Source organism: Arachis ipaensis, chromosome B5 (assembly GCF_059453495.1).
Source record: "Arachis ipaensis isolate K30076 ecotype BB chromosome B5, ASM5945349v1, whole genome shotgun sequence".
Lineage (NCBI taxonomy): Eukaryota > Viridiplantae > Streptophyta > Magnoliopsida > Fabales > Fabaceae > Arachis > Arachis ipaensis.
In genome coordinates this window covers 46,435,391-46,507,479 of record NC_142440.1, presented here as the reverse complement: position 1 = coordinate 46,507,479, position 72,089 = coordinate 46,435,391, and the positions used below count along the sequence as shown (strand labels likewise).

Genomic DNA, 72,089 nt, shown 5'->3' with positions numbered 1-72,089 from the left:
ACACTCAAATAAAGCTTATGAACAAAGTAATAACCAAGGATAAAGGAATAATGAAAGGTCATAGCAGTATGCCACTTGAAGCTTGAAGGAGACTTTCTAGGCCTAGGAGTCAATAAGAAGTGAGTATTTGCATATCCACATAAAACCCCATGAACTATCAATAATACTCTGCTATTATGAACTTCCTCTTCCATTTCATTCTTTCTTCTTAATAATTCATTTCTTGCTTGGGGACAAGCAAGCTTTAAGTTTGGTGTTGTGATGACAAGTCATCCTAGCCTATTTTAGCTAGTCTTTTTCTTTAGTTTTCATTAGAATTATGCACTTTCTTGAGCTACAAGCAAGCTAATTGAGTAGATTTTTATGTTTCCCTTGATTGAACCAACCATATGTGAATTCATGCCATTTCATGAGGTTTTGTGCTATATTTGTTGCATACTATGAAAGAATGAATATCTCATGATTTTGAGCATAGCTTTGATTAGTTTGGTTGATTAATGATAGGTGAAGAAAGCTTGGAGAAAGGTTGAAGCAAAGAGGAATGGCTAGAAGTGAAGAATGGAAGTTGATCTTGGAGGCATGAAGTTAGCCCCAACGTTAGCCCCCTAACTTGGAGGCTAACGTTGGGCATGAAGTACTCCCTGGGCTCCCCACGTTTGAGCCAACGTTAGCCCCCTAACTTGGAGGCTAACGTTGGCACATGACATTGCAAGGAAGAGGCCAACGTTAGCTCCAACGTTAGCCCCCTAACTTGGAGGCTAACGTTGGAACTTGAAATTCATCCCTGGGCAAGCCAACGTTTGCGCCAACGTTAGCCCCCTAACTTGGAGGCTAACGTTGGCACATGAGTTATTAAGTGGGAGAAGGCCAACGTTTGCGCCAACGTTAGCCCCCTAACTTGGAGGCTAACGTTGGCACATGAAGCACAAAGGGAGGGGCACCAACGTTTGCGCCAACGTCAGCCCCCTAACTTGGAGGCTAACGTTGGCGCCACTAGCACTAAGCAAGGCCAACGTTAGGGTCAAAGTTAGACCCCTAACGTTGGCACCAACGTCCAAACCAGGAAATCATGCTTGCTGCTATGAAAAGTTGGGGTCAAAGTTAGACCCCTAACTTTGGCCCTAACGTTGGGACCAACTTTGGCTAACTTCAAAACCGGTTCAATTGGTTCACTTCGGTTCTTCTTCAAACTTCAAGAGCAATCAACCAAGGCCTCTTTCAACCCAATTTCACCAAGAACAAAGGCCCAACTCAAGGCTTGAAGATCATTTTGGAAAGTGTATAAATAGGATAGAATTCAAGTTATTAAGGGAGCTTTCCTTTTGGAATTTTCATAAGAGTTTTTGGAGAGCTTTTGTTACTGAGTGAACTTTAATTTCTTTGCTTTCATTGCTTTCAATTTCATTTTACACTTGTCTTGGATCTTGGATTGGAGAATTGAAGAAATTCTGTTTCAATCTCAATCTTGGATCTCTCTGTTTCTTTACTGTTGATTGAATTTCATTTCCGGTTCATTGTTCTTCATCTCTTTTCTTTGCAATTTACATTTTCTTTGCAATTGTTCTTGTTGGATCTAGGAAGGCATTGAGATCTAGACTTGGTTTTCTAGTCTCTGGGTCCTGAGATCCAAATCTCCAATTTACATTCTGTTTCTTGCGTTCTTATGTTCATTTACTTTTCTGCTTCATATCCGGTTCAATCCCAATTCCCTTTTACTCTTCTGTTTGATGCAATTTAACTTTTCCTTGTTTAATTTCTGCAAATCCACATCCCAATCCCCTTTACATTTCAAGCAATTTACATTCCTTGCACTTTAAGATTCTGTAATTTACATTTCTTGCACTTTAAGTTTCTGCCATTTAATTTCTTGTTCTTTAAGTTTCAGCAATTTATTTCTTGTTCTCTTTACTTCAATGCAATTTAATTCTGCAAGTCACAAAACCACCAACCAAATCTTGATTCGCTTGACTAAATCAACCACTAAACTAAAATTGCTCAATCCTTCAATCCCTGTGGGATCGACCTCACTCCCGTGAGTTTTTATTACTTGATACGACCCGGTGCACTTGCCGGTAAGTTTTGGGTGTTTTGGGAGAAATTTATTTTCCTCCAAAATATCACATCAAGGAGGGAGAAGGGATTCGCACTGCCAACTGTGCCATTACCGCTATGGAGGGTTGCCGTCGTCATGCTGGGCATCGTCTCGTCAATGCAGTATAGAGGGAGAAGTGGGTCACACGAGAGAGAAGAAAAAAATCACCTGTGACGCTGCCGGAGCTCCTGTCGCCATCAGATCCATATCCGCTTTTGTCACCATGGCCGCTGCCCTTCGAGCTACTGCCGTGGTGGTGGCTGCGCCTCTGGTTGCTGCGAAATGCTATCGAAGTTAGCCATTGGAGCTACGGTTACTCTGTTCTTGGTTTCTTATTGATACAGTAAATCATTCTTGCTCTAAAACTCTTTTAGTCGCTACTCTGTTTTAGATTATTGAGTTTTACGCGACGTTAATGTGATAGGGTTGAGCTATGGTTCTTGCGTGCTGTGTTAGTGTAAGAACCAGAATAACCGCTTTAATAAAATAATAATTTTGATTTTCTGAAATAGGTACGAAAATATAGTAGTGTTTTTCTTAAAAAATAAAGGTGAAATTTGAATTCAATGAATTTTTCTGAGTGAAAAATGTATCTTTTGCAAAAATTTTTTGTAAAAATGCATACTAGTGCTTAAGCCGGCAATACTGGCTCTAGTCTATCCAGTACCATGTATTGAAAAAAATAAGATCTTAAACATTTAATTTGTTGTTTTGGAAAGATAAAATAATTTAGAATTGAAAATCGGGCTCTAATCTTAAAGGTTTTGTCCAAAAGTTAGGCCAAACGAGCCAAAAATACTAACGGATTAGACCGAGCCCAAGTTGGGCTCAAGGTCCAACATATATGCTCCATTTAAGTGGCAAAACAACCACTTTCAACACAAAGAGAGGGAGAGCTCGTGTAGTTGAGAGAGGGAAGAGGGTTTGGCTTAGTTACTATTCACAACTACCTTCCGGTGACCATAACTTGAGCTACGGAGCACCGATTGACGAGCCATTTATGGCTATGTGAAGTTCTCGCTGAGTCCGTCATTTCTAGCTAGGCATTGTTGGTAAGAAATTGAAACTCAAGCTCTAGTTTCTAGGCCAAATATTTCCACAATTTTGGGTTTAATTTTTGAGTAAGTTTTGTGATTTTGATTGTTTAGGTGATCTCTAGTAGTGAGTAATTCTTGGGCTTTACCCCAATCACTGTTGGATAAGGTAAGGAACCTCTATATTCTTATGATTTGGTGTAGTGTGAGATTTAGTTATTAATGTATGGTAATATTGTATGTATAAAGCTTGTTTTTTGAGTTGGTTGTGGCTTTTGGTTTGGCTTTGGTGGTTTGGAGCTTGATGGAAGCTTGTTAGAATCAAGTTTTGGTGTTTGAGCATATTGGAAATCGGCCAAGGTATGGTTTCGATTTTTTTTATATAATATGAAATATTTTTGGACACTTAGGCTAGTGGACTTTAAGATAGGATTGAATGACGTTGGTGTATGATTAATTATTTTTGAATTTATGTTTGATGATGAAGAGGATGATATGAAGTGTTGGAATGTGTGATATATGAATTATGATGATAATATGATGAGCATTGGTGATGTTTATGATTATAATAATTAATGAAGGATATTGATGATTATGATGTGTGGTGATAAATGTTGATGATGATATTGGGTTTTGAATCTTATGGTTGGTAAATGATATTGAATGGTGGTGAATGATGCTTATGAAGAGTTAAATTATGTAAAATTGTTAAGGTTGGGATCCTGATTTATGAAATTGTTGATTTTTGATAAATTATGGTGGAAAGATTAAGTGAAATGGAGGTTGAGTTGATTTAAGTGCAAAGGAATAATAAAGTGTAGTATGTGGTAGTGTTGTGTGATGAATTGAGTAGGTTTTGGGTTGGTTAGGTTTTGAAATTTGGAAACTAGAGAACTTTGATGTTTTTGTGTAAAACTTGATTTTTGGTAAACTTTGGTGGATCATAACTTGAGCCTCAGACATTGAAATTGAATGATTTTAAAGTGATATAAAGATGATTTCAAGAGCTTTAAAATGATATAAAGTTTGAGAAAAATAGAGTTTCGTAGAGGAAGTTATGATCATTTGAAGTTAGGTATAAAAATTTGATTTCTGCAGCTTTAAGATTTTTCTAAGTTTATTGCAGCATGTGTACGCAGCTGAAAACACGTTATGTGAGCATTCCATTCGGGTTGGAACACTCGCGTACATGAACAAGTGCCACGTACACAGACACATTCTTTTTCTACGTGTGTGTACACACGGCAGGGGTGTGCGTACGCACAGACTCTATTTTGCTCAAAAATGATTTTTCTTCATTTTTCAAGGGTTCTCTAGCCTTCCAAACTTCTTTATCTACTGTATGAGATTGCAAATTAGTAATTAGGCCTTAAGATTGATAGAGATAGTCTGGTAAATCAAATTAGTGAAATTTTGTATGAGTTTAGAACCGATGACTTAGGTTTTGGAAGGTTGTGGACGAAATTATTGTATGTTGAATTGTGAAGTATGTCTTTGAGGAGATTTTGAGAAAGGAGAATGATTATGCTGAAATAGAAAGTTGATGATGGTTATGATAAGTTGAGAACTTGGAAAGGAATGATAAGTTTGATGGATATTGAAAGTTAATGCACTAGGCACTATATGCTTGGAACGATAGTATGCCGGGTACTATATCCTTGGAATGTTGAGACTTGAGAGTTGAGAATGGATTGAGAGGAGAAAATGGTGGTGATTGATGATGATTTGAGGTTAATGGACTTGTTGGATGTTGAAAGTGTGGCAGGCACTATATCCTTGGAATGATAGTGTGTTGGGCACTATATCCCTAGAATGATTTATGATGAAACATATGTTGTTATTGTTTTTTGTCTCTACCGCAAGAGTGTGCCATGCACTATATGCTCGGAATGATAATGTGCTAGACACTATATCCTCAGAACAAAAGCGTGTCAGGTGCTATATCCTCAGACGTGGCAAAAAAGGCGACATCCGAAAGGATGTGTCGGGTTGGCATTTATGGACTGAAAAGTGATATCACAAGCCAATAGGACAGGCATTCATCATGTGCATCTTCTATGTGTTTTTCTTACTCTGCCTAATTGCATTTTGCCTAAATGCATAATATGCTTACTTGCTAATTTTTCTAATTGTTGTACATGTATATTACTTGTGTTTTACTTGCTTGCATTATCTGTGACTATCTGGTGCTGAGGAGGTTAGGTTGGCGGTGGCAATGGGATCGCGTGGAGGGTAGGTTGGCGAAGGCTGTGGGACAGTGGTGTAATTTGGTATTAGTTAAAAATCCCCTAAGTTTAGATAACCCTGTTTATGGTTTATGGTCTAAGTTATTTATTTTGTTAAGCTTAAATATCGGTATTGTTGTGAATTCTAAGATTGCCTTCACATCTCGGAACCTTACATCTTATATATTGGGCACTATTACCATACTGAGAAACTCCGGTTCTCATATCATATATTGTTGTTGTTTTTCAAATGCAAGTCGCAACCCACCACGGTGAGTTTGAGGACATGGTGACAGAGCGGAGAATGATCTTTCTTATGTTCTATTCTACTTTACTTTTGTTGTAGTTATTCTCTCATCCTTTATATTTATATAACTTTGTTGCCTTAGAGGATTTATTTCTAAAAGCTTTGAGAGATAGGTTGTTGTTATTTTTTCAACTTCAAAACTCTGTTGTATGCAGTTTGACTAGTCGGCCTAAACTCCGCAGGCTGTAACTAGTCCTTCTTTTTGTATATCATACTTATATATATCCTGTTTACTTTAATTATTACCATGTGTATCCTAGAGCTATCTACAAGGTTATATATATGTATTATGTCTTGTTCTGTCCGTACCTACGCACTTAGTTATCGTGTGTCGACGATTCGCGTTTTTTCATTTCGCTTTATGCGACTTTGAGCTTTTATTCCTTCATCAGGCTTCTAGTATTACTATTTCCTTCTATATTTATTACTGCATGAGCTTTAGAACTGTTATGATGCTTTTTTATCCTTCGCTTTATAGCTAGAGGTAAGGCTTAGAATAACGAGGTGTTACATTTAGAGGCTGTGAGTGCAGCGGGGATGGTCAGTATTGATGCTGCTGCTGTGAGATAAGAATAGAAACGCAATTTATTACGTAATTGAGTCACAAATGAGGTAGAGATGATTTCTTAAACTCAATTCACTTTCAAAAATTGTTATAAGCCGATATTAATGCAAAAAATGTCTTTTTATGATTTTCGTAAGTTTTATGGATTGAATTGAGTTGCTCTAAATGATTGAAGTTATTTGTATGATTAATTCGTTGACTATTTGTAAAGGTTGAGTATTCTATTTTGTTGGTTCACTTGGTTGATTTAGTTTGTTTGATTTATCAGAAATGATCCTGAAAATTGGATATGATTTGAGATATGAAATTGATTTGACTTTGGAAATGGTTTGATTTTTAATTGGTTTGATATTATAAATGATTTGATATTAGAATTTGTTGAATTTTGGAAAATCATTTGAGATTTGAAAATGGTTTAGATGGGACCTGCGCAGGGTGGCAAAGTCTGAGTTTTACGGGAAGTGCTGTCGAAATTTTTATAAATAATTAAGAATAATGATTTTTGAGTCTTTGATGAAACGTTACGAGTTTGAAAAGAAGTTGAGATTGATTTATTTAATTGAAGCAATTTAATAACCTATTTTGTCTTAAGTTTATTTGAGGAAAGAATTATGATTTATAAGTACGATTGATGCTATGACAACGGTGGTTTTGTTCCCCTCACAGATTTGGTGAGTTGAGGATGAGGGATTCCCTCTCTTGTCATGGTATGGATGTGGGAAAGGTGGAAGGGCACTCTCCTTTGTATTGTTTTCCCCCACATTTTTCTCTGGTTGCAAGGTGGAAAGGCACACTCCTTCGATGTGGAAAGTCACACTCTTTCGTGATACCTCCAGGAGAAGGTGGAAAGGCACTCTCCTTCGTTTGTGTTCCTCCAAGGGATGCGCAACCTAGAGACAATGTCCAGGTTAGCTACCAGATGTGTCGAGTTCTGATAATTTAATCGACACGTGAGCTCACGGCCAGTAGGACAGGTATGCATCATAATTGCATTTGTTTGCTTTGTTTGTGTGTGCTTATGTGTGTTGGTTTGCCTATCTGATGAATTCTATTTAACTGGTAACTGTGAATACTTGCTGTAACTATTCTTTGAATATGTTAATTTGATGGATGTTGATTTGAATTGGGCCAGAGGCCGAGATGATTTGATTTGGACCGGAGGCCGAGTTGATTTGATTTGGACTGGAGGCCTTGATTTGATAAATTTGATTAGGTTGTCCTTGGATATATATTTAAATGATATGGTAAGGTAATTTATTTGGAATTCTTATAAACATGGTGTGAACGTTAAGTTTGGATACATAAATGTTGTTATATTTGAAAAGATTCATAAAACGAATGGAAATCACTATTTTTGAACTATATTATTTCCTTTAGATGTGTTCTCTTATGACACTTCTTAAAAACCCTCTACTGAGAACCAGCGAGGACGATGTTCTCACCCCCAACAGACTTCTCTTTTCAGGACAGACGAGGAAGCTCGTGGGTTTTTGTTAAGTTTTTGGATATGCTGCTTCTGTCTGTATACATATGTTATAGATTTTCCTTGCCTTTATTATTATAATCTTGTAAGAGGGATAGGAGTTGCACATTTGTATGTGTATAATTCTTATAAGATACTTATGTAAGAAGTTATGTAGATATGTATATACTTGTTTGTCTTTGAGATAAAGTATTTTTTTCAGTTTTTCAAAGAAAATAGCGAAACGGTTTCGAGTCAAAGGCTCCTATTTTAATATTAAGTATATGAAGTCGTCGTAATACTATTTTTGCTATCAGAGTGGCGCAGCCAGAAGCATGACATTCTGATAGTGAGGGTGTTACATTATGGTATCAGAGCAGTCTTTCCTGTAGAGCTTGAGGAATAGACTGACTATCCTTCAGTTGCATACTCTGAGTGTCTGTCATATTGTAGGTCTTGTCCAGATAACGAGAGTTAGAGCTTTATGCACATGACTACCTATTGATTAATGTCGTTAGTCTACCATTGCAAACATCAGAGTATTAAGTTTGGATGGCTTAATACTGATGGTTACGTATATAAGAGTACTAACGGGTTATCATAGGCGAAATAGAACTAATAGGTGACGCATATATTGGGGTTTGAGAAATGTAGAAGTTGAAGTTTGGGAAGTTTAAACTCTGAAGCTAATACGAGATTAGTATGCGGATGTTAATCACATCATTTTAACCCCAACCTGTTTTATAACCCTTCACAGCCTTGCTTTGTCATCACATGCTTGAACCATGTCATCTTTTGCGTCAAGCCTGCCTCGTAACTTCTGCTTTGCAATCACACTTCTACCCTTATACCTTTATACCATCTGAAAATCTAAGTGATTGAAACTGTATATATGTATATATGATGAGATCCTTTTTGCTTCTTCCTTAATTGTGTTTAAAAAGTAATGTTAATATAAGCCTCTCTTATTTTGTATCAATTTTCGAGGATGAAAATTTTTATAAATGGGGGAGGATGTAAAATCCCGGATTTTTAAAAATTTAATAATAAATTTATTTATAATTTATTATATTTAATTAAGATTATATTTTAAGAGATTTTATATATAAATTAAGCAATTTCTTATTTATGATCTAAAACTTTAGTAATTAAATAATAATAAGAATTTTATATGCTTTAAGTTGAATAATTAGATTTTAAACTTTATTTTATGATTATAAAGGAAATTGATTTTTATTATCTCTAATTATTGAATTGGAGTATTTATTTGAAAATAAATTTTAAGTTGATAATTAAATAGTATTTTATAGATATTATAGTTGGATTAAATTTGATTTTTAATTAATACTCTACCCAAACCCTAATTTTAACCCTAAATTCCCAAATGGGAACCCACTAACCCTACCCTAAACCCTAAATCGCCTCATCGTCACTCAACCACCGCTATCCCCTTCCTAATATACACACACTAAGCACCCAAAACCCTCAGCACACACACACTAACGCATAACACACCACCACTCACACACGTAGATTTGGAGAAGAGAGAAAGAGAGGGTGCCAGTGGAGGAGAAGCGAGGAGGGAGCTACCCAGTGCCGTCACCGCGCCACCATTGCATCCCGTCACTGTTCAAGCCACTGCCGGCACTATCTCGTGGAGCTACCACTGAGCTGCTACGCTTGAGGGGCCCCGATCCTCCACTAACGCATAACACACCAGAGGGATTGGGATGAGAGAGACACGAGGAGGGAGAAGGGATTCGCGTTGCCAGTTGCACTGTCACCGTGCTGGGCATCGTCGCCGTCGATGCAGTAAAGAAGGAGAAGTGGGTTGCGCGAGAGAGAAGAAGAAAGTCACCTGCGGCACCCCGAAAGCTTCTGTCGCCGTCAGCTCCATCTCTGCTTCTTCCACCATAGCCACTGCCCTTTGAGTTGCTGACGTGGTGGTGGCCGCGCCTCTGGTCATCGGGATATGCTTTCGGAGTTAACTGTTGGAGCTGTGGTTACTCTTTCTTGGTTTCTTGTTGACACATTACTATTCTTGATAAGAAATTATTAGGATAAAGGATGAAGGGAAAAGAAAAAGATGGAAAAAAAGACGCAGCGGAAACATAAAAGATAGATAAAAGGGTTTTCCTACTAGACCTCTAAGAAACCTATTCTTAGCAACCTAGGTCACCGGAAGGGGCTCCCTACTAGACCTTCAAAGAACCTGTCCTTGAAAACCTAGATCAGATGGATGAAAAACTAAAAGAAACCACAACACATATCACCCTAGAGTTGGATCCTGCAATCTTCTTCATGCAACAAGTAAAGCAAATCACTCACCTCACTTAATCACACAATAAAAACATGCTAAAAGCAACGAAAAAATTATTCATTAAAAGTTGTCTAAATTGTCTCAACAATGGTGTTTAAATAGACCCTTAAAAAACTAAAAGATAAGATTAGTTAAGATAACTAATTTAAATCAGATTTGATCTTGTTAGATTAGATCAGATTTGATTTAAATTTAAAATCTCTAAAAATACTACTAAGAAAATCAAAAGTAAATCAAATCTTTCAACAAACTCTAACATAAAAACAAATTAAAATAAATGCATAAAAAATTTGAAAATTAATAATAAATTATGCCTCCCATTGAATTTGAAAAGTATTATTTGGCTTCTTGTTATCCTACCTTAGCCCAATGGGACTTATGAGTTGTCGCCATTTTAGCACCACTGTTTTTGAGATGGACTCTTGGTATTCTTGATGTCCAAGATCGGAATGGTATAATTCTTCTAATATTCAAATCTTTGAATGTGACGGCATTACCCTTCCGCCTCTTAGCTCTAAAATGACGAAAATGCCCTCCTGACCACCCTCAGTCTCTTTTCAAAAAGAGTCGTCCTCGAATCTTGAATGAGAAGCTCTTCTTCCCTCCAAGGAATCCAAACCCAATCTTCGGGTTCAAGTATCATGCTTTCACCATACTTTCATGTGTGCAAGTTCAATCTTTCCAGCCATACTTTCACTATCTTATTCAAAGTGTGCAATTAGTTGTCTTTCTTCCTTTTCATCCATATTAATGCCTCCATAATTGACCAGTGAATCAGCAAAACTTTAGAAAGTTATCAGAAAAACACTAGAAATTCCATGATTAGATATATGAGAAATTAAAAAATCTGTAGAATTCAATGATACTAATACACTCATGTCTAAGCTAGAACTTTCTAGATTTTCCTCACAAGTGTGTTTATTGCTCTCAGTTTCTTTTTCGCTCATGGACTCCTCTCTCTCACTATTCTCCTCTTTTCACTCAAATATTCAATCTCTTTTTCTATTTCTTTTCTCTCTTGATTTTTAAAATTCCTCACATCCCAAGGATCCATTTGAGAAATTCTTCACTTTTAGATCCTCCAAGTACACATGACCTTCTAGAGCATACTCAACAAATTCTTCCATCTCTGGCTTTGAAGAAGAATGAAAGATAGGCATGGAAGAAATCATCTTCTTATGTCGATCTATAATATCCTTCTTGAAATCAAAAACTTTGACTTTTTCTGATCCTCAAACTTTGCCCTTTTAGAATCCCAAATTGCTATAAATTGTTGCATATGCTCCATGTTAATGGCCAATTTGACCAAATCCTCCATGGTCTCGTAACTGTAGCGTTGTACTTTATCTGCAAGGTCTTCGCTTAATCCAAACAAAAATCGTTCCATGAGGACCTTAGGACACAATTTAATATTGTCTTTGTCCATCAAGTATAGAAACTCCTTGTGGTACTCCATCACTGATTGTGAATCTTGTTGTAACCTACAAAATTTTCTAAAAAATTTGTTGTGGTATGATGATGTCACAATTCGATTCCTCATGTAGTATGATGATGGCACAAACTAGCTCCTCATAATTTTCTTCATCTTCTCCTAGCTGCAAATCGGGCTCTTTCCGTACCATCTTCTAGATCTTCCTAATTCAGTCCACCATATACAGGCAGCATTAGAAAAATTGGCTTGTACCAGTCGAACATTCTTTTCCTCTAAAAGGATGCAATTTGCAAAAATCGACTCTACCTTCCTTTCCCATCCGAAATAAGCTTCAGGATCATTCATCCCTTTAAATGTAGGGATTTGTAACCGAGAACTCTTTTTCACATATGAGATTTCTTCATCATCACTATCGTAATAGTCAATCATTTTTTTTGTGACTCTTTTTTTTTTCTCTTCTTTTTTTTCTTTATTTTTGTGGACTCTAAAGTGAATTTTTAAAAATTAAAGAGAGAAAAAAAAGAGACTAAACATGACCCATAGAACATGTAGATAAATAAAAAATTAGCTATGACCAGTAACTGATACCATATGATAAGAAATTATTAGGACGAAGGATGAAGGGATAAGAAAAAGATGGAAAAAATGACGCAGCGAAAACATAAAAGATAGATAAAGGATTTTACTACTAGACCTCTAAGAAACCTATTATAAACAACCTGGGTCACTGGAAGGGCCTCCTTACTAGACCTTCAAAGAACCTGTCTTTGAAAACCTAGATCCGAGGGATGAAAAACTGAAAGCATCCCCCACGCAGATCACCTTATTGTTGGATCCTTCAATCTTCTTCATGCAACAAGCAAAGCAAATCACTCATCATACTTAATCACGCAAAAGAAAAAACATGCTAAAAGCAGTGAAAATTTTATTCATCAAAAGTTGTCTAAATTGTCTCACCAAAGGTGTTTAAATAGACCCCTAAAAAACTAGCTAAAAGATAAGATAAGATAACTAATTTAAATCAGATTTTATCTTATTGGATTAGATCAGATTTGATTTAATTTTTTAAAATCTGAAAGATATGATAACTAATTTAAATCAGATTTGATCTTATTAGATTAGATCAGATTTGATTTAAATTTAAAATCTCTAAAAATACTACTGAGCAATCAAAAGTAAATCATATCTTTCAACAAACTCTAACATCGAAACAAATTAAAATAAATGCCTCAAAAATTTTAAAATTAATAATAAATTATGCCTCCCATTGACTTTGAAAAGTACTATTGGGCTTCTTGTTGTCCTCCCTTAGCCCAATGGGCCTTTTGACTTGTCGCCATTTCAACACCACTATTTTGAGACGGACTCTTGGTCTTTTTGATGTTCAAGACCGGCATGGTACAATTCTTCTATTATTCAAATCTTTGAATGTCATGACATTACCCTTCTGCCTCTTAGCTCTAAAATGACGAAAATACCCTCCTGACCACGTATCATCCTCTCCCTCTTCAAAAAGATTCGTCCTCGAATCTTGAATGAGAAGCTCTTCTTCCCTCCAAGGAATCCAAAACCAATCTCCAGGTTCAAATACTATGGTTTGATGGCTCTTCTCTACCCACTGAATTGTAGCTATGTTCTTCATTTGTGCAAGTTCAATCTTTCTAGCCATACTTTCACCATCTTGTTCAAAGTGTGCAATTAGTTATCTTTCTTTCTTTTCATCCATATTAATGCCTCCATAATTGACCAGTGAATCAGCAAAACCTTGGAAAGTTGTTAGAAAAATACTAGGAATTCCATGATTAGATATATGAGAATTAAAGAATCTGTAGAATTCAATGATGCTAATGCACACTTGTCTAAGCTAGAACTTTCTAGATCTCTCTCACAAGTGTGTTTATTGCCCTCATTTTCTTTTTCACTCATGGACTCCTCTCGCTCACTATTCTCCTCGTTTCTCTCAAAACTCTTGCTTTCAATCAAACATGGATTCTTTTCACTCAAACATTCAATCTCTTTTTCTATTTCTTTTCTATCTTGATTTTTAAATTCCTCACATCCCAAGGACCTAATTGAGAAATTTTGCACTTTTGGATCCTCTAAGTACATATCACCTTCTACAGTATACTCAACAAATTCTTCCCTCTCTGGCTTTGAAGAATAATGAAAGATAGGCATAGAAGAAGTCATCTTCTTATGTCGATCAATAATATCCTTCTTGATATCAGAAACTTTGAATTTTGCCTGATCCTCAAAGTTTGCCCTTTTGGACTCCCAAATTGCTATAAATTATTGCATATGCTCCATGTCAATGGTCAATTTGATCAAATCCTCCATGGTCTCATAACTGTAGCGTAGTACTTTATCTGCAAGGTCTTCACGTAATCCAAATAAAAATCGTTCTATAAGGACCTTAGGACACAGTTTAATATTGGCCTTGTCCATTAAGTATAGAAACTCCTTGTGGTAATCCATCATTGATTGTGAACCTTATGGTAACTTACAAAATTTTCTAAAAAATTCGTTGTGGTATGATGATGGCACAACTCGATTCCTCATGTGGTATGATGATGGCACAAACTGGCTCCTCATGATTTTTTTCATCTTCTCCCAGCTGCAAATTGGACTCTTTCTGTACCGTCTTCTAGATATTCCTAATTTAGTCCACCATATATGGGCACTTCAAAAAAATTGGCTTGTACCAGTCGAACCTTCTTTTCCTCTAAAAGGATGCAATTTTCAAAAATCGACTCTACCATCCTTTCCCATCCGAAATAAGCTTCAGGATCATTCCTCCCTTTAAATGCATGAATTTGTAACCAAGAATCCTTTTTTGCATATGAGATTCCTTCGTCATCACTATCATAATAGTCAATCATTTTTTTGTGACTTTTTTTCTTTTCTTTTTTTTTTGTTTTTGTTTTTGTGGACTCTAAAGTGAATTTGCAAAAATTAAAGAGAGAAAAAAAACAAAGGGACTAAACAAGACCCATGGAACATGTAGATAAATAAAAATTTACCTACGACCTGTAACTGATACCGGATGCTAAGAAATTATTCGGACGAAGGATGAAGAAATAGGAAAAATATGGAAAAAAAAAGACTCGGCGAAAACATAAAAGATTGAAAAAGGGGTTTCCCAGACCTCTAAGAAACCTGTTCTTAGCAGCCTAGGTCACCAGAAGGGGCTCCCTACTAGACTTTCAAAGAACCTGTCCTTGACAACCTAGATCAGAGGGATGAAAAACTGAAAGCAACCACCATGCAGATCACCTTTGTGTTGGATCCTTCAATCTTCTTCATGCAACAAGCAAAGCAAATCACTCACCTCACTTAATTACACAATTAAATCATGCTAAAAGCAACGAAAAATTTATTCATCAAAAGTTGTCCAATTTGTCTCACCAAAGGTGCTTAAATAGATCCCTAAAAAAAACTAGCTAAAAGATAAGATAAGATAAGATAACTAATTTAAATCTGATTTGATCTTATTGGATTAGATCAGATTTGATTTAAATTTTTAAAATCCTAAAGATATGATAACTAATTTAAATCAGATTTAATCTTATTAGATTAATGATATTTGATTTAAATTTATAATACGTAAAAATACTACTAAGCAAATCAAAAGTAAATCAAATCTTTTCAACAAACTCTAACATCAAAACAAATTGAAATAAATCCCTAACAAATTTGAAAATTAATAATATATTATGCCTCCCATTGAATTTGAAAAGTATTATTGGGCTTCTTATTGTCCTGCCTTAGCCCAATGGGCCTTAAGAGTTGTCGCTATTTCAGCACCACTGTTTCTGAGACGGACTTTTGGTCTTCTTTATGTTCAAGACTGGCATGGTACAATTCTTCTAGTATTCAAATCGTTGAATGTGATGAGATTACCCTTTTGCCTCTTAGCTCTAAAATGACGAAAATGCCCTCCTGACCACGTATCATCCTCTCCCTCTTCAAAAAGATTCGTCCTCGAATCTTGAATGAGAAACTCTTCTTCCCTCCAAAGAATCTAAATCCAATCTCTGTGTTCAAATATCATGGTTTGATGGCTCTTCTCTATCCACTAAATTGTGGCTATGTCCTTCAAGTGAGCAATTTCAATCTTTCCAGCCATACTTTCACCATCTTGTCCAAAGTGTGCAATTAGTTGTCTTTCTTCCTTTTCATCCATATTAATGCCTCCATAATTGACCAATAAATAAGCAAAATCTTGGAAAGTTGTCAAAAAATACTAGGAATTCCATGGTTAGATATATAAGAAATTAAAGAATCTGTAAAATTCAATGATACTAATGCACTCTTGTCTAGGCTAGAACTATCTAGATCTTTCTCACAAATGTGTTTATTGCTCTCAGTTTCTTTTTTGCTCATGGACTCCTCTCGCTCACTATTCTCCTTTTTTCCCAAAAAACTCACACTTTCAATCAAACATAGATTCTTTTCACTCAAACATTCAATCTCTTTTTCTATTTCTTTTCTCTCTTGATTTTTAAATTCCTCACATCCTAAGGACCCATTTGAGAAATTTCATACTTTTGGATCCTCCAAGTACATATGACCTTCAACAGCATACTCAACAAATTCTTCTATCTCTAGCTTTGAAGAAGAACGAAATATAGGCATAGAAGAAATCATCTTCTTATGTCGATCTATAATATCCTTCTTGAAATCAGAAACTTTGACATTCGCCTGATCCTCAAATTTTGCCCTTTTGGACTTCTGAATTGCTATAAATTATTGCATATGCTCCATGTCAATGGCCAATTTGACCAAATCCTCCATGGTCATGTAACCGTAGCGTTGTACTTTATCTACAAGATCTTCGTGTAATCCAAACAAAAATCGTTCCATAAGGACCTCAGGACTCAGTTTAATATTGGCCTTGTCCATCAAGTATAAAAACTCCTTGTGGTACTCCATCACTGATTGTGAATCTTTTTGTAACTTACAAAACTTTCTAAAAATTTTGTTGTAGTATGATGATGGCACAACTCGATTCCTCATATAGTATGATGATGGTACAAACTAGCTCCGCATGATTTTCTTCATCTTCTCCCAGCTGCAAATCGGGCTATTTCCGCACCATCTTCTAGATCTTGCTAATTCAGTCCACCTTATACAGGCAGCATAAAAAAATTGGTTTCTACCAGTTGAACCTTCTTTTCCTCTGAAAGGATGCAATTCTCAAAAATTGACTTTGCCTTCCTTTTCCATCCGAAATAAGCTTCAGGATCATTCCTCCCTTTAAATGGATAGATTTGCAACAGAGAATCCTTTTTCGCATATGAGATTCCTTCATTCACTATCGTAATAGTAAATCATTTTTTATCACTCTTTTTTTTTCTTTTCTTTTTTTTTTTGTTTTTGTGGTCTCTAAAGTGAATTTGCAAAAATTAAAAAGAGAAAAAAAAACAAAGAGACTAAACAAGACTCATGGAATGTGTAGATAAATAAAAATTATCTACGACCTGTAACTGATACCAGATGATAAGAAATTATTAGGCCAAAGGATGAAGGGATAAGAAAAAGATGGAAAAAAAGACGCAGTAGAAACATAAATGATAGATAAAGGGATTTTCCTGCTAGACCTCTAAGAAACCTATTCTTAGCAACCTAGGTCACCATAAGGGGCTCCCTACTAGACTTTCAAAGAACCTGTCTTTGACAACCTAGATCAGAGGGATAAAAAACTGAAAGCCACCACCACAGAGATCAGCTTAGTGTTGGATCCTTCAATCTTCTTCATGTAACAAGCAAAATAAATCACTCGTCCCACTTAATAACACAATAAAAACGTACTAAAAGCAACGAAAAATTTATTCATAAAAAGTTGTCTAAATTGTCTCACCAAAGTTGTTTAAATAGACCCCTAAACTAGCTAAAAGATAAGATAAGATAAGATAACTAATTTAAATTAGATTTGATCTTATTGGATTAAATCAGATTTGATTTAAATTTTTAAAATCCTAAAGATATGATAACGAATTTAAATTAGATTTGATCTTATTAGATTAGATCTGATTTAAATTTAAAATCCATAAAAATACTACTAAGCAAATCAAAAGTAAATCAAATCTTTCAACAAACTCTAACATAAAAACAAATTAAAATAAATGCATAAAAATTTTGAAAATTAATAATAAATTATGCCTCCCATTGAATTTGAAAAGTGTTATTGGGCTTCCTGTTGTCCTGCGTTAGCCCAATGGGTCTTATGAGTTGTCGCCATTTTAGCACCAATGTTTTTGAGACGGACTCTTGGTCTTCTTGATATCCAAGACCGGCATGCTACAATTCTTCTATTATGAATCTTTGAATGTGACGACATTACCCTTCTGCCTCTTAGTTCTAAAATGACAAAAATGCCCTCCTAACCACGTATTAGTTCTTGCTCTGAAGCTCTTAGTCGCTGCTCTATTATAGATTATTGAGTTTTACATGGCGTTAATGTATTAGGGTTGAGCTGTGGCTCTTGCATGCTGTATTTAGAGGATGTGACTACTGCAGGAGTTGTCAGTATTGATGCCGCTGCTGCGAGATAAGAATAGAAATGTAGTTTGTTGCGTAATTGATTCACGAATGAGGTTGGGGCGATTTTTTAAACTCAATTTACTATCAAGAAGGCGATATAAATACAAAAAATATACTTTTATGATTTTCGTAAGTTTTATGGATTGAATTGAGCTGCTCTAAATGATTGAAGTAGTTTGTCTGATTGACTTGTTGACTATTTGCGAAAGCTGAGTATTTTGTTTTGTTGGTTCACTTGGTTGATTTGGTTTGTTTGATTTATCGAAAAAGATTTTGAAAATTAGATATGATTTGAGATATGAAATTGATTTGATTTTGAAAGCAGTTTAATTTTTAATTGGTTTGATTTAATAAACGATTTGATATTAGAATTAGTGATATTTTGGAAAAGGATTTGAGATTTGGAAATGGTTTGGATGGGACCTGCACGGGTGGCAAAGTTCGAGTTTTAGGGGAGGTGCTGTCAAAATTTTTATAAATATTTAAGGATAATGATTTTTGAGTCTTTGATGAAAAGTTACAAGTTTGAAAAAAAGCTGAGATTGATTTATTTAACTGAAGCAATTTGTTGTGAGGGGTTGAAGTATTTAGAACTTGATTTGGAAATGAGATGGATTTCGAGACTTTAAAAATGTCTTAACTATAAATGGTTTCGATGTAGTTTGGGGTTTTGGTCGAGTAAAGAACGATGATTTAACTTGATTTTCAAAAGAATGAATTTGGTTTAATTAATTACAAAGAGGATTATGTTTCGAGTATTCGATTGAACGGTAATGAGATTGGTTGCCGCTTCCCTAAAGTTCAGAGACTTTGCCGTGAAATTTAAGTTAAAAAATCTTGAGTTAAGGTATTTGATCTAATTTAATAACCTATTTTGTCTTGAGTTGATTTGAGGAAAGAATTATAATTTATAAGTATGATTGATGTTGTGAGGATGGTGGTTTTGTCCCGCTCACGGATTTGGCAAGTTGAGGATGAGGGATTCCCTCTCTTGTCGTGGGATGGATGTAGAGAAGGTGGAAAGGCACTCTCCTTCATATTATTTTCTCCTATATTCTTCTTTGGTTGCAAGGTGGAAAGGCACACTCCTTCGATGTAAAAAGGTACACTCATTGATGATACCTCCAAGAGAAGGTGGAAAGGCACTCTTTCGTTTGTGTTCCTCCTGGGGATGTGCAGCCTAGAGAACAATGTTTGGATTAGCTACCAGATGTGTCAGGTTCTGGCAATTTATCCGACACGTGACTTATGGCCAATAGGACAGACGTGCATCATAATTGCATTTGTTTGCTTTGTTTGGGTGTACTTATGTGTTTTGGTTTGCCTATCTGATGAATTCTTTTTAACTGGTAACTATGAATACTTGCTGTAACTATTCTTTAAATGTGTTTGCCTTGTATTTTGTTTGTGCTTGTAAGTGATTTTTGTTTTGAGTTTTTATGGTGGTTAATTTGACTAGGGCCGGAGGTCAAGATGATTTGATTTGGGCCAGAGGTCGAGTTGATTTGATTTGGGCTGGAGGCCGTGATTTGATAAGTTTGATTAGGTTGTCCCTGATATATATTTAAATGATATGGTAAGTTAATTTATTTAGAATTCTTATAAAAATGGTGTGAATGTTAAGTTTGGATAAATAAATATTGTGATATTTGAAAACATTCAGAAAACAAATGGAAATCACTGTTTTTGAACTATATTCTTTCCTTTATACGTATCCTCTTATGACACTTCCTAAAAATCCTCTACTGAGAACTAGCGAGGACGATGTTCTCACCCTTACAGACTTCTCTTTTCAGGACAGACGAGGAAGTTTACGAGTTTTTGTTAAGTTTTTGGATATGTTACTTCTGTTTGTATACATATGTTATAGATTTTCCTCACCTTTTTTTATTCTAATCTTATAAGAGGGATAGGAGTTGTATGTTCTGTATGTATATAATTCTTATAAGCTACTTATGTAAGAAGTTATGTATATATGTATATGCTTGTTTGTCTTCAAGATAAAGTATTTTTTTCTTTTTCAAAGAAAATAGCGATATGGTTTCGAGTCAAAGGCTCCTATTTTAATAATTGGTATATGAAGTTGTTGTAATACTTCTTGCTATCAGAGTAACGCAGCCGGATGCATGACATTCTGATAGTGAGGGTGTTACACCAGAAGTGTCAGATCTGGCAGTTTAACCGACATGTGAGCTTAAGGCTAGTTGGACAGGCTTGCATCAAATTGCATTTGTTTATTATTGTTTGAGTGTGCATAATTATTTTGGTTTGCCTAACTGATTATTCTGCTTAACTGTTAACTGTACTACTTGTTCGAATTGTGTTTAATTGTGATTGCTTTGTATTTAATTTCTGTTTGTGATTGATCCTATGAACTGAATACTGTACTAAGCAATTGTAGTATTGAGGAGAAGAGATTAGTGAATTTAACCCTGTGTGGATTAGTGAAAATCCTAGGCTTGAACTTCTGTGAAGTTGGAGATTAGGATTGTCTAGTGGGTTCATGTTTCTTTATATAGTCTTTATTTAGCACTATTACCCTACTGAGAACCTTCGGGTTCTCACCCATCATGGATTTTTCATTTTTTCAGATGCAAGGCATGATGTACCTCGCTGAGAGTGCGGGATTCTATTTGGCAAAGCAAAGAAGACTTTTTGAAGTTTCTTTTAGCTTATTTAGAGCTTTCTCCACTTTTGAAAACTTTATTGTATATTTTCTCTTAAAGGTTTTTATTTGAAGAAACAGGACATCTATTTTGTATGCTTTTCTGGTTTTAATATTCTAGCTGGTCTTTTTTTCGTGGGTCGAGACTAGTAACTACTATGCATATATCTCTTTATGTATCTTATCATGGAACTTACGATAACTCTCGCTTTTGTATCCGATGTTTTTACCTCTTTAATGCGTTCGTGTACAATTTTCGATGTTTAATTTTTATTCATAGACTTCTAGTTATGATATTATTCTTTTATATCTATATGTATATTTTCTCTTCTTAGTGTCGTAATGCCTCGTCGTTATTGATTTACGACTTAAGCATAAAGTTCTATGTGGTAAGGTGTTACAGTCATCGCCCATGGAAGGTCTGCTTGCATCTTCTTGATGCTCTTCTCCTCGACGTTGCACGAAGGCCTTCGGAGCTATTGGCATCGCCGCCGCGAAGGTCTACTTTGTTGTCGTCGTTGACCGATCCATTGGTACCCTTCTCTCTCTTCGAGTTCTCTCTCTCTATCCGAGGCTCCAAGGTTAATGTCCCTCTTCAAACTCTCTCTTTCTGTCTCTCTCTTAATACGACGTCTCTCTTTACTCGCTGTGGAGTAATCACTTCGCCGTCACCTTCCTTCCTCCAGCGGGTTAGCACTTCTGCCTCCATTTAATTTTGGTTATTTTGTTAATTTTCTTTATTCTAATTTCTGAGCTATTCTGTTGCTGGTTGTTGAGTTTTCTAATTTAGTTGTTGATGGTGCTATGGTGTAGTGCTTCACTGCATTATGCTGAAATTTTTTTGATTTTGAATTGTTTATATTATGATTTTGATTCTAAATTTTTTTATGGTGATTTTTATGATTCTGAGTTATTTATGCTGATTTTTCTTTATTCTTAGTTGTTGATTTTCATTGCTGATTTTTCTAATTCTTAGTTGGGGTGGTCATGGCAATGGAAAACCCTCTACATGGCTTACAATATGTACAAACCCCACTATGAACTAAGAAAAATATTCTTAGAAGATGAAGGCGACTTTATGGGAGTGGAAGTAAGCATCCTCTTCCTTTCTTTTTCTTTTTTTTGTCACCTATTTGTTAGTGGATTAGCAAATGCTATGGTTCTGCTTGGAGATGTTCTTTTTGGGCTGATAATGCAACCTTTGTTTCTCCTTTAATATTTTATTTTCAAGGAGTTAGGGTGCATTTATTTGAGGTAAAAATGGGAGAAAAAGAAAGGAAAAGAAAAAAATTTGAAGGAAAATAGCTATTTTTTTGTTTAGCTGAATGAAAAAGTAAAAAAAAAAAAAACATGACTAGTGTAAAAAAGTAAGTCAGACCCATTGGAATTTTTTTCTTCTAACATTAGATGGAAAATGGAAGAAAAATGTATTTGGTATTAATATTCCAATATTATTCTCTATTTTTTAATATATTTTAAAATATGTAAGGATAAAACTATCTTTTCATAATATTATATATTATTTTCTTTCTCTTCATTTTTCTTTCATTCGTTCATATCTAAGAAAAATAAAATTTCACTAATTTTTTTTTCTTTCTCTTCTTTTCTTTCAATTTTATTCCTCTCTATTTCTTTCCTTCCAACCAAATAAAGGCTTGGTTCTCTAGTCATCATGTGATTTGTAACCATATGTGAAGTAACAAAATATAATAAAGCAAAGGATACGAAAATGACACAAAGTAAATAAGGTTGCTGATTTATTTTATTCTTAGTTAGTAGTAGAATATTATATGTCTTTGTAATTTACGTGTATTTTGATTTTTTTTAGTTATAAAGGTTGATGTTTATGAACTTTTAATCATAAATTATAGATAATTTATTATTTAAAATTGTAAAAATTTTTATTTTATTCGTTTAGAATTTATTAAATTTAAATATTTAAAAATATATATTAAATTTTTAATAATTTTATTTTATATTTAATTAAATCGGTTAAACTCTAGTTTAACATCTAAATCATCGAACTAGTCACTTCACTAGTTTACACACCGGTTCGCTTCTCACAACCTTGATAAAACTTGATTTAAAACTCAGAGCAACTCTAATGGGATACTTTTTAGGTAGCACTTTTAATTTTTACAATAACTAAATTGATTTGAAATTAAAATTTACATTAGATATAATCTTTGAAACGATACTGGTAATTCTATCAGTAAGGAGATGCAGCCACTTTAATATCCATTAAACTTATTAAATGAACATTATAATGTTATTAATAAATTGAAATGAGATCAAGCATTGGAGTGACAAAACTCATATTGAGTATCAAATCAATTTTTATGATATATGGTCCCACAAATATTTATGTGGCACTTTGTAGGACTCAAAATAAAATAAAACTAAAACCAAGCATTCGAGATGCTTTTAATGTGAAATCTCTCACTTCAATATTTGGTTTTATTTCAATTTAAACTTTTTTAATTATTTCAAAATTTAGAAAAAAAATTAGAATTTTGTGGACGTGGGGATTGAAAATTTTGTGTATTTGGATTGAAAAAAATTTAAAATTTTATAAATAATTGAGAAAAGAACTTACATTAAATTAATTTAGATATACCTTTTTATCAAATTGATAAAAATATAATAAAGAAATAGAATAATAAAATACAGAAGTACAATTGAGTATATCTAATTTATTTGAGTATATTTTGGTTGAGTGTTTGTTGCAACGTTACAATAACAACATTACAATGACGACATTACAATATTCGTTTGGTGAGTTTAATGGATTATACAAATGATAGCATACTACTCATCTTTCTTTAAAATAATACGATTTTTTTTACTGATGTCAGTATTATTTGAAAGATGATGTCCAATATAAATTTTAATTTTAAATTATTTTAAGTACTGTAGAAGTTAAGAATGATATCCAAAATTAATTCCATTGGAGTTGCTCTTAAGCTTCATTTAGTATTGAAGATCGAAGAGAAGGGGATATTTATGAGAGTAAAGAGGAGAGAGGCTTAGGTGAGAGAGATAAATTAAAATTAAATTTGATTTTCTTAGGGTATTGTTTAGTTTGTGAGAAAATGAAAAGAAAGAAAAAGGATGAAAAAAATGAATGGAAAATTTTTTCCCTCTTGTTTGGATATAAAAAAAAATAACAAGGGTCTCACCAAAAAATTTTTTTCATCACAAGCAAAAAAACAAGAGAAAAAAATGTATCTTTTATGTATTTCTAATACTACTTTTAGTTATATGGTTAATGTTCATGGTTCAGTTTTTTATTAAATTGAACTGGAATTGCACTAAACCATTTTAAAAGGTTTAGAAACTAAACCAAACTGCTTTGTCACATAAGAAATTGGTTTTAAACCTGTTTACAATACAGTGCACCAGTTTAAATTAGTTCATAAAAATAAAACCAGTTTCAATTGAAAAAACCAATTTAAACTAGTTTATAGGCTAAAATTAACTTTAACATATAAAAAATTAATTTTTACATCCTCTCTCTCTCTCCCTCTCTCCCCCTTCCCCTCTTTTTTCCTTCTCTATCTCTCTCTCTCCCTCTCCCCTCCTTCTCTCTCTTTCTCTCTTTTTCTCTTTCTCCCTTTCTCTCTCTGTCTCTCTTTTTTCTCTATATCTTCTTTTTTCTCTTCATCTCTCTTCCGCTTTCTCTTTCCCTCTCTCTCTCCTTCCTCTCTTCTTCCCCCTCTTCTCTCTCTCCCTCCCCTATCTCTTCCTCTCTCCCTCCTCTCTCTGTTTCTCTCTCTATTCCCTTTTCTCTCTCTCCCCCTATCTCTTCATCTCTCTCCTTGTTCTCCTACTCCTCTCTCTCCCTCTCTTCTTCTTTCTCCTTCTCTCTCTTTCCCTCTCTTCTTCTCTCTCTCTCTCTCTCCTCTTCTCTCTCTTTATCTATCTTTTTTCTCTCTCCATCCTCCTCTCTCATTTTCTCCTCCTCTCTCTCTTTATCTCCCTTCTCTTTTCTCTCTTCTTCCTCCTCTCTTTTCTTCTTTTCTCTCTTTCTTCTCCTTCTCTCTCTTCAGAGAGAAGAGGAAGAGAGAGAGAGAAAGAAAGAGAAAGGAGAGAGAGAGAGAGAAAGAAGAGATAAAAAAGGAAGAGAAAAAGAGAGAGAAAAGAGAATAGAGGGAGAGAATGAGAGAAAGAAGAGAGAGAAGAGGGGAGAAAGAGAGAAGCGAGAGAGAGGGGAGGGGAGAAGAGGAAAAGGAGAGAGACAGAGGAAGAGAGAGAGAGGAGTGGAAAAGAGGAGGAGAGAAAGAGAAGGAAGAGAGAAAGCGAAGGAGACTGACAGAAGAAGAGAGAGATGAGGGGGAGAGAGGGGGAGAGAGAGAAAAGGGAGAGAGAAAGAAAAAGAGAGAGGGGGAGGAAAAGGGAGAAGGGAAAGAGGGGGAGAAAAGGAGAGAGAGGATGAAATGAAGGGGAGAGAGAGTGGGGGAAGAAAATGAGGGAGTGAAGGAGAGAAAGAATAGGGAGAGGAGAGAAGAAAGAGGGAGAGAAACAAAGACAGAGAGAGAAAAGGAAGGGAAGAAAGAGGGAAAGGAGAGAGAGAGAGAAGAGGGAGAAGAAAGAAGAGATACAGAGAAGGGAAGGAGGGAGAGAAGAAGGAGAGAGAGAGTGAGAGGAGGGGAAGAAATAGGAGAGAGAGAGAGAGAGAGAGAGAGAGAGAGAGAGAGAGAAAAGGAAAGCAGAGAGAGGAATAAAGGAAGAGAGAGAGGGGAGGAAGAGAGAGGAGGGGGAGAAAGAGGGGGGAAAGAGAGTATGTAAAAAGTAAAAACTAAAAATTAATTTTGGAGTTTGGATAAAACCAGTTTTATTTGGTTTAAAATCAAACTGAACCATGAAAAATTAATTTTCTAAACACTAGATTTTATAAGAACTACAATTTCAGTTCAGTTTTTTATTTGAAAAAATTGATTTATTTAAAACAGTTTTAATTCAATTTAGTTAAACCAATTTTTTTGAATACCCCTAATTGTTATTAATAATTATTAATATAAGTTTATTTTTAATATATTATTATAGTAAATGTAATACCTTACCACACAGAGCTTTACACCTAGGATGTAAATCAGAGGTGGCAAGGCGCTACAACCTCTAAAAATGAAAATATATAGAATAATATTGAAAAATTTATATAGTGTACAAAGAGCCTTGACAAACGGATAAAACAAAATTACAAAATAAAAAGCGCAACGCTCAGGAAACGTGATTACTTGCGCGTGAAGAAACTAAGGTTTAAAGGCATAAATAAACAGAAAATAGGAATAGAGGGTCAATAATATAAAAATAACAAGCTCCTACTCTACCTGCGAAGCTAAGGTTGGCCGGAGAATATTTACATACATTTATACATATCCCAAATCCAAAATACATAGATAAAACCCTAGTTCTCTATAATCCTCTAGGAGGATCAAAATAAACAAGTATATAAGAGGAGATCTATATATATACATATATCAAAAGAATAAAGGATACCCCAAAATGAAAACCACTTCGCTGCAGAAGCTTCAGACGCCTACCGAGGTGCCTCTCGACCTGCATCTGAAAAATAACAACACAGTATAGAATGAGAATCGGAGGTCCTCAGCATGGTGAAGGTGCCACACATATAAGATATAAGGTCCTGGGAATGCCAGAGGCAATCTTAGAATGCCGTCATTCAGTTATAAAGCTTAAGGAACTAAAAACAGAAGCCGTAAATGGGTGGTTCTCTAAGGATTTCTAAACTAAACTAATTCCTTAAATCTAACTAAAACTGAACTAGAATCCTAAATCTCTCCGCCTTTCGTCCGTTCCTCCATCTTCGATGAAATTACAAAGACAAACAAGCAAACAAAGGCAGACAAAGGTAGAATACATATAGTACAAATAGCAAGTATAACAACTAGCATGTTATAAGCAGTTAAGCATTCCCAGTTAATGCGCAATCAAACAATTCAAACAATATGCACATGATGCATGCCTGTCCTATGGCTGATGAGGCTCATCTGTCAGTTATCAAGCCAACCCGACAAGTCCGGCTGCTAAACCCTGGACTGTCCCCCGTCACGCATCCCCATGAGTCTATGCATAGTTTTTTCTCTTTTCATTCATAATTTATACATTCATATATATAACTTTACTCAATGGGGGTTACCATTCTAGGAAATTTATACGTGCCCAGTCACTCTTACAACGTAGAGTCAACAGAGTATCGAGTCTCAACCTAGAACATGTGGTGGCTAGCCACGGTGCTTTACCCAGGGAAACTCGTATCTCAGATAATCATTTCACATACATTTATTAACATCTCATAATCACTCATTATGGCTGTAAAGTCACTTTATACATAATATGTTTGCATTTTTATACATAGTTTATCATAACCCAGAGCAAGTGGGGCGAAACTACAACCCTTGCGTCTACCCAGGAGGTACGTTCTCATATGCCCAGGAGGAACAAAGCAAGGGATCCTAACCTCCCACCATCTCGCTGGGGGCGATTTTACAATACTAGGAGGAACAAGGAAGGGGATCCTCACCTTCCACCATCTCCTGGGTCACACTTTCAAGAAAGAGTTCTCAGATGCAACATTTATTCCTTTCATTAGTTAGTTTCATAATTGAAATAGTACAAATATATACATATACATAAGCACCCTACCTTCTCATACCTGAATCATCACTTCTCAAACTTCCTTCATCCCCAAGTTACCACCTATTCCTAGCTTCATCTCATTACTAGGCTTACTAACAAGATCTAGGACCAAAGGAATGAAAATAGAAGTTTAGAGGTTTAAAATCAAGTTTAAAACACAAAAATCTCATGTGCTGAAAATAGGGTTCATGCGTACACGTGGGCCATGCATACACGTGGGAGTGCATTTCTGAAAGGTCACGCGTACGCGTGGGCATACAATTTTCTATGCTCGCATACGCAAGCACCCTGCTCGCGTACGTGAGATACCCAACCCGAATAGGTTGGTCGCGTCGCGTGCAGTGGTCGCGTACGCAAGTTATGCAGAACAGCAAAAATGCTGAATGCTGCCGAATTTTCAGCTTTGCACTCCAAACTTCCGACGCGCATAACTTTTTTATTTTAAATCATTTTGCATCTGTTCTTCAAACGACGTATACTTCACGGACCCAATTTTCATTTGAAATAGATTTGAAAGAATTTGGTGGTTCAGAAGCCAAGTTATTACTTGCTGAAGTTTGGCTAAAATTCAATTTTTCACAAAAACCTCAAACCACAAGTTTTAAAAACCAAACCCACTCCCAACCTTCTACACACATATATTCAGCACCCGAACACCAATTAAATTCAGCACCCCAGCACCAATTACCACATTACATTTATCATATGTTACCATATACAACCATTCCTCAACTTTAATCAACCATATGCACAAATTTCCTAATAATGTTAACAAAATCATCAAAATACCACCATCCGTTCCTATTTACTCATATCACCATTATCAACTTATCTGCTAACAACCTAGCATCATCAAAAACAATAATCATGCAGCAAATACTCAATTTATATCATATTCATCATCAAGGGCGCTATGCATTAAACATGATCATACGTTCCAACCTATCCTATGGTCATCCAGCCTAAGTTTTCATAGGACATTATATATTAAATACGTGAAACCTAAACCATACATTGGCCAATTTCCACGTATTTTCCAAGGCACCCACTTAAGCGGAGAGCAATCCCTCAACACCAAAATTCAGCAACTAGATCTCACTCCAAGCTTCCAATTAAGCTTCCAACATGTCCAACTGCCTCATATCACATATATACATACACCTAACATATTTATCACAAACATATCCCCAAAATTCAATACAAAAAATACTAAACCAAGGAATTAACTAGGGTTCTATAATTCTTACCTTACACAAGCACCAAGGAAGCAAGATTGAACGTTTCCCTCAAGCTAATTCGAGCCTAAACATCAAAATTGAATAATTTTCAACATCTTGGCTCATAAATTTCAAAATAGGAAATGATAAAATTGAGAAAGAAAACGTGACTTTCTTACCTTACAATGTACTAGGCTTTGTAGAGCTTGACGCTGCGGTCGCGTGGCCATAAACGGTGCGGTGATCGGAGCTCCGGATCAAATGTTATGTGGATTTGATTGAGAATCAAGGGTTTGGTGTTTTGGGGTGTTCTTCCCCTTTTCCATTGTTTCCAGCGTGTAAATGGAAATTTTTAAGGGAAGGGAACTGAACTTTTGGCCTTTTATGTGATGGACTTTGGGCCCGGTTCGGGATCGGTTCACTGGTTCGGCCCAATCTTGGGCCAAATTATTTAAAATTAGTGTTAAAATTCTCGTTTTAATTAGCTCTATCTTATCTTATTATAAAATTCACATTTCGAATTTCCTTTATTAAAATTTAATTCATTGAATAATTATTTGCTAATTTTATGGGGTTTATATCATACCCACCTAATTAAGAAATTTACCCTCAAAATTCAGATTTATTTATTTGAAAAGAGATGTGGGTAGTCCTTCCATATATCTGGTTTGAGTTTCCAAGTGTGTTTGCCAATTCTAGCTCCACTCTCAGCATCTTCTGCTAATGAAACTCCTTCTCTACATAGCTTCTTGGCAATGGTATTGATAAACCACTATTTTATGGTTTATCTTGTGCTCAATTGAGTGGTTTTTATCTACTCTTTACCCACTTATTCATACTATTTGCATGGTTTTACATTTGCCTTCCAAATTATGTGCTTTGGTTGAAAACATGCTTCTTTGGCCTTAAGTTCCCTATATTTAAATCCTCTCTTATTACCATTAGATGCCTTGATATGTGTGTTAAGTGATTTCAGAGATTACAGGGCAGGAATGGCTCAGAGGATGGAAAGAAAGCATGCAAAAGTGGAAGGAATACAAGAAGTTGGAGAAATTGCTAAGCTGTCCAGCATGACCTCTTCACACTCAAACTGCTATAACTTTAGCTACAGAGGTCCAAACAACGCGGTTCCAGTTGCATTGGAAAGCTAACGTCTGGGACTTCGATTTGATATATAATATGCCATAGTTTCCTTGATGCTAGGCGACACGACCGCGTGCTCCATGCGGCCGCATCGCAGTGACGGAAATCAGCGTATTTGTATTCTTCTCCAGCAATTTTCGGGCTGTTTTCGACCCAGTTCGCGGCCCAGAAAACACAAATTAGAGGCTATAAAGTAGGGGATTGCATCCATTTATAGAGAGGCTTTCACATTCACAATTTTAGGAGTAGATGTAGTTTTTAGAGAGAGAGGTTCTCTCCTCTCTCTTAGGATTAGGATTTAGGACTTCTCTTAGTTTTAGGAGTGACTCTCAATCCCAGGTTCAATGTTCTTTTTATTTCTTTTCTCACTTTTGTTTATGACTCTTTATGATTGATTTTCTATTTTAATATATTTTGAGATATTTCAGACTTATGATTGCTCTCTTTAATTTATGTTACTGTTGCTTCCCATCTGAAGGCATTTTTATTCCGGTAAATTTACTTTTTCCCTTTTGGTCTTGGTTAAGAAAGTAGTAACTCAGGAGTTACCTTATCTCAACATAATTGATAACTGTTATCTTTGCTAATTGAACTGAACTTCAAATAATCCCAACCTTTTCTTAGGAAATAAATAGGATTCGAAGATCAAACTAATTAGTCCCTTGACTTTCCTTTGCTTTAGTAAAGGTCAACTAAGTGGAATTAAGATTCAACTTTCATTATTATTGATAAGGATAACTAAGTCTGAACTTCTAATTTCTTATACCTTGCCAAGAGATTTTATTATTATTACTTTATTTTACTTGTCATTTAAATATACCTGTGCCCATTGCCCAAACTCAACATTCCCCAGAAAACTCATAACCAATAATAAATACACCTCCCTGCAATTCCTTGAGAAGACGACCCGAAGTTTAAATACTCGGTTATCAATTTTAAAGGGGTTTGTTACTCGTGACAACCAAAACGTTTGTAAGAAAGGTTGATTGCTTGGTTTAGTAACTATACTTGCAACGAGTATTTACTATAACTTCTAAACCATCAATCTTCCGCTCTTTCAGGTATCTTATTATATATTCTAACCGAGGTTACTGGAAGTGTTAAATCTTCCCTGAGTTACACTGGTTCAAGTTCTAATACGTAATTAGCATCTGAAGTGTACTTCTGAAACTGAGACGTGAAATGTGTCGTACCGGTTAAAAAATGTGGGATTAAAGTTACCTGATACGCCACTGGCCCAATTCTCTTCAGAATCTGAAGTGGTCCGTGCTTGCCATGGATTCAGGTCCTAAAACACTTTGGTTTCAATCCCTTGGTCTTGATTTACTTGTCAATTCTAGTTTGTTGAAATAACCTTCACAAATACAGAAATTCCTTCTTCAAACTTGAAAAGTTTTCTCTTTAGGTCCGCATAACTCTTGTCGACTTTTTTTAGTGAGAATCTTAATTCGAATTTTTTGTTGCCTTGGCTATTAAATTCGGGAACTAAGATGTTTGATACTCCAGTTTTAAATCAATACAGAGGCGTCTAGCGCACCGTGAAACTTCACCTTCTTCCTGATGTATGGTCAAACAGAGTTGTTGATGAATCCATATTTGACGATAAATTTTGGATTGATTTGAGTGGATTTCATCATATAAACCCACATTTATTCATCTAAATAGCATACTTTTTGTCTTTTCTCTCTAAATTGTGCCTAATTGTGAAAATATGCTATTTTATACTTAATTTAATCAATTTTATTTCACCTTCATTTCATTCGATATCTTGATATTTTTTATGAGTGATTTCAGGTGTAATAGGTAGGAATGGCTTGATAAGAGTGGAAGGGAAGCATGCAATTGGGAGAGAACATGAAGAAAACAAAGGAGAATCACACAGCCAAGTGTGCGTATGCACAACTACAGTGCATATGCATAGGATGAAAATAAGCAAGTGTGCGTAGGCACACACCTGTGCGTACGCACAGGTACCAGCGTGTGACCATTAAAAATTCACGTGGCTCGCGATTTTGAGGGCTTTTTGGCCCATTTCTGAAGGTGTTGAAGCATATAAACAAGGGCTAGCAACCATACAACATACCATACATTACACAATACTCTTAGATAGTTTTTAGGGTAGTTTAGGATAGTTTTAGCTTAGGTTTTCTCTCAATTTTTCTTAGGATGTAATTAGGTTTTATCTACAAGTTTGCATTTTCCAATTTGATCTTGGTCTCTAGCTTATTTCCATTGTAAGTATTCCTTAATTTTTTCTTTTACTACACTACTTGTTCTACACTTTCTTATATTTTAAGTCAGTTTGTTAATACATATTTACTTTTGCAATTTTGAGTTTTAGTTAATGAATTTGATGTTTAGTGGTTTTTATATGTTTATTGAATTTCCATTATTGATTTTGCTCTTTTATTGCTCATGGTTTCAAGCATTTTCCCAATTTTACCATGTTTGTGATTATGCCTACCATGTATTTGATGAAATGCCAATTTTGATTATGGAGTAAATTCTCACTCCTTGACTTGGAAAAATGAATTTATGGAATACTAGAGTCATAATGTCCAATATTTAGTGATAATTCCTGGGTTGTTAGTTGTTATTGTTTCCACTAATGCTAGCTTTTTACTAAGGTAATTAGTAAGTGATGTGAGAATTATCATTGGTCTAGAATTTCTCAATAGAAATAGAACTTTGTTGTAAGCATAGTTCTAAACCAACTAATAATTCTCCATCAAAGTTTTAATTTTGTTTGTCACAAGTACAAACCCCAATAAAAACCGAGAGTATTTAAACCTCATGTCGTCTCACAAGGAATTGTAATGAAGTGCTCAATTATTGGCTATGAAGGAACAAGGGGTTTTGATTTGGTGATTGACAAGAAGAGTAAATAACAAGAAAGTAAATGACAATTAACTAATAAAGGAAAGGAAAAGAACTCTTGGCTAAGGCATGGAAATTGAGATTACCATCCTTGTCTACAAACCATATATTGACAATTATGAGGGACCAACCCATCAAGTCTACTTCTATGATTGAAGTAGGTCAAATAAGCTTGATCAACATCAATCCATAAGTTTTCAACCTAGCTACTAATTGACTTAATAGTAGGCTAGTGTTAATGGGTATCAAATTGACCACTAAGGGTTCTCAAATCACCAATTCAATTAGACCCAATGACTCAAAGTCACCCAATTCCCTTAGCCAAGAGTATAGAAAACTACTCTATAACTAGTGAAAATATTTTATCAAACACCTAGAGTGCAATAAAAGTAAACATCACAAAATGCAAGAATTAATAGAAGCTATAACTAACATAAGCAAGAAATCAACAATAGCAACTAAGATAAACATAAAAAGACATGGAAACATAAAATTGCATTAGATAAGATAAAAATTCAACAAGGGTTCATGAAAGTAAAAATGGCAAAATAAGGAAATTAACAAAAAAAACTAAGAGGATTAAGACAATAGAACAATAAAATATAAAGAGAGTTGAACTAAAAACAAGAATTAAGAGTTGGATCTACGAAAATTTGACTTAAACTACCCTAAATTCTAGAGAGAAAGGAGAGCTTCTCTCTCTAGAATTCTAATCTAAAACATGATGAAAACTAAACTATGATTACTCGGTTCATTCCTCCTTCAATCCCTGGTTTAGTAGCATCAAAAACGGGTTGGATTGGGCCCAAAATGCTTCAGAAACCGCTGGTCACGTGTTGCCTTTAAGTGAGTCATGCTAATCCTGTGATGCATACGCGTCACCTAACTGCAAGGTTACTATGACAAATTATATATCATTTTGAAGCCCCGGATGTTAGCTTTCTAACGCAACAAGAATTGCCTCATTTGAACCTCTGTAGCTCAAGTTATGATCGATTTAGTACGATGAGGTCAGGATTGACAACTTAGCAATTCCTTCATTTCTTCATGAGTTCTCCCACTTTACATGCTTTTCTTCCATTTCTTTCAAGTTATTATTGCTTTCAAAACCTTAAATCACTCAAACAAACATATCAATGCATCGAATAGAATTAAAGTGAATTAAATTTAATAATTTTAAGGCCTAAAAAGCATGTTTTCACTCATAAGCACAAATTAGGGAGAGTTTACAAAACCATGCTATTTTAGTGAGTAAATGTGAGATAAGTTGATAAAATTCCCTAAATTCAACACAGGATAAACCACAAAATTGGGTTTATCAAACCTCTCCACACTTAAACCAAGCATATCCTCATGCTAAGAATAAAGAAGGACAAGAAAAGGGGGTATGAACATTTATTTAATGCAATCTATCTACATGAATACAACTAAGTGCAAAATGCTTCTACCTACTTGGTTAAAAATGAATCAATCTCCAAGAACATATATAAGCATGTAGAGCTCACATAGCATGATGATTCATGAATTTCACTAATTCAAATCTCAAAATAAAGTACAAGAAGACTTGCAAGAAGAAAGCTTGTGAAAGCAGGGAACAAGGAATTGAGCATTGAACCCTCACCGGAAGTGTATCCGCTCTAGTCGCTCAAGTGTATAAGGTTGATTCACTCAATTCTCTTTTAATCATGCTTTCCATGATTTTTTTTCATCTAACAATCAACAGTTATTCAATGCATGCATACATTTATCATGAGGACTTATCTTTAGGTTGTAATGGGGCTAGGGTAAAGGTACGGATGCATATGGTCAAGTGAGCTTGAAATTTGAATCTTTGATTAACCTAAGCTCTCACCTAACACACATAACAACCTATATAATTCTAATACAATACCTAGCTACCCATAATTCTCACTTTTTCACACACTCATGCACTCTCTTTTTGATTCACATTCCATATGCATTGATTATTATTGACCTTTCCTTTGGGGCATTTTGTCCCCTTTTTATTACTTTCTTTTCTTCTTCTTTCTTTTTCTTTCTCTATTATTTTTTTCTTTTTATTTTTCTTCTATTTTTCTCTTTTTCTTTTGATGAATTATGTACAAAGGGATCAATGCATAGGGTTTTAACATTCAATACATGAGTGTGTACCCAATTTCCAATATTTTCAATAAAAATATAAAAATACACTTTTATCTCATCCAATGTTCCCGAATTTCCCTAAACTAGAATAATAAACACTCTCACTAGCCTAAGCTAATCAAAGATCCATATAAGGGACATATATTATTTTTCACTTAGGGGTAGTGATGTGCTAGATTAAAGAATAAAAGGGAATTTAACAAAGGCTCAAAATTAGCTAACAATGGTAGATAAAAGGTAAGGATATTTGGGTAAGTGAGATATTGAAGTGACGTTCTCAATCATATAAATGCGTTCATACATAAAATAATGGACATATAGAATCAAGCAAATCAAAGATTGCAATCATAGAAAAAGAACAATACACACAGGAATGAAAATAGTGGTTATAAGATGTAACCACACAATTAGTCTCAAAACTCACATGCTTGTGTGTTCTTAGCTCAAAAACATGTTCCAAAATTAATTCCTTCAAGCAAGTTAAACACAAAATTTTTTTTATTCAAATTGGTAGGGTGCCCTCAAACAGTTTTCTTGGAAAAGAAATCATCACTTTAACCAAGTAGTCCTAACATATAAATGGATAGAATATGTACAAATTCTAACTATCATTCAATCTATCATGCAATGCAATGACTAACTAATAAAGACGATTAAGAATTGGTGTTGAAAAAGGAATTATTACCCACGGAAGTCGGTCTCGACCTCCCCACACATAAAGATTGCACCGTCCTCGGTGCATGCAAAGATGAGCAAGGGGTGGGTATGGAAAGTCGGACTCCTCCATGGTGGGTTTTCACAACTGAGGAGCTTCTACAAAGATTGTGCAGAGGGACTTGTTTGTTGTCCCATTTAGAAGCTTTTCCTTTCCCTTCTTGGTGGCCAGCCTGAAAGGAGAGGAAAAGAAAGAAAATTATGCCCACAACAAAGATATCAAAGCAAATAGAACATAGGCGGGGCTAATGCCAAATAAGAGTAGGGTTCTCGACTACATGGTTGCTACAACATGTAAGTGAGAGAGCAATATAAGCAAAGGGCATATCAACTAACACTTGATGCAAGAGTAAAATCAAATCACAAGTAAATGGCATGAAGAGAACACTTGGAGGCATCAAGTTCAAATAGGAATTGACACAAACAAGATTAGTGAAAAGCGTGAGAGCATTTGGTTCCATCCTAACTCAATGATAATGAGGCACAAAAACAAAGAATAATGAGTTAGGAAGGACTAAAGCACTAATCTTGTGTGTGGAACAAATATTACAATTAATGCTAAACAAGTCACGAAGCACCAAAACAATGCAAGAAATTCTCAACAATTGAGTAGGAGAATTCAACGCCAATATTAATATAAGAAACTTAGAAAAGAAAATAGGAACAAGTGGTGCACGAATCCCCACACTTCGTACAACTGAACCAGCAAGTGCACTGGGTCGTCCAAGAAATACTTAAGCAAGTCAGGGTCGATCCCATGAAGATTATGGTTTGAAACAATCTATGGTTATCTTGTAGATCTTACTCAGGTGAGTAGGAGATGTAGGTATGTTATTTAATTGCATAAAAGAAAATAAAGAGATCTTAACTTGGTTGATATGTTTGCAATGATGAGAAGATGGTTAAGGCTTGGAGATGCATTGTCCTTCTGGATTAACTCTGGTATTACTGTCTTCTTCAGTTGTAAATGATTTCTTCTATGGCAGGCTGTATGTGATTGACGCTGGTTTGAGCAGCCGCCAATACTTCTCCAGATCTGAACACCAGGGTTAGTGCGGATCTATTCTGATTGAAGGTGAAGCTCCTGTAGTCCATTCTCTTTTGCGATCCCACTCAAAACGCCACAGACAAGGTCGGATCTTCCGAATCATAGGATGTTGCACCTTTGGGTTCTAGCCTCTACCACAAAGCCCCTAATCTCTTCATACTTCGACTGAACTGGTGTCTCGAGAAGGCCCCAATGAAGTCGTGGATTAGCCGTCTAAGAGATGTATAATCAAGCTCGTGGTTCATCATTGTCTGATCAAAGACTCACTCTGAACCCATGTAGAATGTGATAACCTTATGCCAGTTCAGCGCATTCATATTAATGAAGAACGAAGATACATCTAAAATAGAGAATAAAACACAGATTAAAGAGAAACAGTAATATTTTTATTAATCCATAAAACTCAACAGGGCTCCTCCCGTCAACCTAGGAGGTTTACAAACTCATACTGATAGAAAATACACTCCTAAACAAAAATATGGCCGATCTGTATGATTATGTAAAATATCCCTTAAATACTAAACTAATGACTAAGGATTACATAAGAAAGGGTAAAACAGTCTTTTATTACTAAAATCCACTTCTGAGGCCCACTTGGTGAGTGTTTGGGCTGAGCTTTGATGACATCTACATGCTATGAAGCCTCTAGGGTGTTAAACGCTGGCTAGGGGGTCCTTTCTGGGCGTTTGGACGCTAGTCTCCTCCTTTGGGCGCTGGACGCCTGGAATGGGGCAGGAGGCTGGCGTTGGACGCCAGTTTTGGGCCTTCTAATCTGAAGCAAAGTATGAACTATTATACATTGATGGAAAGCTCTAGAATTCAGCTTTTCCATAGCAATTGAGAACACTCCATTTAAACTTCTGCAGCTCCAGAAAAGCTCTTTCGAGTGCAAGAAGGTCAGATCTGGACAGCATCTGCAGTGCTTTCTCTGTCTTTGAATCAGACTTATGCTAACTTTTGCTCCAGCTCTTCAATTTTAGCAAAAAAATACCTGAAATTGTATAAAAACACACAAAATCAAAGTAGAATCCAAAAATATAAATTTAACACTAAAACCTATGAAAACTTAATAAAAATTAAACAAAACATGCTAAAAACTATATGAAAATGATGCCAAAAAGCATATAAAATATCTGCTCATCACAACACCAAACTTAAACTATTGCTTGTCCCCAAGCAAGTAAAAAAAATAGTAGGATAAAAAGAAGAGTAAGATACAATAAATATCAGAGTTTCCAATGAAGCTCAGTTTCAATTAGATGAGCGGGACTTAGTAGTTTTTTGCTTCTGAATAGTTTTAGCATCTCACTACTCATTGAAACACAGAAGTGTTGGTCTCTTTAGGAACTTAGAATCCAGATGATATTATTGACTCTCCTAGTTCAGTTTTTTTTATTCTTGAACACAGCTTTCAGAGTCTTGGTCGTGACCCTAAGCACTTTGTTTTCCAGTATTACCACTAGATATATAAATGCCACAGATAGTTTAACTGGGTGAACCCTTTTGGATTGTGATTCAGCTTTGCTAGAATCCCCAGATCCAGGTGTCCAGAGTTCCTAAGCACACTCTTTTTGCTTTGGATCACGACTTTAACTGCTCAGTCTCAAGCTTTTTACTTGACATCTTCACACCACAAGCACATGGTTAGGGACAACTTGGTTAAGCCGCTTAGGCTAGGATTTTGTTTCCTTTAGGCCCTCTTAACCATTGATGCTCAAAGCCTTGGATCCTTTTACCCTTGCCTTTTGGTTTAAAGGGTTATTGGCTTTTTCTGCTTTTATTTTTCTATTTTTCGCATGCATATATTTTTTCTTTTGTTTTACATGCTTTTTCTTTTGCTTTTTACTGCTTTTTCTTGCTTCAAGAATCAATTTTTGGATTTTTCAGATTACCAATAATACTTTTCCTTTTTCATCATTCTTTCAAGAGCCAACATTCTAAAATTTCAATTTCAAATATGTACTGTTTATTCATACATTCAGAAAATAAAAGCAATGCTACCACATCAAGATAATTGAACTATTCTTATTATAAACTTGAAATTCATGTATCTCTCAATTCTTTTCAATTAAAATTTTCTTTAAAGCAAGGTGAGAGACATATGGAACATTTTATAGCCTTAAGACATAAATGCAAATGATCATGCAATAAGGACAAGAGAACAGACAATACCATATAACAGAAAATAGAAAAATACAAAAGAAAAGGAGATAAAGAGAACGAATTCACCTTTAATGGTGGTGGCTAGTACTCCTCCTTGAGGATCTAATGTAGTGCTTGATCTCTTCAATGTCACTCCTTTGTCTTTGTTGTTCTTCCCTCATAGCCCTTTGATCTTCTCTAATGTCATTGAGGATGGTGGAATGCTCTTGCTGCTCCATCCTCAACTGGTTCATGTCAGAGCTTAATTCTCCCATGGTAGTATGCCATTGATCCCAATAGCTTTGAGGAGGAAAATACATCCCTTAAGGCATCTCAGGGATCTCTTGTTGAGGCGGCTGCACAGGCTCATGTGCATGCTCTCTAGTTTGCTCCATCCTCTTCTTAGTGATGGGCTTGTCCTCCCCAATGGAGATGTCTCCCTCTATGACAATTCCAGCTGAATTGCATAGATGACAGATGAGGTATGAGAATGCCAACCTTGCATTGGTGGAAGGCTTCTCAGCTATCTTGTACAATTTTTGAGGGATCACCTCATGTACTTCCACCTCACTTCCAATCATGATGCAACGGATCATGATGGCTCTTTCAATAGTCACCTCTGACCGATTGCTAGTAGGGATGATAGAGCGTTGGATGAATTCCAACCGTCCTCTAGCTATGGGTTTGAGGTCAAGCTTTCTTAGTTGAATGGGCTTGCCTTAGGAATCCCTTTTCCACTGTGCTCCTTCCACACATATGTCGAAGACCACTTGATCCAGTCTTTGATCAAAGTTGACTCGTCTAGCATAAGGATGAGGGTATCCTTGCATCAGAGGCAAGTTGAACGCCAACCTCACACTTTCTGGGCTGAAATCTAGGATTCTCCTTCGGACCATGCTGCTCCAATTCTTGGGATTTGGGTTCACACTAGTGTCATGGTTTTTTGTGACCCATGCATTTGCATGGAACTCTTGCACCATTAAGATTCCAACCTCTTGGATGGGATTGGTTAGGACTTTCCAACCTCTTTTCCAGATCTCTCTTCGAATTTTCGGATACTCATTCTTCTTGAGCTTGAAAAGGACCTCAGGGATGATGATGACTTGCATCATCTACCCCTTTTTCTTATCTAAAAAGGACCATAAAAGAGCAGAATCTCATTTGATAATTGCAATTCATGAACTAATTGATGAATATTATGGTACATTGGATTGAAATGGGTTTGTGCTGAATTTCAGGTGAAAAGAGCAACAAAAAGGGAAGAAAACAACAAAATAAAGCTAGGCGTGTGAAACTGTCATGCCACTTGGAACAAAGACTATGAAAGTATGTGCGCATGGCACGCCAGAAGCTGGGCGTGGCACGCCAGTTGTGTTTTCCAAAAAGGATCCTCAAAGCTTTTACATGGACGTGGCACGCCAGGAGCTGGGCGTGGCACGCCAGTATCGTTTTCCAGAGAGCAATGTTGAAGGCCACAAAAGGGGCATGGCACGCCAGTTCATCAATCCAGAAGGGACAACTACTTGGGCGTGCCACTTGGTATCGAAGGCGTGGCACGCCAAGCTTGCAGGAGTCACCTTAAGATGGGCGTGCCACTTGAACATCAAGGCGTGGCACGCCAGTACAAGTTTCCAGAGAAGAGATTTAAGGTCCAAGCACTTGGGTGTACCACTTGGTGTCGAAGGCGTGGCACGCCAACTTTCATTATTCACTTTGGCGTGCCACTTGGTGTCGAAGGCGTGGCGCGCCAGCTCTCATTCTCACTTGGGCGTGCCACTTAAAGACCCAAGTGTGGCACACTAACACTAAAGAAGGCCAAGCAAAGCTCGGCGTGCCACTTGAGGTCGAAGGCGTGGCACGCCAACTCTCATTATTCATCTGGGCGTGCCACTTGAATGCTAGGCGTGGCATACCAGCTACTGGAACAAGGAAGAATGCTAGGCGTGGCACGCCACACACTGGGCGTGGCACGCCAGTTCTATTTTCCAAAGGAGTGAAGAAAGTTCTCCATGGGCGTGGCACGCCAGTAGTAAATTCCAGAGAAGAAAGTAAAGCAACCACAATGGGCATGGCACACCAGTAGTAAATTCCAGAGAAGAAAGTAAAGCAACCATAATGGGCATGGCACGCCAAGTCTTGGGCGTGCCACGCTAGTTCAATTGTCTAGGGAAGAAGAATAAGAAGGGAGATCCTGTGCGTTCCATTTGAGTTCTAGGCGTGGCACGCCAACAATGAAACCAAGCACATACAAGGGGCATGGCACGCCAAACCCTGGGCGTGCCACGCTAGTTCAACTTTCCAGAGAGGAGAAGAAGAGGAAAAAGGCCTGGGCGTGCCACTTGGGCTCGAAGGCGTGGCACACCAGGGAGATGGATGCATGGGGCGTGTCACTTGAGGGACTGGGCGTGGCACGCCACTCAAGTGCCAGCCACACGCCAAGCCTGGAAGGTCATGTTTATTGAGTTTTCTTTTCCCTCTAATTGTAATTTTCTTTTCTCTTTTGTATTTTCTTAATTCTATTGCTAGGAGTAGTATAAATAACCCCTGAAGGTACTGAGAAGGTGTTGTTGAGTAGTAATTTTGTTGAAGTATAGTTAGCTTTACTTTTCACATCATCTTCTTCCATCTCTTGTACTTTTCTCTTAAGCTATGAGTAGCTAAATTCCCTCTTATTGAGAGACGGATCTCTGTTGTACTTGATGGATTAATGATAGTAAATTTCTTTTCCTCTTCATCTTCTCTTTGATTTACTAGAAGGAATTTCGTTTTAATGCTAGTGTTCAATCATCTTGGGAAAGAGGTTGAATGCAAAATAGGTTTCATGGAAACCTTGGAAAAGGAAACATGAAACCATGCTTGAAATCCCTTCTCACACTTGAGTAGAATATCAGATTTGGTGATTGGATATGGTGACATATAATCCACCCTCTACTTAGATCTATGAGGATGTGTGGCATAATCAGGGACCAAGCATATCTCTCTTCATGAGCTATTAGACCAAGAAATTGGCTATTGATCAAGATCTGAGAGATTGAGTCACCAAGGGATTGGGGTTCAATCAATCATGATTGCCAAGAGGTCAATGAGTTGCATGATTGAAGATGAGATGAGCTGGATTTAATCTAAAGAGAACAACATCTCCTAATCTCAATGAATTCCCCCTATTCTCATCTTCCACATTCTTTATAGATTTTTTTACATTCTGTTGATCCCCATTCCTATTTACAATTAAGTCATTTATGTTTCTGCACTTTACATTCTTGCCATTTCCTTTTCTGCACTTTACTACTTCTCTTTATTTTTGAGTCATTTACATTCCTGCTTGTTTACAATTCTGCAATCACACTCTATATTGCTCAGCTTGACTAATTCACCCATTGATTAAAATTGCTTAAATCTACCAATCTCTGTGGATACGATCCCACTCTTTGTGGGTTATTACTTGACGATATTTTTGGTGCGCTTGCCAAAAGAACGGATTCATAAATTTTGTATGGGGAATGAATTCCGATCATCAAGTTTTATGGCGCCGTTGTCGGGGATTGGTTTGAATTTGACAATGACTAAATTGATGGGTAGCTAGATTAAGCACTTTAATTACCTTGTTAATTCTCTTTCAGTTCTTTAATTTTCTCCTTTTCTATTTTATTTTATTTTTACTTTGATTATTTTTTCTATTTATTGTTCATATTTCCATTTTTTTTATTGCTCCATTAACTGTTTGATTAATTGCATCAACCAAACTAACCACTAGTCTTAACAAGAGTGTTTTCTTCACTCGTCCTCTGCTTGCTATTGTTGAATGTATGACAGGTAGAAAGGGAGAAACTTCTTCTTCTTTTGATAGTGAACCTGAGAGAACCTTCCTTAGATTAAGGAGGGAAGCAAGAGGCAAAGACATAGTGGGAGAGGAAGTAGTGGAGGAAGATCTGGGAGATACTATGGAGGAAAAGGTGCAAAACCATGTTGGAGTAGATGCTGGCAATCATGTTGGGCAAGAGAGGAGAGTCTTAGGCTCTTACATCAACCCAAACCTAGGAAACTGTGGCAGTAGTATCGTGAAGTCAACAATTCATGCTAACAACTTTGAGTTGAAACCTTAACTCATCACACTTGCCCAGAATAATTGTTCATATGGAGGGGGTGCACAAGAGGACCCAAACTAACATCTCACTATATTCTTGAGGATTTGTGACATTGTAAAGTCCAATGGTGTGCATCCTGACACCTACAAACTAATTTTGTTCCTTTTTTCTCTTAGAGATAAGGCAGCAAAGTGGTTAGAAGCATTTCCCAAGGAAAGCTTGACCACTTGGGATGAGGTTGTTAACAAGTTTCTAGCAAGATTCTACCCTCCACAGAGAGTCAATAGATTGAGAGCTGAGGTGCAAACCTTTAGACAGCAAGATGGTGAAACACTTTATGAGGCTTGGGAGAGGTTCAAAGACTTGACAAGGAAGTGCCCTCCAGATATGTTCAACGAATGGCTTCAACTGCACATCTTCTATGAAGGGCTATCATATAAAGTAAAGAAAGTTGTAGACCACTCTTCAAGGGGTTCACTCAACAAGAAGAAAACCATTGAAGAAGCCATAGATGTTATTGAGACTGTAGCTGAGAATGAGTACTTTTATGCTTCAGAAAGAGCTCAAAAGAAAGGAGTACTAGAGCTCAATTCATGGATGCTTTGTTTGCATAGAATAAGATGATTGCAGCTCAATTAGCAGCCTTAACAAAAAGGATGGAGAAAAGTCAAGTCTCAGCTGTCCAAGCTCAAGCACCACCACAAGAAGAAGATGCACCAGAAGCTGAATGTGAATGAGAGCAGGCAAATTATGTGAACAATCCCTCTAGACCACCATATGATCCAAACTCCAAGACATATAACCCAGGTTGGAAGAACCACCCAAATTTTGGGTGGGAAAACCAACAAAGCCACAACCAAGACCACAAACCATACCAATCCAATCAACACACAACCACAATCCTAACCATCAATCAAGCAGCAACAGAACCTACCATAACTCACACAATGCACCATACCACTCCAACCAACAACCACATAACAACCACCATCAAGATACATCATCCTCAACCATGCAACCAAGTGAAACCAGCAGCAATTTTGCAAAATTGGAAGCTGCCATAGCACAATTATCAGCACAACTAACAGGGACTATTTCTACTATTCTGGAGAGATAGATACAGGCTAAAAGAAAAATAGATGCAAATCAAGAAGAGTTCAGGTCCAACATAAGAAATCAAGGGGCAGAAATTTCAAAATTAGAAGCACAAGTAGGGAGTTTATCTAAACAAATACCAATGCCCACACATACATTTTCTAGTGATACCATGGCCAACCCAAGAGGGGAATGCAAGGCCATAACACTAAGAAGTAGAAAAGTTGTAGAAGAAGCATCCCCAAGTCAAAGTAACCAAGAAGAAGAAGCTGAAAAGGAACCTGAAATCAAGAAAGAAGAAGAGACCCCTACACCATCCTCACCAAAGCAAGTCCTAAAGCCATATGTGCCACAAGCACCTTATCCACAAAAGGCTGAGGAAGGATGGAAAAGACCGCCAGTTCTCTAGATTCCTAAAAATCTTCAAGAAGCTCCAGATTAACATACCTTTTGCTGATGCATTAGAGCAAATGTCACTCTATGCCAAATTTTTAAAGGATATCATGACAAGAAAGAGGAAGTGGGGTGAAAAGGAAACCATAGTGCTAATTGAGGAGTGCAGTACCATCATACAAAAGAAGCTTCCTCGAAAGATGAAAGACCCTGAGAGCTTCCAAATTCCCTGCATCATAGGTGATATCAACATTGAGAAAGAATTGTGTGATCTGGGGGCCAGCATCAACCTTATGTCCTTGGCAATAATGAAGAGGATGAGGATTGAAGAGGCCAAACCAACTAGAATGGCACTCCAATTGGCTGACAGAACATTCAAGTTTTCTCATGGGGTAGTGGAAGACTTGTTGGTGAAAGTAGGAGAATTTATCTTTCCAGCTGACTTTGTTATGATTGACATGGAGGAAGAAGCCAACACATCAATCATCCTAGGAAGGCCATTCTTAGCTACAGCTAGAGCTATAATTGATGTTCAAAAAGGGGAGCTAATCTTAAGATTACATGAAGAGAAGATGGTCTTCAATTTCTTCAAGGCCATGAGTTACCCCAAGGAATCCATTGGAGAATGTATGATGGTAGACACAATTGAAGATCTCATTCAAGGGGTTCTAGAGGAAGAACAGTGTGAAGTAATCAAAGAGCAAGATCAACAAACTTCATGTGGTGAAATACCAATGGAAGCTATGGAAGAACCGATCATGCTGGACAAGACAAGTAAAATGGAAGTGGAGGCACCAAAATTGGAACTAAAAGCTCTGCCTCCCAGCTTGAAATATGCCTACCTGGGTGACAACAACACATACCCAGTGATCATCAATTCAAGTTTGAATGAACAACAAGAAGAAGAGCTAATCCAAGTGCTGAAACAACACAAGGATGCTATAGGGTGGACACTTGCAGACCTAAAGGGAATCAGCCTTTCCATATGCATGCACAAAATCCTGCTTGAAGAAGGTGCAAAGCCCTCAAGGCAGTAGCAGAGAATTCTAAACCCGACAACGAATGAAGTAGTACAAAAGGAGGTGTTGAAGTTATGGCAAGTAGGGGTGATTTACCCAATCTCAGACAGCCCCTTGGTAAGCCCTGTGCAAGTAGTCCCCAAGAAAGGAGGGATCATTGTTGTGCCAAATGAGAAGAATGAATTGATACTAACAAGAACAGTGACTGGCTGGCGCATGTGCATTGATTATAGGAAACTTAATGAAGCTACCAAGAAGGAGCACTTCCTCCTACCTTTCATGGACCAAATGCTAGAAAGACTTGCAGGACATGAATATTACTGCTTTTTGGACGGTTATGTTGGTTACAACCAAATAGTTGTAGACACCAAGGACCAGGAAAAAACTTCATTTACTTGTCCCTATGGTGTCTTTGCCTATAGGAGAATGCCCTTTGGATTGTGCAATGCACCTGTAACATTCCAAAGGTGCATGCTCTCCATATTTTCAGACATGATTAAAAGGTTCATTGAGGTGTTTATGAATGACTTTTCTGTATTTGGTGATTCATATTCTAAATGCTTACACCACTTAGCCTTGGTGCTAAAGAGATGCCAAGAAACCAACCTCGTTTTGAATTAGGAGAAGTGTCACTTTATGGTTACAGAGGGGTGGTTTTTGGCCATAAAATCTCAAAAAGAGGCATAGAGGTGGACAAGGCTAAGGTGGAGGTGATTGAAAAGTTACCCCCACCTTGCAATGTCAAAGCAATTAGAAGCTTTCTAGGACATGCTGGCTTTTATAGGAGGTTCATTAGAGATTTTTCAAAGATTGCCAAACCTTTAAGTAACTTGCTTGTCTCTAATGTACCTTTTATCTTTGATAGAGAATGCATGCTAGCCTTTGATGAGCATAAAAACAGACTTTCCTATGCACCTATCATAGCACCACCATGCTGGGATTTACCTTTTGAGTTGATGTGTGATGCATTAGATTTTGCTGTTGGTGCTGTTTTAGGACAGAAGAGAGATAAGTTGGTGTATGTTATTTACTATGCTAGCAAAATTCTCAATGAAAGTCAAAGAAATTACACCACTACAGAAAAGGAACTTCTTACTATAGTCTTTGCATTTGATAAATTTAGATCATATCTTATTGGCTCTAAAGTTACTGTTTTCACTGATCATGCAGCCCTCAAATATTTGCTGACCAAGCAAGAATCCAAGCCTAGGTTGATAAGATGGGTCTTGCTACTTCAAGAATTCAACATAGAGATGAAAGATAGAAGTGGAGCAGAGAACAAGGTGGCTAACCACCTATCAAGAATCCCACATAGAAAGGATGAAGCACAGCAATTTGAAGTGAATGAAAGCTTCCCTGATGAGCAGTTGATGATGATTCAAGAAAGCCCTTGGTTTGCTGATATAGCCAACTTCAAGGCTATTGGACTGCCCACCAATATCAACAAGTACATGAAAAGGAAGCTACTCAATAATGCTAAACACTACATCTGGGATGAGCCCTACTTGTTTAAAAAGGGTGTTGATGGAATTCTAAGGAGGTGTATTTCACAAGAGGAAGGGCAAGAAGTGTTGTGGCAGTGCCATGGATCCACATATGGAGGCCATTTTAGTGGAGAAAGAACTACAGCCAAGGTGCTGCAATGTGGGTTCTTTTGGCAAAAAATATTCAAAGATGCAAAGGAGTTGGTGTCAAGGTGCAATGAATGCCAAAGGGCTGACAATCTACCCAAGAAGAATGAGATGCCACAGAGGTTTATAATGGAATTGGAATTGTTTGACGTGTGGGATATTGATTTTATAGGACCATTCCCATCCTCCTACTCAAACAATTATTTATTGGTGGCTGTAGATTATGTGTCAAAGTGGGTAGAAGCCATAGCTACAGCAACAAATGATAACAAGGTTGTGATAAGCTTCTTGAGAAAAAATATCTTCAGCCGATTTGGAGTTTCTAGAGCCCTTATTAGTGATGGAGGGACACACTTCTGCAATAAGCAACTTGAGACACTCCTACTCAAGTATGGAGTCAAGCACAAAGTGGCAACCCCATACCATCCACAGACCAACAGGCAAGCTGAGATCTCAAACAGAGAACTCAAAAGAATCCTTGAAAGGACTGTTGGTAATTCAAGAAAGGAATGGTCCAAAAAGCTGGATGATGCATTATGGGCCTATAGGACAGCTTTCAAGACACCTATTGGGATGTCTCCATACCAACTGGTGTTTGGAAAGGCTTGTCACCTACCAGTGAAGCTTCAACATAGAGTATTTTGGGCTCTAAAAATATTGAACTTTGATGATCAAGCTGCTGGAGAAAGGAGGCTAATGCAACTCAATGAGATGGAGGAATTCAGAAATCAAGCTTATGAGAATGCCAAGATTTACAAGGAAAACACAAAGAAGTGGCACGATCATAAGATAGCAAGAAGAGAGTTTGTGGAAGGTCAAAGGGTGTTGCTATACAACTCTAGGCTCAAGTTCTTCCCAGGGAAATTAAAGTCAAGGTGGTCTGGACCCTTCACCATCCTTAAGGTATCCCCCTATGGTCATGTAGAGCTCATGGAGGACAAAACACAGAGAACTTTCACTGTAAATGGCCATATACTCAAGCATTACTTAGGAGACTCACTGGATGAGCAAAGAGTGAGCTACAATCTCAACTAAAGAAGGAGGAACGTCAAGCTAGTGACAATAAAGAAGCGCTAGTTGGGAGGAACCCCAACACTTTGTATCCTTTTTTTATTATTTCTTGCTTTCTAAAAATCGTTTATGACTGTTAAGTTAGGTAGTTTTAAATTCAGTCTGTCAGTTGATAGTTTTTTAGTTTGTTCTCTTTTGTTTACTGGGAGTGCAAGGTTGCATAATCACTCACTTGAAGTTGGTTGAATGGGCTGAGAACTAGCTAAAGAGCTAAGTTTGGTGTGGCCACTAACCCACTTAATCTAGGCTTACAACCATCTGAATGAATTAATTTTGAGAGTAAGCCCAGAGATTAAGTTTGGTGTGGCCACCACCATATGAAGATCATATAGTGAGCCTAATATAATTCAAGTTTGAAAGCATCTAATAAATTGGTGGGTGTTCAGAAGTTGGTTTTAATGAGTTTGGAAGGAATTAGAAGGAAAAGGATGTGAAAGGATTGAAATTATTTCACTCTTATGAACACATTAAAATCTAATGATGAACCCAATTTATTAGATACAATGAGATTAAGTTTGGTGTCCCAAGGGACACTCATCAGTTACAATTTAAATGACTCATAATATAGGGAATGTGAAGGATTTCTTTTGTCATTACTGATGGAGTTTTTGGACCTTATTTTCAGGAAAGAGGATGGGGCCCACATGATTGATAGCTCATCAAACAAGGAGTCAAAGTGTACTTGCACTTTGGAACTCAACACATGCAGGAAGCCAAAAGGGATAAAGGTTGGCGCCTCTTCCTATGCTAGGTGCCAATCCCCAAGTGGGAAAATATTGAATTGCTTTTACTTTCCACTCCCCACCTTCCAGACTATACCTCTCACTCCTATAAAAGCCACTCACTTTCCCACCACTCTTCACACTTGAAAAACCCAAACTCCACACGGGGAAGAACCTCCACACTCTCCCTCTTCTTTCTTTTCCTTTTCCTTACCATTCTTTTCCTTTTGCTGTTGTGGAGCAAACCATGCTTTGCTCTCTGTTCTTTACCTCTTCTTCAATTTTCTTCAACCTTTCAAACCTTTTTTCTCACCCCAATGGCACCACCAAGAGTCTCATCATCAAAGAAGAGAAAGACCAAGGAACCAACTTCTAGATCCTCAAGCTACAATGAATACAAGTTCCTCTCATCATTCAACCAAAACCAATTTTATGGTTGGGTGAGTGAGAGGCAAATCATTCCGAAGGTTGGCTTCCAACTTGGGAAGAATGAGCATTCTGAGATCAACAGGGAGATCAACAACAGAGAATGGGCACTATTGTGCAACCCACCAAGAAAAGTGGCAGAGAGCTTGGTTAGAGAATTTTATGACAATGCAGTGCCTCAACCTGGGCAACCTTATGGTTATCTTAGCTATGTGAGGGGGAAAGCCATTGACTATAGCCCCTCCAACATAGACAAGATGTTGATGGTGAAGTAAACAAGCTCCACCCGGAGCTATGAAGAAAGGATGAAGCAACAAGACCCAGGATTTGATGAAATCCTCAATGAAATATACATGCTGAATGTGCAGTGGATTAATGACAAGGATGGAAGACCTAACCAGCTGAGGAGAAGAGATTTGAGTCCCCAAACTAGAGGGTGGCTGGATTTTGTAAGAAGGTCTCTCAACCCAATATCCAACACCTCTGAGGTGACATTGGAGAGGGATGTGCTCATATACAGCATCATGAAGGGAGAAAATATGAATGTTGGGGAGATGATTGCCAGTAACATCAATAGGGTGCTGAAAAGCACCAAGGATAGCACATGGTTGGCATTTTCCAGCATCATTCAAAGGCTATGTGATAAAGCAGGGGTTGAAAAGATCATTGATGAGGTGCTAGTGGATCAAGAGAAGCCCATAACTGCCAAGAAGATGGCCAAAGTGGTGGCTGTTAACCCACTTCAGAGGGCCAGAGAGCACAGAGCTCATGCTCATGTACCACAAGGGCAACCACAACAAGAAGATGAGGCTAAAGATCAACCACACTACCTAGCACTTCCACCACCACCATACCCGCAATTTCCTGAAGGATTCAACTAGGAACAATTGCAAGGAGACATACACCAAATGAGAGGAGATATACACCATCTGAGAGAGGATGTCAACCAACTCAAAGAACAACAACAACAATAGGACCAAATGAAGGAGAATATACAACAACTCCAAGGGAGCATGGAATACATGAAGGAGCAACAAGACCAGTTCGACGGGGGAAATGCAAGGTTCACTCAACAAAATAGTGGAGCAAAACAAATGGCAACAGTGGAACCTTGCTGTGTTTAGGCATCTTTATGATGCTAGAACCATTTCAAGGAGGCAATATGATATCAACACGCAAGCGAAGCTGAATCACTTGTGTAATGCTATGGCATCCTTGAACCCCAGATACCCAACATTCATGAAAGGAATGGAGGAGTTAAGCGCGAGACAAGAGGAAATTCTAGCTAAGCATAAGGAGGATGAAAGAAATTACATGAGGAGGCTAGGATTTTGGAAGCCCAAGGATACAAAGGCACAAGAAGGATCTTCCAAGAAGGATGATGATGACTCCTCCTTCTCCAAGAAGAAAGACAAGGGAAAAGGGCCAATGAACTGAAGCTGCTCAAGGTTATTAAGTCCCATGGTTGACACTTTTAAAAATTCTGAATTTCTGTTTAGTTTTCTTGTGTTTAATTTTTGTTTAATGATAATTGCAATGTTATGATAGTTTATGTCTAATGTTTAATTTTCTCATGTCCTGAAGTCTTTTATGAGTCCTTTATGATTAAAAGAAAGAAAATGCAATGTTGATCAAAGTCTCATAATCATCAATAAAAGAATAGTTTGTTTCTATAAGAGTCTATGATGAGTTGTACAAAAACAAGAGTAAAAGAGACTAAGACCAAGTGAGACCATTCAAAGCCAAGATATAAAGGAACTAAGTATAAACCTTGGATGAACTTGAAAGAAAACGAGTCATAATGAGCAACTAGACTTAGAAGGTATGATAAGTAGAGGCTAAGGGTGTCCCTTGAATATCCATAGAACTAAGAAGTAGTAAGCAACAAAGACCCAAGGCTCTGAGCATCAACTACTAGGATGGAAAGAAACACTAAATAGCTCAAAAGAGCTAGATATCCTAGTAGATGCTTGTGGTGAAGATGTGTCAAGAAAAGAGACCTGGGCAAGTAAATTCTTAGGGGTGTTTAAACACCTAGTACCCTAAAGCCAACTAGTTTGGGAGTGCTAATTGAAAGCCTAATTAAAGGGTCGTCTTGAGACAAAACATTTAGAGTCGTGGTCAATGAAAAAGGAGAACTGAAAATGAAAGAACAATCAAAGAAAAAGAAACAATCCTTGCTACTTCAAGGTGACAATCAATAGAAAGGGGGCCTAAGGCAAATACTTGGAAGAATCCTCAAAAGTCTAGGAGTTTATTGTGACATCAAACCAATAAGATTCATGCATGAGTTAACACTTAGTCCTATCTTTGGTAGTGAATGCATCTCTTAAAGGTAAGTCTCAATCTATCTAAAGACTACTCACATTTATTTGCTTGGGACAAGCAAAGCTTAAGTTTGGTGTTGTGATGACTTGCATCATCTACCCCTTTTTCTTATCTAAAAAGGACCACAAAAGAGCATAATCTCATTTGATCATTGCAATTCATGAATTAATTGATGAATATTATGGTACATTACTTTGAAATGGGTTTGTGCTGAATTTCAGGTGAAAAGAACAACAAAAAGGGAAGAAAACAACAAAATCTAGTTGGGCGTGTAAAACTGGCGTGCCACTTGGAACAAATGCTATGAAAGTATGTGGCCGTGGCACGCCAGAAGCTCGGCGTGGCACGCTATTTGTGTTTTCCAGAAATGATCCTCAAAGCTTTTACATGGGCGTGGCACGCTAGTATCGTTTTCCAGAGAGCTATGTTGAAGGCCACAAAAGGGGCGTGGCACGCCAAAGTCCATCACGCACTATCGGCGTGCCACTTGAACCATTGGGCGTGGCATGCCAGTTCAACAATCCAGAAGGGACAACTACTTGGGCGTGCCACTTGGTATCGAAGGCGTGGCATGCCAAGCTTGCAGGAGTCACCTTAAGATGGGTGTGCCACTTGAACATCAAGGCGTGGCACGCCAGTACAAGTTTCCAGAGAAGAGATTTAAGGTCCAAGAACTTGGGCGTGCTACTTGGTGTCAAAGGCGTGGCACGCCAACTTTAATTATTCACTTTGGCGTGCCACTTGGTGTCGAAGGCGTGGCACGCCAGCTCTCATCCTCACTTGGGCGTCCCACTTAAAGACCCAGGCGTGGCACACCAACACTAGAGAAGGCCAAGCAAAGCTCGGCATGCCACTTGAGGTCGAAGGCGTGGTACGCCAACTCTCATTATTCATCTGGGCGTGCCACTTGAATGTTGGGCGTGGCACGCCAGCTACTGAAGCAAGGATGAATGCTAGGCGTGGCACGCTACACACTGGGCGTGGCACGCCAGTTCTATTTTCCAGAGAAATGAAAAAGGTTCTCCATGAGCGTGGCACGCTACCTGATGGGCGTGGCACGCCAGTAGTAAATTTCAGAGAAGAAAGTGAAGCAACCACAATGGGCATGGCACGCTAGATCTTGGGCATGCCACGCTAGTTCAATTGTCCAGGGAAGAAGAACAAGAAGGGAGAGCCTAGGCGTGCCACTTGAGTTCTAGGCGTGGCACGCCAACAATGAAACCAAGCACATATAAGGGGCGTGGCATGCCAGACCCTAGGCGTGCCATGCTAGTTTAACTTTCCAGAGAGGAGAAGAAGAAGGAAAAGGCCTAGGCGTGCTACTTGGGCTCGAAGGCATGGCAAGCCAGGGAGATGGATGCATGGGGCGTGCCACTTGGGCTCGAAGGCGTGGCACGCCAGGGAAATGGATGCATGAGGCGTGCCACTTTAGGGATTGGGCGTGGCGCGCCAAGCCAAACTTAGTGGCTAGGCGTGGCACACCACTCAAGCGCCAGCCACACGCCAACCCTAGAAGGTCACGTTTATTGAGTTTTCTTTTTCCTCTGATTGTTATTTTCTTTTCTCTTTTGTATTTTCTTAATTCTAGTGCTAGGAGTAGTATAAATAACCCCTGAAGGTACTAAGAAGGTGTTGTTAAGTAGTAGTTTTGTTGAAGTGTAGTTAGCTTTACTTTTCACATCATCTTCTTCCATCTCTTGTACTTTTCTCTTAAGCTATGAGTAGCTAAATTCCCTCTCATTGAGAAAGGGAGCTATGTTGTACTTGATGGATTAATGATAGTGAATTTCTTCTTCTCTTCATCTTCTCTTTGATTTGCTAGAAGGAATTTCGTTTTAATGCTAGTGTTCAATCATCTTGGGAAAGAGGTTGAATGCAAAATGGGTTTTATGGGAACCTTGGAAAAGGAAACATGAAACCATGCTTGAAATCCCTTCTCACAGTTGAGTAGAATCTGGGTTTTGGTGATTGGATATGGTGGCATATAATCCACCCTCTACCTGGATATATGAGGATGTGTGGTATAATCAGGGACCAAGCATATCTCTCTTCATGAGCAATTAGACCAAGGAATTGGCTATTGATCAAGATCTAAGAGATTGAACCACCAAGGGATTGGGGTTCAATCAATCATGATTGCCAAGAGGTCAATGAGTTGCATGATTGAAGATGAGATGAGCTGGATTTAATCCAAACAAAACAACATCTCCTAATCCCAATGAATTCCCCCTATTCTCATCTTCCACATTCTTTATAGCTTTCTTTAAATTCTGTTAATCCCCATTCCCATTTACAATTAAGTCATTTATGTTTCTGTACTTTACATTCTTGCCATTTCCTTTTCTACACTTTACTGCTTCTCTTTACTTTTGAGTCAATTACATTCCTGCTTATTTACAATTCTGCAATCACACTCTATATTGCTCAGCTTGACTAATTCACCTGTTGATTAAAATTGCTCAAATCTACCAATCTCTATGGATACGATCCCACTCCTAGTGGGTTATTACTTGACGATATTTTTGGTGCGCTTGCCAAAAGAATGGATTCATAAATTTTGTATGGGGAATGAATTCCGGTCATCAGATCACCTTCTTCTCTGCCATTACTTGATAAAAGTGGTCTTCGTGGGCTTTGGTGATGAATCTCTGAAGAGACGGAAGATTGATGGTTTAGATGTTATAGTAAACTCTCGTTGCAAGTATAGTTACTAAACCAAGCAATCAACCTTTCTTACAAAAGTTTTGGTTGTCACAAGTAACAAACCCCTTAAAAATTGATAACCGAAGTATTTAAACCTCGGGTCATCTTCTCAAGGAACTGCAGGAAAGTATGTTCTTATTATTGGTTATGAAGATTGTAAATTGGGGTTTTGAAGATGAGGAACAAGTAATTTAAATGGCAGGTAAAATAAATAATAGACTATAAAATAAATAAATAAATAACTGTAAAACACACTTTTGGCAAGGTATGAGAGATTAGAAGTCCTATCCTAGTTATCCTTATCAATGATGATGAAGATTGAATCTTTATTCCACTTAGTTAGCCTTTACTCAAAGCAAAGAAAGGTCAAGTGACTAATTAGTTTGATCTTCAAATCCTAGTTAATCCCTAAGGAAAGATTGGGATTATTGAAGTTCAATTCAATTAGGAAATATAACAATTATTAATCACGTTGAGTTTGATAACTCCCGAGTTACTGAATTCTTAACCAAGACCAAAAGGGAAAAAGTAAATCTACTGGAATAAAAATGTCTTCAGATTAAAAGCAACAGTAACATAAATAAAAGAGAGCAATAATAAACTGAAATACCTCGAATAACATTAATTCAAAGAATAATCTGTAACATGGAAGAATTCATAAACTAAATTGAGAAGATAAATAAAAAGGAATGTTGAACCTGATAAAAAGAGATAATCCTGAAAGCAAAAGAAATCCTAATTCTAAATCCTAAAAGAGAGAGAAGAGAACCTCTCCCTCAAAACTACATCTAATTCATGAATACTAACTAATTGGAGATTCTCCTTTGAATGGATGCATTCCGCCCACTTCATAACCTCTGATCTGTGCCTTCTGGACTTAGATTTGGGCCAAAAAGGGCTTCAGAAATTGCTGGGAGCATTTTCTATAATTTCTGGTGCGTAGCCTCTGTCACGTGTCCGTGTGGGTCACGCGGTCGCGTCATCTGAAGTTTTCCTTGTCATGCGGTCGCTTCAGTCATGCGTCCACGTCATGTGCGTGTCGCTTAAGGTGCGCGATCGCGTCAATGACGCGGTCGCGTCACTACCATTTCGTGCTGGCATGCGGCCGCGTCGTCCATGCGATCGCGTCACTGTCAGTTTCTTCAAAAACTCTGTTTTATGCTTTCCTTCCAATTTTGTATGTTTTCTTTCCATCCTTTAAGTCATTCCTGCCTTAGAAGATCTGAAACTACTCAACACACGAATCACGGCATCGAATGGAAGTAAAGAGTAATTAAAATAATTATTTTTAAAGCATAGGAAACATGTTTTTTACATACATCACATAATAAGGAAGGGAAAGTAAAACCATGCAATTTATATGAATAAGTGAGTGAAGGATTGAATAAATCACTTAAATTAGGCACAAAGTATATCATAAAATATGGGTTTATCAATCTCTCCATCTCCCAAGATTCAGAGGTGGCGGCTACTGCCTTTCCTTTCCTCTTTCTAGAGGATTCTCCAACCTTGGGTTCCATAAGTGGTAATGGAAAGCCAAAAGCAACGCTTTTCCAACACCAAATTTAAAAGCTTTGCTCGTCCTCGACCAAAAATAAAGAAAAGAGAAGAATAGAGTAGAAGAGGAAGAAAATAGGAGATAGAGGGGGAGAGGAAGCTCGGCCAAATGGGGCTTATGAGTGTGCGTATGAAGGGTTAGAAGGAGGGGTATTTATAGGAAGTGGGTAGGGTTGGGTTCGGTCATGGGTGAGTTATTAGGAGGAAATTTTGATTTTGAAGTGGGTGGGGGTTGGTGGGAGTTATGATGGTTTTACGGAAGTGATATGGATGTGATTGGACTAGGGTTTATAGGAAAGAATGTATGGGGAAGTCTGAAAGAAAGTGGGGTAGGTGAAGATGCTGTGGGACCCACTGGTCTTGAGAGGTTAAGGAATTCAGATTCCCTGCCCTCTGCACTGGCGTTTGAACGCCCAGGATCTGCTCCCTGGCTGGCGTTCAACACCAGCAACACTCCATCCAAAGTGTTCTGTTTTCACTGCTGAACAATTCTGTCTCTGTTCTAACTGCTGCACATGATTATGAACCTAAAAATAAACTAAAGAAAACAAAATTAAGAAATTATAAGAAATAAAAATAATTAATTAGGGTTGGGTTGCCTCCCAACAAGCGCTTATTTAACGTCATTAGCTTGACGGTTAGCTCCTTACGGAGTTGAGTATGGGCTCAAAATTTTTCCCCTTATAGTGAACTTTCTTCCTGTCTTCTCATGAATGAGCTCTACATGCTCTAGAGACAGGACACGACTCTCTGTATGTGGTATGACTGGTTTCCTGGTGAAGATAACTCTCATGCCAGGTGAAAGGCTTTCAGTTGAAACTTTCTTGTTCCTCCAGCCTTTAGGTACTTTCTTCCTAGTACCTATGTCTTTAGAGCTTGTTGATGGCTCCCCAACACCAAACTTAGAATTGATGTTTGGGATTCGACATCTTGAACAAGATGTAGTCCTCTCCTAGTTGGAAAATCATTTCTCCCTTTGCCACATTAATCATGGCTTTTGCAGTGGCTAGGAAAGGTCTCCCGAGAATGATAGATTCATCCTCATCCTGTCCTATGTCCAAGACTATGAAGTTTTCAGGGATGTAGTAGTCTTCAACCTTTACTAAGACATCCTCTACTAAGTCATATGGCTTCTTCATGGACTTGTCTGCCATCTCTAGTGTGATGTTTGCAGCTTATACCTCAAAGATTCCTAGCTTCTCCATTATAGAGAGTGGCATAAGGTTTATGCTTGACCCTAAGTCCCACAGAGCCTTCTCAAAGGTCATGGTACCTATGGTGCAAGGAATCAGGAAGCGTCCAAAATCTGGAAGCTTCTGAGGTAGCGTCTACTGAACTAAAGCATTGAGTTCTTTGGAAAGCAATGGAGGTTCTTCCTTCAAAGGCTTTATACCAAATAGCTTGGCATTCAACTTTATGGGAGCTCCTAGGTATCGAGCAACTTGCTCTTCCTTAGTGTCTTTATCCTCTTTAGAGAATGAGTATTCATCAGAACTTATGCATTGCAGAAGTGCATGCAAAGGAACCTCTATGTTCTCTGTATGAGCCTTGGCTTCCTTTAGTTCTTGGATAGGGATTTCTTGAGTGGGTATGGAACACTCAGAGTGTGTGCCTTTACTGGCGTTTAACGCTAGCTCTGATGGCTTTTTGGGCATTGAACTTCCATGTTGTCTACCATTACTGGCGTTAAACGCCAAGTCCCTTACCATTTTGGGTGTTGAACACCCAGCAGGGATATCCTGGATGGCGGTCAATGCCAACTTTCCTGCCTGTTGGGGCATTGAACGCCCAGCGAGGATTTCATTACTAGCATTCAGTGCTAGGCTTGCTGCCAGGTTGGCCGTTGAATGCCCAGTGAGGGCTTCCTCACTGGCGTTCAGCACCAGGCTCTTATCCATTTTGGGCATTGAACGCCCAGTGAGATATTCCTCACTAGCATTTAATGCCTTCCCAGTCTCTCCAGATTCAGCCTCAGCCTCAGTGGTGATGGCCTTGCACTCTTCTCTTGGGTTCACCTTAGTGTTACTAGGAAGAGTGTCAGGAGGAGTCTCAGGGATCCTCTTGTTCAGTTGACCAACATATACCTCCAAATTTCTGATGGAGGACCTTGTTTCTGTTATGAAACCATGAGTGGTCTTAGAGAGGCTGGAGACCAGAGTGACTAAGTTAAAAAGGCTCTGCTTAAAGGTCTCCCTATGTTCCTGGAAAGTTGGGAATGGTGGTCTGTTGTTGAACCTATTCTGGTTCCTTCCACCTTGATTATTATTGAAGCCTTGTTGAGACTTCTATTGATCTTTCCATGAAAAGTTAAGATGATTCCTCCATGAAGGATTGTAGGTGTTTCCAAAGGATTCTCCTATGTAATTCACCTCTTCCATGGTGGGTTGGTCAGGATCATAAGCATCTACATCAGGAGATACTTCTTGGGTGCTGCCAGCTGTAGCTTGCATTCCAGTCATGTGCTGAGAGATCATATTGACCTACTGGGTCAAGATCTTATTCTGAGCCAATATGGCATTCAGAGTATCCACTTCAAGAACTCTTTTCTTCTGAGGAGCCCCATTGTTCACAGGGTTTCTTTCAGAAGTGTACATGAATTGGTTGTTTGCAACCATCTCAATGAGTTCTCTTGCTTCTGCAGGCATTTTTTTTCAAGTGAAATGATCCACCTGCAGAGCTGTCCAATGATATTTTGGACATCTCAGACAAACCATCATAGAAAACTCCTATGATAGACTATTCTCAGAGCATGTTAGGAGGACATCTCCTGATCAGTTGCTTGTATCTTTCCTAATCTTCATAGAGGGATTCACCTTCTCTTTGTCTGAAGGTTTGAACTTCCACTCTAATTTCGTTCATCCTTTGAGGGGGAAAGAATTTGGCCAAGAAAGCATTGACCAGCTTCTCCCAAGAATCTAGGCTCTCTTTTGGTTGAAAATCCAACCATATCTTAGCTCTGTCTCTTACAGCAAAGGGAAAGAGCACAAGTTTGTAGACCTCAGGATTCACTCCATTGGTCTTAACAGTATCACAGATTTGCAAGAATTCAGCTAAGAACTGATGTGGATCTACCAGTGGGAGTCCATAGAACTTGAAATTCTATTGTAGAAGAGAGACTAACTGAGGCTTAAGCTCAAAATTGTTAGCTCCAATGGCAGGTACAGAGATACTTCTACCATAAAAGTCAGAGGTAGGCATGGTGAAGTCACCAAGAACCTTTCTTGCCTCTCCTTCAGGTTTGGCCATGTCTTCAATTTCTTGTTCAAAGTTTTCTGAAAGATTTTTTCCGGAGTGTTGTGCTTTAATTTGTTGTAAGCTCTCCTTTCAGGTTCAGGATCAAGATTAAAGAGAGGTTCTTTATCCCTGTTCCTAGTCATAAACAAGAAAAGAAGAAACCAAGGATAGAAGAGTGCTTTTGTATAATTCAAGGATCAAACCCTTTCCCAGGAAGCTGAAATCTCGGTGGTCAGGACCGTTTGTGGTTACCAGAGCTTCATCTTATGGTTATGTGGAAATACAGGAAGAGAATTCTGACAGGAAATTTACAGTCAATGGCCAGAGGTTGAAGCACTATCTTGGAGGCGAGATCGATCGCCAGAAGTCCGCTCATCTGTTGAATTAGCAGAACTGACCGTCAAGCTAGTGACGTTAAAAAAGTGCTTGTCGGGAGGCAACCCGATAAATTCTTTTTACTGTTTTTCAGATCATGCAGCTATCTTAGAACAGGAGCCAAAAAAAAAGAGGAGCACATGACGCGCAAGCATCGCTAACGCGTACGCGTCATATGCATGTGCGTGAAAAATAAAATTTGACAGAGAGTTGAGCAGCAGTAGCGCTGGAAGCATGCTGGAAGCACAAGCCGCATCACGCATCCGCGTGACCCACCCGTGCGCGTCGTTTGCACTTTTCGCCTTCCACGCGTGCATGTCAGTGACGCGTACACGAGACCTTGAAAAACGGCGTAAATATGTGATTGGGCATAGAGTTGTGCTGGTTTGGGGCTGGAAGTGTGCTAGAAGCACAAAACTTATTCACGTGTACGCGTCCCTGACGCGTGCGCATCATCTACATAAATGGCCATCCACGCGTGCGCGTGAATGACGCGCACGTGTCGTATGAAAATATTGGTCCCAAAGCCACGCAAACAGAGAGTTGCACGTGCGCGCGGCTGGCTTCGCGCAAATCGCACAAAACCCAAGGCACGTGGACGCGTGGCTGACGCTCACGCGTCATTAAGGAAAATTCGCGACCCACGCGTACGCTTGCCGCACGCGTACGCGTCGCCTTCGCCGCACAACTACACTAGTTCGCCGCCCAGTTTTCTTTCTCCCTCTCCCAATCCTAGTTCTCTCTTGTTCTTTTATCCTTTTCTTTTTCTTTCATGATAATAGTTGTTTTTCTATTTTCAGTTCTTCTTTGCTTGAGGACAAGCAAACCTTTAAGTTTGGTGTTGACGCTTCACTTAAGGGTTTTCTGTTTATTTTTTATGGCACCAAAAGGGAGGCAAATCATCTTCATAAAGGAGCAAAACCTGAAGAATAAAATGACCGCTAGGATAACTAAGGGAGGCGAATCATCTTCACAAAGGAGCACAACCTGAAGAATAAAATGACCGCTAGGATAACTAAGGTGGTTGAGTTCCTTTCATTCTATATTCCTTCCTGTTTTTACTATATTATGTTCCGATTTTCTGCTATTTTGCTTTGTTTGTTGCATGATCCTTCATTAGTTAGAATCCTAGGTCTAGTTTAGTTTTCTCTTAATTGCTTTAATTCCGAAAATATGGCTCATGTATTACTCACTGAGCTTGAATTCAAATAAAAAATATAGAAGTGATATAGTACATGAGAAAGTGAGTTTATATTGAAGAATAGTGGTGGCAATACTTTTCTGAATGAATGCTTGAACAGTGCATATTTTTTATAGTGAAGTTTATGAATGTTAAAATTGTTGGCTCTTGAAAGAATGATGAAAAAAGAGAAATGTTATTGATAATCTGAAAAATCATAAAATTGATTCTTGAAGCAAGAAAAAGTAGTGAAAAACACGAAGCTTGCGAAAAAAATGTATAAAATAAAGAAAATGAAAGAAAAAAAGAAAAAAAAGGCAAGCAGAAAAAGCCAATAACCCTTTAAACTAAAAGGCAAAGGATAAAAAGGATCCAAGGCTTTGAGCATTAATGGATAGGAGGGCCCAAAGGAATAAAATTCTGGCCTAAGCGGCTAAATCAAGCTGTCCTTAACCATGTGCTTGTGGCGTGAAGGTGTCAAGTGAAAAACTTGAGACTGAGCAGTTAAAGTCGTGGTCCAAAGCAAAACAAGTGTGCTTAAGAACTCTGGGCACCTCTAACTGGGGACTCTAGCAAAGCTGAGTTACGATCTGAAAAGGTTCACCCAGTTATGTGTCTGTGGCATTTATGTATCCGGTGGTAATACTGGAAAACAAAATGCTTAGGGTCACGGCCAAGACTCATAAAGTAGATATGTTCAAGAATCAACATACTGAACTAGGAAAATCAATAACACTATCTGAATTCTGAGTTCCTATGGATGCCAATCATTCTGAACTTCAAAGGATAAAGTGAGATGCTAAAACTATTCAGCATTGCAGTTGTAAACCCCACTATAAGAAGAGACATAAGCTTAATCAAACTTGCATTCTCATACAAATTCACATCCTAAGCTTATATTAATTTTGGTTGCTTGAGGACAAGCAACAGTTCAAGTTTGGTGTTGTGATGCGTGAGCATCTTTCCTATATTTTCCTAGTGAATTTGCATTTAATTTGTTAAGTTTTATCAAGAATTAATTATCTTTTAGCCACTATGGATGCTACTTTGAGTCTTGTGCAATTTTATTTATTTTAGGTAGCATTCGGATGGATTTGATGGAGTTTCTGCAGAGAAAGAGAAGAAACTAAGGAGGTGACTGATGAGCGGATATTTTATACGCTTTTTGGGGTTAATTTCATATAGTTTTTAGTGTGTTTTATTTAATTTTTAGTTTATTTTCAGTAGCTTTTAGGCAAAATTCATATTTCTGGACTTTACTATGAGTTTGTGTGTTTTTCTGTGATTTTAGGTATTTTCTTGCTGAAATCGAGGGAGCTGAGCAAAAATCTGATTCAGGCTGAAAAAGGACTACTGATGCTGTTGGATTCTGACCTCCCTGCACTTAAAGTGGATTTTCGAAAAGCTACAGAACTCCAAATGGTGCGCTTCCAATTGCGTTGGAAAGTAGACATCTAGGGCTTTCCATAAATATATAATAGTCCATACTTTGCTTAAGGATAGACGACGTAAACCGGCGTTCAACGCTAGTTCCATGCTGCTATCTGGCGTCCAGCGCCAGAAACAAGTTAGGAGTTGGAGTTCAACGCCAGAATTGGATCCAAAGCTGGCGTTGAACGCCCAAAACAGCCCTATGCACGGGATTAGCTTAAGTCTCAGCCCCAGCACACACCAAGTGGTCCCCAGAAGTGGATTTCTGCACCATCTATCATAGTTTGTTCATTTTCTATAAACCTAGGTTACTAGTTTAGTATTTAAACAACTTTTAGAGGTTTATTTTCGCATCTCATGACATTTTAGATCTGAACTTTGTACCTTTTGACGGCATGAGTCTCTAAACTCCATTGTTGGGGGTGAGGAGCTCTGCTGTGTCTCAATAAATTAATGCAAGTAATTTTGTTTTCCATTCAAACATGCGTGTTCCTATCTAAGATATCCATTCGCACTTCAATGTGAATATGATGAATGTGACAATCATCATCATTCCCCCACAAACGTGTGCCTGACAACCACTTCCGTTCCACTATAGAATGAATGAATATATCTTGGATCTCTTAATCAGAATCCTCGTGGTATAAGCTAGATTGATGGCAGCATTCAAGAGAATCTGGAAAGTCTAAACCTTGTCTGTGGTATTCCGAGTAGGATTCAGGGATTGAATGACTGTGACGAGCTTCAAACTCAAGAGTGCTAGGCGTAGTGACAAACGCAAAAGGATAGTAAATCCTATTCCGGTACGATTGAGAACCTGCAGATGATTAGCCGTGCGATGACAGCGCATTTGGACCCTTATCACTGGAAGGATGGATGGTAGCCATTGACAACGGTGATCCACCAACACATAGTTTGCCATAGGAGGATGTGCGTGCGTGAATCAGAAAACAGAGGAAAGCAGAATTCCAGAAGACAAAGCATCTCCAAAACTCCAACATATTCTCCACTAGTGCATACAAGTATAATTTGTGTTCTGCCCCTTTTATTCCTTGCAATCAAAATTGATAAGTGAATTATTTTATTGTTTTTATGACTAAGAGTTACAAGATAACTATAGATTGCTTCAAGCCAACAATCTCCGTGGGATCGACCCTTACTCACGTAAGGTATTACTTGGACGACCCAATGCACTTGCTGGTTAGTGGTACGAGTTGTAAAAAGTGTGATTTACAATTCGTGCACCAAGTTTTTGGCGCCGTTGCCGGGGATTGTTTGAGTTTGAACAACTGACGGTGAATCTTGTTGCTTAGATTAGGAAATTTTTGTCTTTTGGGTCAGAGTCTTTTATTTTCTTTTCAAAAATTTTTCAAAAATAATTTTTCTATTAAATCTCGTGCCAAACTTTAAGTTTGGTGTTTTCTTGTTGGTTTTCAAAAATTTTATTTTGGTTTTCTAAAAATTTTAAGTTTGGTGTTCTTTCTTCATGTTCTTGTGTTCTTGTGAGTCTTCAAAAGTGTTCTTGAGTTTTCCTTGCGTCTTGATCTTAAAATTTTTATGTTTGGTGTTCCTTGGTGTTTTCCCTCCAAAATCTTCGAAAACAAGGAGCATTAGATCTAAAAATTTTAAATCTTGGGCTATCTTACTGTTTCTCTCTTTCCTCTTTAAATTCAAAAATATCTTTTCTCTCTATTTTTAAAAACAAATTTTCGAAAATTATTTTTAAAATTCAGATTTTTTTTAAAATTTAAAATCTTTTTCAAATCATATCTTTTTCAAAACTTCCTGATCACTTTCTCTCTCCTCATTTTTTCGAAAAATCTTCACCTATTTTTATTTATTTTATTTTAATTTATTTTATTTTCGAAATAAATTAAATAAATAAATAAATAAATAAAAATAAAAATTTTATTTTACATCATCTCCCTTTCTCCATCATGGATCTAAGTGGAAATGAACAGTCCAGGAGGACTCTGGGGTCATATGCTAACCCCTCTACTGCTTCATATGGGAGTAGTATCTGCATACCCTCCATTGGAGTCAGTAGCTTTGAGTTGAATCCTCAGCTCATTATCATGGTGCAGCAAAGCTGCCAGTATTCTGGTCTTCCACAGGAAGAACCTACAGAGTTTTTGGCACAGTTTTTACAAATTGCTGACACAGTACATGATAAGGAGGTAGATCAGGATGTCTACAGATTATTACTGTTTCCATTTGCTGTAAAAGATCAAGCCAAGAGGTGGTTAAATAACCAACCTAAGGCTAGCATAAGGACATGGAAACAGCTGACAGAAAAATTCCTGAATCAATACTTTCCTCCAAAACGGATGACACAGCTAAGACTGGACATCCAAGGCTTTAAACAAGGAGATAATGAATCTCTTTATGATGCCTGGGAGAGATACAGAGAGATGCTACGAAAATGCCCCTCTGAAATGTTTTCAGAGTGGGTTCAGTTAGACATCTTCTACTATGGGCTTACAGAAAGAGCTCAGATCTCTTTAGATTGCTCAGCTGGTGGATCTATCCACATGAGAAAGACAATTGAAGAAGCTCAAGAGCTCATTGATACAGTTGCTAGAAATCAGCATCTGTACTTAAGCAGTGACCCTTCCATGAAAAAAGAGGTTAAAACAGTAACTGCTGAACTCAGTCCTGCAGAGCAAGCTGCTGAATTCAATCAGCAATTGGATTTTCTAACAAAGCAGTTAGCTGAATTCAAGGATAAACTACAAGAGACAAGGATGGCTAATATAAACATGGAAGTACAATTAAAGCAAACAAGGTAGTAGCTATCAAAACAAATAACAGAAGAATGCCAAGCAGTTCAACTAAGAAGTGGGAAAGCACTAACTACCCCACTTCAAAGCAGCAGGAAACCAAGAAATGAGCAAACCACCCAAAATCCATCTGAGGACAGTAAGAGCCCAGGGAAAAATAATTCTGGCGTTAAAACGCCAGAAGTTGGGTGGAAGGCTAGCGCTAAACGCCCAGACCATGCTCAGGACTGGCGTTCAACGCCAGAAACAAGCAAGGATCTGGCGTTGAACGCCCAAAAGAAGCACAGTTCTGGCGTTCAAACGCCAGGAACAGATGAGGAGCTGGCGTCTAATGTCACTCCAGCTTCTAACTCTGGCACTCAATTGCCAGTGAGGGATCAGACACACACAAGTGCTGATAACAACCCATCTAAAAAGGCTTCTTCAACCACTTCTGTAGGAAATAAACTTACAGCAACTAAGGTTGAGGAATATAAAGCCAAGATACCTTATCCTCAAAAACTCCACCAAGAGGAGCAAGATAAGCAATTTGCTCGCTTTGCAGATTATCTCAGGACTCTTGAAATAAAGATTCCATTTGCAGAGGCACTTGAGTAAATACCTTCTTATGCCAAGTTCATGAAAGAGATCTTGAGTCATACGAAGGATTGGAGAGAAACTGAAAGAGTTCTCCTCACTGAAGAATGCAGTGCAGTCATTCTGAAAAGCTTTCCTGAAAAGCTTAAAGACCCTGGGAGTTTTCTGATACCATGCACATTAGAAGGTAATTGCACCAAGACAGCTTTATGTGATCTTGGGGCAAGCATCAACCTAATACCTGCATCTACTATCAGAAAGCTTGGTTTAACTGAAGAAGTTAAGCCAACCCGGATATGTCTCCAACTTGCTGATGGCTCCATTAAATACCCATCAGGCGTGATTGAAGACATGATTGTCAGAGTTGGGCCATTTGCCTTTCCCACTGACTTTGTAGTGCTGGAAATGGAGGAGCACAAGAGTGCCACCCTCATTCTAGGAAGACCCTTCCTAGCAACTGGACGAACTCTCATTGATGTCCAACAGGGGGAAATAACTCTGAGAGTCAATGATGATGAGTTTAAGTTGAATGCTGTCAAAGCCATGCAGCATCCAGACACATCAAAAGACTGCATAAAAGTTGATCTTATTGACTCTTTGGTGGAAGGGATCAACATGGCTATGAGTCTCGAATCAGAGTTGGAAGACATCTTCAAAGATGCTCAGCCTGATTTGGAGGATTCAGAGGAAATGAAAGAGCCTCTGAAATTTCCTCTGGAAGAGGAAAAACCTCCTAAACCCGAGCTCAAACCATTACCACCATCCCTGAAATATGCATTTCTGGGAGAAGGTGACACTTTTCCAGTGATCATAAGCTCTGCTTTAAATCCACATGAAGAGGAAGCACTTATTCAAGTGCTAAGGACACACAAGACAACTCTTGGGTGGTCCATAGGTGACCTTAAGGGCATAAGCCCAGCTAGATGCATGCACAAAATCTTATTGGAGGATAATCCTAAACCAGTGGTTCAACCACAGAGGCGGCTAAATCCAGCCATGAAGGAAGTGGTGCAGAAAGAGGTCACCAAATTACTGGAGGCTGGGATTATTTATCCTATTTCTGATAGCCCCTGGGTGAGCCCTGTTCAAGTTGTCCCCAAAAAAGGAGGCATGACAGTGGTTCATAATGAAAAGAATGAACTGGTTCCTACAAGAGCAGTTACAGGGTGGCGCATGTGTATTGACTACAGAAGGCTCAATACAGCCACCAGAAAGGATCATTTTCCTTTACCATTCATAGACCAGATGCTAGAAAGACTGGCAGGTCATGATTATTACTGCTTTTTGGATGGCTACTCAGGCTATAACCAGATTGCAGTAGATCCCCAGGATCAAGAGAAAACAGCATTCACATGTCCATCTGGAGTGTTTGCTTATAGAAGGATGCCATTTGGGCTGTGTAATGCGCCTGCAACCTTCCAGAGATGCATGCTCTCTATTTTCTCTGATATGGTAGAAAACTTTCTGGAAGTCTTCATGGATGACTTCTCAGTATATGGAGACTCATTCAGCTCCTGTCTTGATCACCTGAAACTAGTTCTGAAAAGATGCCAAGAGACCAACCTGGTTTTAAACTGGGAAAAATGTCACTTTATGGTGACTGAAGGGATTGTCCTTGGGCATAAAATTTCAAACAAGGGAATAGAGGTGGATCAAGCAAAAATAGAGGTAATTGAAAAATTACCACCACCTGCCAATATTAAGGCAATCAGAAGCTTTCTGGGGCATGCAGGATTCTATAGGAGGTTTATAAAGGATATTTCAAAAATCACAAAACCTCTGAGCAATCTGCTAGCTGCTGACACGCCATTTATGTTTGACACAGAGTGTCTGCAGGCGTTTGAAACGCTGAAAGCCAAGCTGGTCACAGCACCAGTTATTTCTGCACCAGACTGGACATTACCATTTGAGCTAATGTGTGATGCCAGTGATCACACCATTGGTGCAGTGCTAGGGCAGAGGCATGACAAGCTTCTGCACATCATTTATTATGCTAGCCGCGTTTTAAATGATGCCCAGAAAAATTACACAACCACAGAAAAAGAATTGCTTGCAGTGGTTTATGCCATTGACAAGTTTAGATCATACTTGGTAGGATCAAAGGTGATTGGGTATGCTGACCATGCTGCTCTCAAATATCTACTCACAAAGCAGGATTCAAAACCCAGGCTCATAAAATGGGTGTTGCTTCTGCAAGAGTTTGATATAGAAATAAGAGACAGAAAAGGGACAGAGAACCAAGTAGCTGATCATCTGTCCCGGATAGAGCCAGTAGAAGGGACGTCCCTCCCCTCTCCTGAGATCTCTGAGACTTTTCCGGATGAGCATTTATTTGCCATTCAGGAAACACCATGGTTTGCAGACATTGCAAACTATAAAGCTGCAAGGTTCATACCCAAAGAATACAACAGGCAAAAAAAGAAAAAATTAGTTACTGATGCAAAGTACTACTTGTGGGATGAACCCTATCTCTTTAAGAGATGTGCAGACGAAATAATCCGGAGATGTGTGCCTAGAGAAGAAGCACAGAGGATCCTATGGCATTGCCATGGATCACAATATGGAGGCCATTTCGGAGGTGAGCGAACAGCCACCAAGGTCCTCCAATGTGGCTTCTATTGGCCCACACTCTATAAAGATTCCCGAGAGTTCGTACGTAACTGTGACAGTTGCCAAAGAGTTGGTAATCTGCCTCATGGTTACGCCATGCCTCAACAAGGAATCTTGGAGATTGAGTTGTTTGACGTATGGGGAATTGACTTCATGGGACCTTTTCCACCATCATACTCAAACACTTATATTCTGGTGGCTGTTGACTACGTATCAAAATGGGTAGAGGCCGTTGCCACACCCACCAATGATACTAAAACAGTGCTAAAGTTCCTCCAGAAATATATCTTCAGCAGGTTTGGGGTCCCTAGAGTACTAATTAGTGATGGGGGCACTCACTTCTGCAACAAACAGCATTACTCTGCCATGGTCCGGTATGGGATTCGCCACAAGGTGGCGACTCCATATCATCCACAGACTAATGGACAAGCTGAAGTCTCTAACAGAGAGCTAAAAAGAATCCTAGAATGGACTGTAAGTACCCGTAGAAAGGATTGGGCAAGAAGCTTGGATGATGCTCTGTGGGCATACAGAACAGCATTCAAGACTCCTATAGGGACCTCTCCATACCAACTTGTGTATGGTAAGGCATGTCACCTGCCCGTGGAACTGGAACATAAAGCCTACTGGGCAACCAGATTCCTAAACTTTGATGCCAAATTAGCTGGAGAAAAAAGATTGCTCCAGCTAAATGAACTAGAGGAATTCAGATTCACTGCTTTCGAAAATGCCAAGCTTTATAAAGAAAAATAAAAAAAAATGGCATGACAGGAAGCTGTCATGTAGAATCTTTGAACCAGGACAAAAGGATCTATTGTTTAACTCTAGGCTCAGGCTATTCCCCGGGAAACTAAAGTCCCGGTGGAGGGGACCATATGTGATTACAAGTGTATCACCATATGGTTATGTGGAGCTTCAAGACATTGATTCTGATAAGAAGTTCATTGTTAATGGACAGAGAATCAAGCACTATCTTGAAGGCAATGTTGAGCAAGAGTGCTCAAGGCTGAAGCTAGATTAAAAGCTTAGCAAGGTCCAGCTAAAGAAAATAAAGAAGCGCTTGCTGGGAGGCAACCCAGCCATGGGGCATCACTTCCTCTAAGCATTTTGCCCTATTCTTGATTTTATTTGTTTATATAAAGTTCATTGATCCTAAGATAAAGAGTCAATTGTATAAGTTCACAGGATTACAGAAGGATTCTGCACGCAAAACAGAGAAAAAGAGCTCACTGGCAAGAAAACGCCAGTAAAAGTCTGTTTTGGGCGTTCAACACCCAACAGAAGCATCCACTGGGCGTTGAACGCCAGTAAGGATAGCCATCTGGGCGTTGAACGCCAGAAAGAAGCTCTTTCTGGGTGTTTAACGCCAGATTTACAGCGTTCTGGGCGTTCAGAAAAATGCCCAGTAACAAAGGACTTCCTGGCGTTCAACGCCAGAAATAAGCAGTAGCTGGGCGTTGAACGCCCAGGAGAAGCAGCATTTGGGCGTTGAACGCCCAAAACATGCAGCGTTTGGGCGTTCAAACGCCAGGTTGGTGGGGAGGAGGTAAAAATTCGTTTTTTCTTCATATTTTTCATTTTAATCCAAATTTTCATGTTTCAATTCATGATTTCTTGCATAAACATGTTAAGAACCCTGATTTCTAAAATCCCTAATTTCTAAAAAACCCTTCTTTAAAAATATTAAATGTATCTTAATCCATAAGCACAAATCCTTTTTTTTTTCAATCCAACTCAACTCTTTTTCAAAATTTTCAAAACAAATCTCTCTCTTTTCATTCAAAAATCTTTTCAACTAAGCAATATCTTTTTCAAATCTCCGTACTATCTTTTTCAAAATTCCAAATCTATCTTTTTCAAATATCTTTCATATCTTTTCAATTTCAAATCATATCTTTTCTTATCATATTTTTTTCTAAAAATTATATCTTTTATCTTATCTTTCTCCCTATTTTTTCGAAAACCCACCCCCCCTCTCCCTTTAAATATGGGTTCGGCCTCCCTCCCCTCCCATCCACCATTGCACCTAGCTCTCCTTCTCTCCCTCTCCTTTCTTTTCTTTTTGCTTGAGGACAAGCAAACCTCTAAGTTTGGTGTGCTTATCCGTGATCACTAAGATCATGGCTCCTAAAGAAAAACAACCCACTCCAAGAGGCAAGAAAGAAAGCGTTCCAAAACCACTTTAGAATCAAGGGAAGTTCTTAACTAAAGAACATTCAGACCATTATTACAAAATAATGGGTCTAAGATCAATGATCCTAGAAGTTAGATTCGATCTGAAAGAAGACGAATATCCGGAGATCCAGGAGCAAATTCGAATCAGGAACTGGGAGATCCTAGCTAATCCTGAATCGAAAGTGGGAAGGAATATGGCCAGGAGTTCTATGTTAATATGTGGCATACAGACAGGCAAAGACTATCTGGATCTGCTATCTATGACTATCGGACCTTGGTCAGAGGAAAGATTGTTCATACCCACCCTGACAAGATCAGGGAGATCTTAAAGCTACCTTAGCTGAAAGATGATCTAGACTCCTTCAATAGGAGAATGATGAGAACAGACAAGGGCCTGGATAAGATTCTAGAGGATATATGTATCCCTGGAGCCAGTGGACCACCAGCACGAAGGGTGTTCCAAATCAACTCAAAAGAGAAGATCTCAAACCAGTCGCCAGAGGATGGCTGGATTTTATTGGGCATTCTCTGCTGCCCACTAGCAACCGTTCTGAAGTCACTATTAGAAGAGCAGTGATGATCCATTGCATCATGATGGGAAAAGAAGTGGAAGTTCATCAACTGATTTCAACTGAATTTTACAAAATTGCAAACAAAAATTCCAAAGATGCCAGGTTGGCTTATCCAAGCTTGATTTCTATGCTCTGCAAGGACGCTGGAGTAAGGATGGGAATAACTGAGTATATCTCAATTGAGCGACCAATCACCAAAGCATCAATGGAAAAACAACAAGCACAGGATGACCCCATCAAGAAGAAAACACAGGAATTTCTCCCAGAAATCCCTCAATCTGAATACTGGGAGTATCTTGAAACATCAGTTACCAAGATGCAAGAAGCTATGGAACAAATAATGAAAGAACAGAAGGAACAAAGTAGCATTCTTTGCTATTTGATTAAAGAACAGGAGGAGCAAGGGCGCGACTTAAGGGAATTGAAGCGCCAGAAATTATCTCTTGAAGGACCAAGCACCCCGCAGATTAGAGGAACATCCACTCCCCAGAACAAAGGTTGTTAAATTCCAATCTTAGCCTTAACTCTGTGATAACTGTTCTTATTCTAGTTTTACCTTAGGAGTCATATAGTAGTAATTAGTATCTATATTTTTGATTTTATCTCCAATTAAGCTATAATTTAATTTTCTCATCATCATCAAACATGAATAAAATAGAAGAATTTCTTTAGAATAAGAGGCAATAATTTTCGAGTTTTTAATAAGAACATTCTAATTATTTACATGTGGTGGCAATACTTTCTGTCTTCTAAATGAATGCTTGAACAGTGCATATGTCTTTTGAATTTGATGTTTAAGACTGTTAAATATGTTGGCTCTTGAAAGAATGATGAACATGAGACATGTTATTGATAATCTGAAAAATTATAAGAATGATTCTTGAAGCAAGAAAAAGCAGCAAAGAACAAAGCTTGCAGAAAAAAAATATATAGAAAGAAAAAGAAAAAGCAAGCAGAAAAAGCCAAAAGCTCTTAAAACCAAGAGGCAAGAGCAAAAAGCCAATAACCCTTAAAACCAAAAGGCAAGGGTAAATAAAAAGGATCCCAAGGCTTTGAGCATCAGTGGATAGGAGGGCCTAAAGGAATAAAATCCCGGCCTAAGCGGCTAAACTAACTTGTCCCTAACCATGTGCTTGTGGCGTGAAGGTGTCAAGTGAAAACTTAAGACTGAGCGGTTAAAGTCAAGGTCCAAAGCAAAAAGAAGAGTGTGCTTAAGAACCATGGACACCTCTAATTGGGGACTTTAGCAAAGCTGAGTCACAATCTGAAAAGGTTCACTCAATTATGTGTCTGTGGCATTTATGTATCCGGTGGTAATATTGGAAAACAAAGTGCTTAGGGCCACGGCCAAGACTCATAAAGTAGCTGTGTTCAAGAATCAACATACTAAACTAGAGAATCAATATCACTATCTGAATTCTGAGTTCCTATAGATGCCAATCACTCTGAGCTTCAATGGATAAAGTGAGATGCCAAAACTGTTCAGAAGCAAAAAGCTACTAGTCCCGCTCATCTAATTAGAATTTGAGCTTCACTCA

At 37.9% G+C, this 72,089-nt stretch overlaps 1 non-coding gene across 1 annotated transcript; it reads right to left on the bottom strand.

Moving 5' to 3' along the window:
- Positions 1–42,958: 42,958 nt before the first annotated feature.
- On the bottom strand, positions 42,959–43,064 carry LOC148564066 (small nucleolar RNA R71). Its single transcript, XR_015884731.1, has one exon. It is a non-coding gene; the product is annotated as a small nucleolar RNA R71 (small nucleolar RNA).
- Between the last annotated feature and the right edge of the window lie 29,025 nt (positions 43,065–72,089).